Consider the following 72,089-nt stretch of genomic DNA (forward strand, 5'->3'; position numbering starts at 1 on the left):
TAGAAGAGAAGAAAGAAGGAAAGAGAGAGGGAGTAGGAAAGGGCAAGGGGGGCGCCGCCCCCTTTCCCCTAGTCCAATTCGGACCCAAGGGGGGCGCGCGCCTCCTTCCCTTTTTCATGCCTCCTCTATTCCCGTATGGCCCAATAAGGCCCAATACCTCTCCCGGCGAATTCCCGTAACTCTCCGGTACTCCGAAAAATACCTAAATCACTCGGAACCTTTCCGATGTCTGAATATAGTCTTCCAATATATCGATCTTTACGTCTCAAACATTTCGAGACTCCTCGTCATGTTCCTGATCTCATCCGGGACTCCGAACTACCTTCGGTACATCAAAACACATAAACTCATATTACCGATCGTCACCGAACGTTAAGCGTGCGGACCCTACGGGTTCGAGAACTTATGTAGACATGACCGAGACTCATCTTTGGTCACTAACCAATAGCGGAACCTGGATGCTCATATTGGCTCCTACATATTCTACGAAGATCTTTATCGGTCAAACCGCATAATGGTATACGTTGTTCCCTTTGTCATCGATATGTTACTTGCCCGAGATCCGATCGTCGGTATCTGTCGTGGTTCTAACTCTGACAGTGAGGTAGGGGGGTATGTATGGAGAGGCTAGGTCTCAGCTATGGAGAAGTTGTAAATACACCAGGATGTACGAGTTCAGGCCCTTCGCGGAGGAAGTAACAGCCCTACGTCTCGGTGCCCGGAGGCGGTCGATTGGATTATGTGTGTATGAATTATAGGGGTGCCAACCCCTGCTACTGAGGAGGGGGTGGCTTATATAGAGTTCGCCAGACCCCTCCGGTCCTCAGTAACGCAGGGTTAAAATACATTAAGACTGGGCGTTACTGGTAACGTCCCTAATAAAGTGCTATGATGACCATAAAGACTACTTAATGGCCGACCGTTTGCTTGCTGAGTGGCTTTAGATCTCCTGTCAGTCGAGTGGTTGGCATCGTAGTCGAGTGGTAGCCTCCTAGTCGAGTGTCTTGAATCTGTCGAGTGGGATACCTTCAAGTCGATTGAAAGGTGACTTCTTCCAGGGATGTCCTTGGGTAGGGCTCTTTAGGACAGGTCCATGCCCCCACCCTAGGTACATAGCTTCATCATTAGCCCCCGAATGGATCGAGGTTCGAGTGGGGAAGGAGTTGGGGGTCCTTCCGACTGGTTCTTAGCGTTATACGAATGTCTTGTACTGGATCAATCGTCACGGATGACGTTGTCAACTTCTTTCGGTCACCTTGATCCATTCTTGGTCTCTCGTCGAGTGGATTTCCTTACTTGTGGAATACCGAGTGTCGGCACGAGCGGGCTCTTCAGTTTGATGAGTTGTTCTGCAGCCCGCGGATTCTGCGGGGTTCGAATTTTGGGAAGCGAGCGGGACGGGGGCGGCCGAAGTAATTGGACGAGATAGGATGGAAGCTCCTCGATCTCCGCGCCACCTTTTTTGCCACGTACCGCGCGCGCGCCTGTTGCGGGATTTGACGGGATCGCCTGGGCCTACCGGTCAGCCACTCGGAAGCGGCTCCTTATAAGTTGCCGGCTCGGGGCTCCCCAACAGTGTGCTCTCGCCTTTCCTTCTCCCCCCGCAAGGTCCTCCGCCACCTCCGCTCTCACCCTTGCGCCGTAGGTCCATTCGAGCCTCGCCGGCGACGATGGTGAAGGACAAGACGTCGACTTTGGAGCATGCGAAGAAGGCGGCGGTGCAGGGGAAGGGGAAGAAGTCCGCTCGGGGCGGATCTTCCTCGAGGACTGCCCTGCCCAGGGATTGGATCCAGGGCGACTGGATGCCCTCGGTGATTCGGCAGGAAGATCTTGATGACATGGTCGAGGGGGGAGTCATTCCCCACGAAGCTGCGCGTCTCCCGGGGGGAGAAGTCGAACCCCAACCTCGTGACGGTGAGTGCGTCCTCCTCGCCACCCATATCGATCGCGGATTTTCTCTACCTCCTCATCCTTTTTTCCGGAGCTTTTTGAACTTCTTCGGAGCGCAGCTCCACCATTTCACTCCCAATTCCATCGTGTATCTTGCGGCTTTCGTTTCCTTGTGCAAAAGTTTCTTGGGTTGCCGCCCTCATTGGGGACTCTTTAAACACATCTTCACTTGCCGTTCCCAATCGGTAAAGAAAGCCAAGTCGAGTGACGAACGGACGCAAGTGATCCAGCTATGCGGGGGGCTGGCGATCCAGATGAGGGGCAAAAGCTCTTTTCCGTCTATCACTTTCCCCGAGTCGGTCCGTGGTTGGCAGTCGACCTGGTTTTATTGCCAAGACCAGGTGACCCCAGGACAGTCGACTGGTCTTCCCCCTTTCTCTCTGGACCAAGCTCAAAAGCATGCCTCTCTGAAAGTGCTACTGGAGGAAAAGGCGCAAGTCAAGGTGCTGGTTGGTCGAGTGGTTCAGCTTGTCCGAGACGGTGTGACCGGCATGGACTTGCTGGAGGTCTTCCTTCGGAGGCGCATCCAACCGCTTCAGGCTCGTGACCACCCTATGTGGCTGTACTCGGGCCTCGACGACACCACTCGGGTTCACCCAGAGGAGGTCACCGATGAGATGCTGGAAGGGTGGCTGTCGAGTATCACAGGGAACAAAGACAACCCCCGAGGAGCCAGGAGGGTTGTCCCGCTTGAAAGTACATACGAGGTGGACCAGGTCTGACCTTGTGTCCCCGACCAAGATCTTGCTTTCTTCATTTGCTCTCTTTGAATCGGTCGACTGACTTTCGACTTGTCTGCTATTCTCCAGGCAACTACAGAGATGTACTCGACATCCAACGGAGCACAGGGGCAGGCCGAGGAAGGGAAGGCGAGCGGAGGCAAAAGCGGAGACGAACAGGGGGAGTGGGAGTCTGACAGCGAAGCAGAGGGAGACGACGGCGTCGACTCCAGCGAAGAGGAGGAGGAGGAGGAAGCTAGACCTCCCCGCTCGGAAGGGCGATCCAAGCTTACTACGACCCTGTGCGGGAACGTGGTAAGGCGACTGCTCCCGTTGGGCAGTCGTCGAAGCGCCCTCGGACCTCTTCTCCAGCGCCGACTAAAAAAGCTCCCAAGCACCCCCGCGCGGCGCCGTCCAAGCCACCCAAGGCTCTGCCTAAGATGAGGATGACTGTCCCCACCATTTCTGGGTAATGATAAAACTTGTTCTCCTTTGTCGACCGTGGACGGATCCTCGGTCGATCCACTGAGCCGACTGACGGTCTTTCAAAATTTGCAGTGCTGCTACTTCTGAGATCTTTGCCAAGGACGATGATCAAGAGATGGAAGATGCTGTTACTTCCAACCCTGTTATGATTACTGATGTTCTGCCTTGAATCGACTGACGATTTCTTATAACTCTGGTCGATTGAATTTTTCTCGTAGCTCCTCCTCATGTTATTAGCCTTCCTGACGACGAAGACGAAGCGCCGCTGAGAGTGAGGCGGAACAGGAAAGCGTCGACTGGCGAGACTCCACAATCCACTCCGGCGCCTGAGGCCGCAGCTCGAGACGGTGGCGATACCACCCGGGCTTCTGTGACTTTCGCCAATCCTCTAGCGAGTGCGCGGCCCTCGACGTCGACCGTAAATCCGCCTTCGCTCTTCGCCACACACCACGTCCCTGAGGACCAAGTGGGTGCAGCTAAGGAAGCTATACGCCAGGCAGGCATCATGATGGAGCAGGTCAAGGTGGTTCGAGAAGCCAGTCAGGCGGCTTATGATGTGAGTTCAGCTCTTCAGAGTAACGTCCAGGTCAGTCGATTCACTGCTTGTTCTGTTGGGGTATGCTGTCTGAAGAATCTCTTTTCTGAAGATCTTTTAAATCTGTACACCCACTGGGTGTTTCTGTTAAGTTTTTTGGTCGAGTGGGGGCACGCTGAGTGCACCCACTGGGTGTAGTCCCCGAGACTACGGTGGACTGCTGGCAGTCGACTGTAGTCTTTATATTGCGTTGCTGCGGTTTTACTCCTTCACTCGGTCTGGCCAGGCCATGTCGAATGAAACTGTATCCGGTTGACTGCGGGCAGTCGATTTTTTTTTCAAAACCAGTGGGGGCACGCTGAGTGCACCCAGTGGGTGTAGTCCCTGCGACTGAGAAACAGCGGAATTCTGGTTTCCTGCTGCCCGGAGCAACGCTCTGATTTGCAACAAGCCCCTGCCAGCCTCTGACTGGGAGGGCTGAATCGATTCTACTATACGGGCCGCGGCTGCCAAATTCTGAATTGGGGTTCGATATACCTGCGTAGGCGGGAAGAGCTGACATCGATTGGACTCAGGAGCTCGCTGACGCGCTTGCTCGTCGAGTATTCGCTGGAGATTCTCTAGTCGAGTGCGCTCGGCCAAGTTAGCCAAGCGCGCGTCCTCCAAGGCCCGGGCCTCGGGGGTTTCTCCGACGATAGGAGTGTGGAGTGCATCCATGTTCCAGCGGCGAAGCTCCTCTCGCTACAATGACGTGAGAGGTTCGGGGAAATACTCATCGTGGGGATGCGATGGGTCGCCTCCACCCGCGCCTCCATCAGTGCAAGGGAAACTGGGAGGACTGTGTGCTCCATTGACCGCCAGAACCTCAGCCGCCGGGTCGCTGCTAACGCACTCGGATGCAGTCTCTGCGGAGCCAGTCGACAGGTCGAACAGGCCGTAGAGGGATTCGTCGGGCTCGATTGCCGCTTCTTGTGGGGCTGCCGACTGGCGGGCCACGGCATACCTCACCCACCTCTGAAGTCTCGACCGGCCGAAGCGCTTGCGCCGGTGGGAGACAGGGTGGGAAGATGACACGGGAGTCGGCCGATACTGGGTCGACGGCTGCCGCAGGAGGACGCCACGAACACATGCGCGGAAGTGCGTTGCACCGCGGACGGGGAGGGTGTCGATGTCGAGTGGAGCCTCCTGAAGACAAGCGGAGTCGCGGCGACGAACGTGAGTGCGCCGAGACGGATCTCGCGGCCCTCCACCAAATCTCCGCACGAAAACATGATCAAAGGGATCGGAAAAATCACAACTTCTCCAACTAGGCGCTAAGACTCTGGCCCCAAGGTGGGCGCCAACTGTCGTGGTTCTAACTCTGACAGTGAGGTAGGGGGTATGTATGGAGAGGCTAGGTCTCAGCTATGGAGAAGTTGTAAATACACCAGGATGTACGAGTTCAGGCCCTTCGCGGAGGAAGTAACAGCCCTACGTCTCGGTGCCCGGAGGCGGTCGACTAGATTATGTGTGTATGAATTACAGGGGTGCCAACCCCTGCTACTGAGGAGGGGGGTGGCTTATATAGAGTTCGCCAGACCCCTCCGGTCCTCAGTAACGCAGGGTTAAAATACATTAAGACAGGGCGTTACTGGTAACGTCCCTAATAAAGTGCTATGATGACCATAAAGACTACTTAATGGCCGACAGTTTGCTTGCGGAGTGGCTTTAGATCTCCTGTCAGTCGAGTGGTTGGCATCATAGTCGAGTGGTAGCCTCCTGGTCGAGTGTCTTGAATCTGTCGAGTGGGATACCTTCAAGTCGATTGAAAGGTGACTTCTTCCAGGGATGTCCTTGGGTAAGGCTCCTTAGGACAGGTCCATGCCCCCACCCTAGGTACATAGCTTCATCAGTATCTCAATACCTATTTCAATCTCGTTACCGACAAGTCTCTTTACTCATTCTATAATGCACCATCCCACAACTAACTCATTAGTCACAATGCTTGCAAGGCTTATAGTGATGTGCATTACCGAGAGGGCCCAGAGATACCTCTCCGATAATCAGAGTGACAAATCCCAATCTTGATCCATGCCAACTCACCCAGTTACATTGTGAAGTTTGGTAGCACACAAAGTATTCCTCCGGTATTCGGGAGCTGCATGATCTCATAGTCATAGGAACATGTATAGTTATGGAGAAAACAATAGTAATAAACTAAATGATCATCGTGCTAAGCTAACGGATGGGTCAAGTCAATCACATCATTCTATAATGATGTGATCCCGTTAATCAAATGACAACTCATGTCTATGGTTAGGAAACATAACCATCATTGATTCAATGAGCTAGTCAAGTAGAGGCAAACTAGTGACACTCTGTTTGTCTATGTATTCACACATGTAATAAGTTTCTGGTTAATACAATTCTAGCATGAATAATAAACATTTATCATGATATAAGGAAATATAAATAACAACTTTATTATTGCCTCTAGGGCATATTTCCTTCATCTTGAGCCCAAAAGGCATAGACACATAGCAGAAGGCTCCAAAGGAAGTTATGAAAGCTGTCTTCTCCTGGTCCTTAACCGCCATCTTGATCTGATGATAACCAGAATAAGCATCCAAAAAACTCAAACGCTCACAACCCGCCGTAGCATCGATAATCTGATCAATACGAGGGAGAGCAAAAGGATCAGCCGGACAAGCCTTGTTTAAATCCGTGTAGTCTACACACATACGCCAAGTGTTGTTCTTCTTAAGTACCAGCACCGGGTTAGCCAACCACTCAGGATGGAAAACTTTGACAATAAACCCGGCTACCAAGAGCTGGGCCACTTCCTCTCCAATGGCCTTCTGCCTCTCTTCGTTAAACCGGCGGAGAAACTGCTTAACCAGCTTAAATTTTGGATCAATATTAAGAGTGTGCTCAGCGAGTTCTCTCGGTACACCTGGCATATCTGAAGGCTTCCATGCAAAGATGTCCCGCTTCTCACGGATGAACTTCATGAGCGCGCTTTCCTATTTTGGATCCAGATTAGCACTGATACTGAACTGCTTGGATGAATTGCTAGGAACAAAATCAACCATCTTGGTATCATCTTCCGATTTAAACTTGAAGACCGGATCATGCTCTATAGTTGGCTTTTTCAAAGATGTCATATCTGCCGGATCAACATTGTCCTTATAGAATTTTAACTCCTCCGTAGCACAAACCGACTCAGCATAAGCCGCATCACCTTCTTCACATTCCAGAGCTATCTTACGGCTCCCATGCATTGTAATGGTCCCCTTATAACCCGGCATCTTGAGCTGTAGATAAACATAACAAGGTCGTGCCATGAACTTGGCATAAGCCGACCGTCCAAATAGAGTGTGATACGGGTTGTGAATCTTAACTACTTCAAAGGTCAATGTCTCTGACCTAGAGTCATGATCATCTCCAAAAGCAACTTCCAGAGCTATCTTACCAACTGGGTACACCGACTTACCAGGCACCACGCCATGGAAAACAGTGTTTGACGGCTTAAGATTTTTATCAGTCAACCCCATGTGACGGGAAGTTTCATAATAAAGGATATTGATGCTGCTCCCTCCGTCCATGAGTACCTTGGTAAAATTATACCCTCCAACCAGAGGTGCAACCACCAAAGCCAAGTGACCCAGATTATCAACCCGGGGTGGGTGATCTTCCTGACTCCACACAATGGGTTGCTCAGACCAGCGCAAGTAATGGGGAACCGCCAGCTCAACGGCATTGACTGCCCTCTTATGAAGCTTATGGTCACGCTTACATAAGCTAGTGGTGGAGACATGATATTGTCCACTATTCAACTTCTTCAGGTTGCTCTGATAACCAGACTGTTGCTGTTGTTGACTCCCCTGATTACTTTGCTGATTGTAACCACCCTGGTTGTTGTGATTACCTTGATTTCCTTGGAATCCAGAGTTAGAGCCGCCACTGCCATAACCCAGTCCGTGAGAGTTGGATCCTGACCCGCCACCTAGCCCATGACTGTCTGGAAAAAGATTGGATTTCTTGTACTCCTTCATAATGTAACAATCCTTACAGAGGTGCCCGGATGGTCTTTCTCGCGTAGTCGTGTACCATGTCTTGGGCAGGGTTGATTTAGCATCTGTTCAAGATTGAAGCCGGATCCTCCGGCCCGTGGGGGCGGTTTACCCTTACGATGCTGACCATTATTCTGCGCATTGGTGTTAACCACAAAGTCAAAACTATTATCAGTTTTGCGCTTACCGTTGCCTCCCTGGTGTTGCTGCTCTTCTTTCCCTTTCCCGGCTTTTCGTCATCAGACTCGGGGTCCTTGGTACCATCGGAGTTAGCATACTTAACCAGAGCCGCCATCAATGTCCCCATGTCATTGCAATGGCATTTGAGCCACCCTAATTTCTGCTTTAGGGGCGTGAAACGGCAATTGTTCTCCAACATCAACACGGTTGAGTCGGCATTGATGCGATCCGACGAGTGCAGGATTGTTGAGACCCGGCACACCCAATGGGTTGTCGACTCACCTTCTTCTTGGACACAGGAGGCTAAATCCACAATTGACATGGGCTGCTTACATGTATCCTTGAAATTCTGGATGAACCGGGCTTTTAACTCGGCCCATGACCCAATGGAATTGGTAGGGAGCCCATTCAACCAAGTTCGGGCCATTCCTTCCAACATCAAGGGGAATATTTAGCACACGCAGCATCACTGACATCTAGCAATTCCATGGCCATCTCATAACTCTCAATCCATGCCTCAGGAGGTAAATCGGTTGTATAGTTAGGCACCTTGCGAGGACCCTTGGAATCCTTGGGCAGGCGCTCATTACGTAGAGCCGGCACTAAACATGGGACACCCAAATTCCTGAAGGTTACCCCTGGCTCCACAGAAGTGGTTGGACGAACCGGAGTAGGTTGACGGGCCGCATACTGTGCCGCTAACTCAGCCTCTCGACGTGCTCTACCTTGATCCACTACATTCTGAGCATCAGCGCCACCGCCCGCCGGGTCATGTCCACGAGGCGGGTTATGGTTCCGCCCACTGCTTGATACAGCTGGCTCATCAATATGCCTGCTGTAACTTGATACGTCTCCAACGTATCTATAATTTTTTATTGTTCCATGCTATTATATTATCAACCTTGGATGTTTTATATGCATTTATATGCTACTCCCTCCGTTCCAAATTAGTTGACTCAGATTTGTCTAGATACAGATATATCTAGACATGTTTTAGTGTTAGATACATCCGTATCTAGATACATCCAAGTCAACTAATTTAGAACAAAGGGAGTATTTTATATGATTTTTGGCACTAACCTATTAACTTAGAGCCTAGTGCTAGTTTCTGTTTTTTCCTTGTTTTTGAGTTTTACAGAAAAGGAAAATCAAACGGAGTCCAATTGACCTGAAACTTCACGGGACTTATTTTTGGACCAGGAAAAGGACATGGAGTAAAAGAGTTGGGCCAGAAGAGTCCCGGGCTGTCCACGAGGGTGGGGGTGTGCCCAGGGGTGGGCGCGCCTCCCTACCTCGTGGACAGCCCGGAGACCCCCTGACTTGTTCTCGATGCCAAAACTTCTTATATATACTGAAACTTCCAAAACATAACCTAGATCGGGAGTTCCGCCGCCAGAAGCCTCCATAGCCACCCAAAAACCAATCTAGACCCATGGGTTTGGAAGAGTGCCAACTTTAGGAAGTGATGATCCCACTATTTTGGAGGATGTTTAATCTTATTGTGATAATTATAAAAGTGGATTTGGAGAGGTCATGACTTTATTTAGTAATGATTCCACTATCTCGGAAGAGGTTCCAATTGATTATGAGAACAAAGTTGCTATCTTTGATGATTATTGTGATGACTTGTATGCTATTAAGAATAATGATAACCATGAAACTTGTCATCATGATTTTAATTTTCAATTGGATTATGCCTCATATGATAGTTATTTTGTTGAGTTTGCTCCCACTACTATTCCGAATGAGAAGAATTTTGCTTATGTGGGGAGTAATAAAAACTCTATGCTTGTGGCTCACGAAAAGAATGCTTTATGTGATGGTTATATTGTTGAATTCATCCACCCACCTACAGAAAATTATTATGAGGTAGGAACATATGCTTGTAGGAATTACAATAATATCAAGTTTCCTCCCTATGTGCTTAAAGTTCTGAAGTTATGCTTGTTTTGCCTTCCTATGCTAGTTGATTATTGTTCCCAAAAGTTGTTTGTTCACAAAATCCCTATGCATAGGAAGTGGGTTAGACTTAAATGTGCTAGTCATATTCTTCATGATGCTCTCATTATGTTTCAATTCTTATCTTTTATGTGAGCGTCATTGAAATCATCATGCCTAGCTAGGGGCGTTAAACGTTAGCGCTTGTTGGGAGGCAACCCAATTTTTGTTTTTGTTCCTTGCTTTTTATTCCTGTTTAGTAATAAATAAATCATCTATCCTATGTTATTATTGTGTTTTTATGTATTAATTAGTGTTTGTGCCAAGTAGAACCTTTGGGAAGACTTGGGTGAAGTCTTTGCGATCTTGCTGTAAAAAACAGAAACTTTAGCACTCACGCGATTTGCTGCCATTTTTTACTGGAGAGTGCGATTAGGTTGATTCTTTTTGCATATGATTAATAGACAAATTCCTCACGTCTAACAATTTATTTCAGAATTTTTGGGGTTACATAAGTATTCGAAACCTACAGATTACTCCAGACTGTTCTGTTTTTGACAGATTCTGTTTTTCATTTTGTTGTTTGCTTATTTTGATGAATCTATGAGTAGTATCGGAGGGTATGAACCATAGAGAAGTTGGAATACAGTAGATATTGCACCAATATGATTTTAGAATGATTTCATTACAGTACCTTAAAGTGGTGGTTTGTTTTCTTATACTAACGGAGCTTACGAGTTTTCTGTTAAGTTTTGTGTTGTGAAGTTTTCAAGTTTTGGGTAAAGATTCGATGGAGTATGGAATAAGTAGTGGAAAGAGCCTAAGCTTGGGGATGACCAAGGCACCCAAGGTAATATTCAAGGACAAACAAGAGCCTAAGCTTGGAGATGCCCCAGATGGCATGCCCTCTTTCGTCTTCGTTCATCGGTAACTTTACTTGAGGCTATATTTTTATTCACCACATGATATGTGTTTTGCTTGGAGCATCATTTTATTTTGTTTTTGTTTTTCTTGCTGTTTGAATAAGATACCAAGATCTGAAATTCTTAAATGTTAGAGAGTCTTCACGTAGTTGCATAATTATTCGACTACTCATTGATCTTCACTTATATCTTTTGGAGTAGTTTGTTATTTGCTCTAGTGCTTCACTTATATCTTTTTAGAGCACGGCGGAGCACGGCGGTGGTTTTATTTTGAAGAAATAGATGAACTCTCGTGCTTCACTTATATTATTTTGAGGGTCTTTAGAACAGCATGGTAGTTTGCTTTGGTTATGAAACTAGTCCTAATATGATAGGCATCCAAGATGGGTATAATAAAAACTTTCATATAGAGTGCATTGAATACTATGAGAAGTTTGATGCTTGATAATTGTTTTGAGATATAAAGATGGTGATATTAGAGTGTGCTAGTTGAGTAGTTGTGAATTTGAGAAATACTTGTGTTGAATATTGCAAGTCTCGTAGCATGCACGTATGGTAACCGTTGTGTAACAAATTTGAAACATGAGATGTTCTTTGATTGTCTTCCTTATGAGTGGCGGTCGGGGACGAGCTATGGTCTTTTCATACCAATCTATCCCCCTAGGAGCATGCTCATAGTGCTTGGTTTTTGATGACTTGTAGATTTTTGCAATAAGTATGTGAGTTATTTATGACTAATGTTGAGTCCATGGATTATACGCACTCTCACCCTTCCATCATTGCTAGCCTCTTCGGTACCGTGCATTGCCTGTCGGCGTTCTAGGAACGGGGGTCCCCAGACTTGCCTGCCTGCGGCCCACGGCATGGCTCTGCGAGCGGGCCCGTATGGCCCATATTCACCAGCAAGGACTCAAGACCCTCGCGAGGGGCCAAGCCTCGCGAGGCGGACGACACAAGACCTCCTCAGGAGCGGCCTCACCAGGATGGCTCGCGAGGGGTGGAGAGATCAAGGCCAGGCAAACCTCGCGAGGTTCCGATGATGTGAGCCATGATGATCGGGTGCCAGGCGGGCGCCAGTGCGCATAGTGTCCTTGTTTCCTCTTTGGTGCCAAGGGAACAAACGCAGGCGCATAGTACCAAGGCATCAAGCAAAGGTTTCCATATCGGTGCAATGAGACCAAGACCAGCAAGACGGCAAGACTGAGGTCACCGTGGAGCCCAAGACGGCATCACCACCAGAGCCTTTGGCAGGCGAAGACCACTTTTGTCAGGATAAGTTGTACTAGCTGTCCCCTTTCAAATTGGCTGTTGTTGGCTCCCTACCCGCTCAATATTTGGGGAGAGGGCCAGGGCCTCTATAAATAGGACTAGCCACCACCATAGCTAGGGGATCGATCGGTCGGATCAAGAGAGACCAGAGCAACCACAAGTTCACCAATCACAAGAACACCTCGCCTCAGGAGGCTGTTCTTCCCCTTGTATTGTTCATCCTCGGCCCAAGAGGCAATCCACCACCACACACTGGAGTAGGGTATTACACCACAACAGTGGCCCGAACCAGTATAAATCTTGTGTCCTTTGTGTTACGAGTTCATCGAGTTAGCCCATAAGATCTTAGCAAAGCTAGGACGTGGATCGATAGGGGGACATCTTCGCGCGCACCCAAGTGTTCGAACCTTGAGGGTTTTGCCGGAACCCTTAATCCCACATTTGGCGCGCCAGGTAGGGGTGCGCCGAAGCTTCCCTTTCGTCGCTCCGCGTCTCGTTGCTCCATCGCCTCCATGGTGGACGCTCACCGCGCTCGCGCTGAGTGCCGGGCTGCCCTCGCCGCCCACATCGCTCAGACGGCTCCCGTCGGCGGGCCAACTCGTCGTTCCCCGTCGCCTGCCGCCAACGCTGCCACCGGCCCGGCGGGGAATGAGCAGCAAGCATCCTCGCTGCACCCCTCGGTGCAGCGGGACAGCTGCACCGCCACTTCATCGCTGACCCCGGCCGGCTCGTCATCCCACGCTCGTCACGCTCCCGTGGACATGCAGGCCACTCTGTGCATGGCGCGCGGGCTCCTGCACTACCGCCTGGTCGACAACCTCTACGAGGACTGGCTCGATCGTATCGCCGAGCTTGTCAGCGCCGCAGGGGGCTCCCCTGTGCCATCCCTCTCGCTGCCTCGCCCTCCGCTAGCCGCGGGCGGCGTGGCCCATGGAGCGCCTCCACCACCTCTGCCCCAGGACAGAGTCTTGGCGCCTAGGCACGCGGCCCCACGGCACAACCTGCCACGTCCGACGCCCGCGCAAGAAGAAAGAAGCTGCCAAGAAGTCCCTCGACCGCGAGAAAACGCCCCCGCGCTCCTTGCGCCAACGCGGCAAGACCGTGTGCCGCCTTCGGCGGCGATGCACGGACCCCATCAAGGACAAGTTCTCCACCAGCGCAGAGTCCCGGTGACCATGGCAGGCTGTCGCGCCTTCACCCCAGAGTTGTGTAGCGTCGCTTGGCCGGGCAAGTTCAAGCCGGATCTACCTCCTCGCTATGACGGCACCCCCGGCCCCGCAGAGTTCCTGCAGCTCTACGAGCTGAGCATCGAGGCGGCCAACGGCGACGAGAAAGTCATGGCAAACTGGTTTGCCATGGCTCTCAAGGATGGTGCCCGCTCCTGGCTCATGAACCTGCCTCCACGCTCGATCTCCTCCTAGAACGAGATGCGTGACCGTTCCATCGCCAACTTCCAGGGCACTCGCGACCGCCCACCGGCTACGGGTGACCTACGCCACGTCAAGCAACAACCAGGAGAGACCCTCCAGAAGTACATCCAGCGCTTCAACAACGTTCGTCTCAAGATCCCCAAGGTGATGGAAGAGGCCATCATCTCCGCATTCTCCGATGGCGTCCGCGATGTCAAGATGAAGGAGGAGATCTCCATGCACGAGGAGATGTGCATGTCTCTGGAGCTGTTCAACCTGGCGACCAAGTGCGCAAGAGCTGAGGAGGGTGCCTCTCCCTCCTCGAGCTCCCGGCTGCAGACCCGGAGGATAAGAAAGCCAAGGCCAAAGACGTGAAGCGCAAGGGAGCAGTCGTGCTCGTGGCGGAGCCGGACACAAAGCGCGGCAGGGACCAGCCCGAGTCATCCAAGAGCAGCCGACCATTCTGCGCCTTCCATAACCTGCATAGCCACAACACCAGCGACTGTCAAGAGCTCATAGCCATTCCAGAAGGACGCTTCGGTGGACGCCCCGAGCGCAACGACCGGGGCTACGGCCGAGGAGGAGGATGTGGTGGCAGACACTGGGATGACTGTGGCCCGCACAAGGAGTGGCGCGACCGGCCTTGTGAGGACCACTGGCAGGATCAGCCTCGCGAGGGAGCCTAGAGGGATCAGCCTCGTGAGGATCGTCCTCGGGGCAAAGCCGGTCTCCCTCCACTACCGCCACCACCAAGAAGGAACGACGACCACCATCAGGACGAGGGGGCTGGGGGCTTCCAGGAGCCACATGCTATCGCCTGCATCTTGGGCGGATCCCAAGCCCCAGCCTCACAGCGTATCTTCAAGCAGTTTGCTCGCGAGGTGAATGCAGTCCTCCCCAAGCTCGAGGCCATGCGCCCACTCAGATGGTCCCAGTGCGCCATCACATTCAGCTCGGCAGACCAGATCAAGTGTGCGGTTACCGCTGGCGTCCTCCTGATGCTTTGTTCACCCGTCATCAGCAACGTGCAAGTCACCAAGATCCTCATCGACGGTGGCGCAGGGCTCAACGTCCTGTCCGTCGAGATGTTCGACAACCTCCAAGTGTCGTATGATCAGCTTCAGCCCACCAAGCCTTTCTCAGGAGTGACCGACGGCTCCATCATGCTGATCGGTCAGGTCCGCCTCCCGGTCACCTTCGGACAACGCAACAACTACCGCATCGAGCTCATCGACTTTGATGTCGCCCACATTCATCTGCCGTACAATGCCATCCTCGGGTATCCGGCCCTGGCCAAGTTCATGGCCGTGACGCACCACGGCTACAACGTCCTCAAGATGCCAGGAAGCGGCGGGATCATCACAGTCTCCTGCGAAGAAAGAGATGCAGTGTGCTCCCTCGAGCGCGCCTTCCAAGCAGCGTCAATCGAAGACCCTGACAACAATGCAGCTCGGTACCCTCCTGAGGTCGTCCCCAAGAAGAAGAAGCAGCAACTCCATGCCGGACCTCAGGAGGGCAGCGCCGCAAGTGGCACCTCGTCAGGATCAGCGCCCGCACCTGGGGCGTCTCCCTCTATCGCATAGGAAGGTGTGCCCGGCGCCCTCCTCGGGCAGGGCTCGGGGGCTCTCTTCTAGAGTGCCTCAGACCTCGCCAACGTCACGAGGGAGGCGCTCGGGCACCACTTGGAGGCGTGTTTCGCGGCAAGTCTCCCTCAGGAGGACACTGGGCAAGGAGCGCCTGGTGCTCAGGAGTTCATCACCAAGGTATCCCGGGAGCTTCAGGTAGCAAGAGCAATACGCGGCGACCGCCACCCACCTAGCGCTGCTCCCCACCCAGGTGAGGGAGGTGATCTGCGCGTCTGCATCGACATACCAGGGCTCAACCGAGCCGCATCTCAGGAGCGCTTCTGGCCTTCGCGTGTTGGGCGCTGCGAAGGTCCACCTCACAGCTATGTTCGCATGCCGTTCGGCCTACCGAGCGTGGCCGCTGCCTTCCAGCGCAACCTGTGGAGCACCATGGTGGGTCAGGAGGCCAGACATCACGTGGTCCTGGCGGAGATGGCAACGGTCCTCAAGGAACCGCCCGGACCCCCAGAGCCTCCCGAGGCTCAGGGCCCCGGTGGCTCGTGAGGAGCAACCCCTTCACCGCGTACCTTCAGCTGCCTCAACACCCCTTCGACAACAGAACCAGGTGACATTTTCCAAGTTCGTTTAGCTGGGAGCGCCCAGGGGGCTGCATTATTCCCAAAGCCGCGTGGGTCCGTCCCTGTGGCATGTATCCCTTCCTTTTTATGTCTTTAGCTTACCTCGCTGGGGGCACCCCTCGGGCTGCATTATCCCCAAGCCGCTCGGGAGTGGCATGTATCGTTTATGCATTTACTTGAGCTAGTTCGCCTTTGATGCTTAATCTATCTACGACTATCACCTGCTTGATTGACGCCCATCGCGGGAGTTGCGTGTCGATCGTCTTTCTTCAGGACCCTTCGCATGAGAGGGTTAGGCACGGCGTCTATGCTCCGGCCCATCCCTGCAGCGTCGATAAATCCAGCGGCCGAGCTTTGTCTGGTGGGTCAGCCCCGTTCACGTCACCTCCTGGGGCTGTTGGTGCATGATGTCTACTACACAACCTTCTTCTTATAGACGTTGTTGGGCCTCCAAGTGCAGAGGTTTGTAGGACAGTAGCAAATTTCCCTCAAGTGGATGACCTAAGGTTTATCAATCCGTAGGAGGCGTAGGATGAAGATGGTCTCTCTCAAGCAACCCTGCAACCAAATAGCAAAGAGTCTCTTGTGTCCCCAACACACCCAATACAATGGTAAATTGTATAGGTGCACTAGTTCGGCGAAGAGATGGTGATACAAGTGGTATATGGGTGGTAGATAAAGGTTTTTGTAATCTGAAAATATAAAAACAGCAAGGTAACTAATGATAAAAGTGAGCACAACCGGTATTACAATGCGTTAAAACAAGGCCTAGGGTGCATACTTTCACTAGTGCAAGTCTTCTCATCAATAATAACATAATTGGATCACATAACTATCCCTCAACATGCAAGAAAGAGTCACCCCAAAGTCACTAATAGCGGAGAACAGACGAAGAGATTATGGTAGGGTACGAAACCACCTCAAAGTTATTCTTTCCAATCAATCCGTTGGGCTATTCCTATAAGTGTCACAAACAGCCCTAGAGTTCGTACTAGAATAACACCTTAAGACACAAATCAACCAAAACCCTAATGTCACCTAGATACCCCAATGTCACCTCAAGTATCCGTGGGTATGATTATACGATATGCATCACACAATCTCAGATTCATCTATTCAACCAACACATAGAACCTCAAAGAGTGCCCCAAAGTTTCTACCGGAGAATCACGATGAAAACGTGTGCCAACCCCTATGCATAGGTTCATTGGCGGAACCCGCAAGTTGATCACCAAAACATACATCAAGTGAATCATGTGATATCCCATTGTCACCACAGATACGCACGGCAAGACATACATCAAGTGTTCTCAAATCTTTAAAGACTCAATCCGATAAGATAACTTCAAATGGGAAACTCAATCCATTACAAGAGAGTAGAGGGGGAGAAACATCATAAGATCCAACTATAATAGCAAAGCTCGCGATACATCAAGATCGTATCACCTCAAGAACATGAGAGAGAGAGACAGAGAGAGAGATCAAACACATAGCTACGGGTACATACCCTCAGCCCCTAGGGAGAACTACTCCCTCCTTGTCAGGGAGAGCACTGGGATGATGAAGATGGCCACCAGAGAGGGATTCCCCCTCCGGCAGGGTGCCAGAACGGGTCTCGATTGGTTTTCGGTGGCTACGAAGGCTTCTCGCGATGGAACTCCTGATCTATTGTGCACCCCGATCGTTTTAGGGTATATGGATATATATAGGCGGAAGAAATACATCAGGGGAGCCACGAGGGGCCCATGAGGGTGGAGGGCACGCCCAGGGGGGTGGGCGCGCCCCTGCCTCGTGCTCTCCTCGTTGATCCCATGACGTGCACTCCAAGTCTTCTAGGTTGCTTCCGTTCCAAAAATAAGTTCCGTGAAGTTTCAGGTCAATTGGACTCCGTTTGATTTTCCTTTTCTATGATACTCTAAAACAAGGAAAAAACAAAAACTGGCACTGGGCTCTGGGTTAATAGGTTAGTCCCAAAAATAATATAAAAGTGTATAATAAAGCCCATAAACATCCAAAATAGATAATATAATAGCATGGAACAATCAAAAATTATAGATACATTGGAGACGTATCAGCATCCCCAAGCTTAATTCCTACTCGTCCTCGAGTAGGTAAATGATAAAAACAGAATTTTTGATGTGGAATGCTACCTAACATATTTCTCTAAGTAATTCTTCTTTATTGTGACAAGAATATTCAGATATTTCAAGAAAAAAGTTTAATATTGACATAAAAATAATAATACTTCAAGCATACTAACTAAGCAATCATGTCTTCTCAAAATAACATGGCCAAAGAAAGCTATCCCTACAAAATCATATAGTTTGGCTATGCTCCATCTTCACCACACAAAATATTTAAATCATGCACAACCCCGATGACAAGCAAGCAATTGTTTCATACTTTTGATGTTCTCAAACTTTTTCAATCTTCACGCAATACTTGAGCGTGAGCCATGGATATAGCACTATAGGTGAAATAGAAGGGTGGTTGTGGAGAAGACAAAAAGGGAGAAGATAGTCTCACATCAACTAGGTGTATCAACGGGCTATGGAGATGCCCATTAATAGATATCAATGTGAGTCAATAGGGATTGCCATGCAACGGATGCACTAGAGTTATAAATGTATGAAAGATCAACAAAAGAAACTAAGTGGGTGTGCATCCAACTTGCTTTCTCACGAATACCTAGGGCACTTGAGGAGTCCCATTGTTGGAATATACAAGCCAAGTTCTATAATGAAAATTTCCCACTAGTATATGAAAGTGACAAAACAAGAGACTCTCTATCATGAAGATCATGGTGCTACTTTGAAGCACAAGTGTGGTAAAAGGATAGTAGCATTGCCCCTTTTTATTTGGCATTTTTTGGCCTTTCTCTTTTTCTTTTTCTTTTTTTTGCGGACAATGCTCTATTGATGATGATCATCACACTTCTATTTATTTACAACTCAAAGATTACAGCTCGATACTTGAACAAAGTATGACTCTATATGAATGCCTCCGGTGGTGTATCGGGATGGGCAATGAATCAAGAGTGACATGTATGATAAGTTATGCATGGTGGCCTTGCCACAAATACGATGTCAACTACATGATCATGCAAAGCAATATGACAATGATGGAGCTTGTCATAATAAATGGAACGGTGGAAAGTTGTGTGGCAATATATCTCGGAATGGCTATGGAAATGCCATGATAGGTAGGTATGGTGGCTGTTTTGAGGAAGGTATATGGTGGGTGTACGATACCGGCGAAAGGTGCGCGGTATTAGAGAGGCTAGCAATGGTGGAAGGGTGAGAGTGCGTATAATCCATGGACTCAACATTAGTCATAAAGAACTCACATACTTATTGCAAAAATCTATTAGTTATTGAAATAAAGTACTACGCGCATGCTCCTAGGGGGATAGATTGGTAGGAAAAGACCATCGCTCGTCCCAGACCGCCACTCATAAGGAATACAATCAATAAATAAATCATGCTCCGACTTCGTCACATAACGGTTCACCATACATGCATGCTACGGGAATCACAAACTTTAACACAAGTATTTCTCAAATTCACAACTAATCAACTAGCATGACTCTAATATCACCATCTCCATAAGTCAAAACAATTATCAAGTATCAAACTTCTCTTAGTATTCAATGCACTTCATATGAAAGTTTTTATTATATCCCTCTTGGATGCCCATCATATTAGGACTAAATTCATAACCAAAGCACATTACCATGCTGTTTAGAGACCCTCAAAATTATATAAGTGAAACATGAGAGTTCATCTATTTCTTCAAAATAAAACCACCGTCGTGCTCTAAAAAGATATAAGTGAAGCACTAGAGCAACAACAAACTACTCCGAAAGATATAAGTGAAGATCAATGAGTAGTCGAATGATTATGCAACTATATGAAGACTCTCTAACATTAAAGAATTTCAGATCTTGGTATTTTATTCAGACTGCAAGCAAAACTAAATAAATTAAATTGACACTCCAAGCAAAACACATATCATGTGGCGAATAAAAATATAGCTCCAAGGAAAGTTACCGATGAACGAAGACGAAAGAGGGGATGCCTTCTGGGGCATCCCCAAGCTTAGGCCCTTGGTTGTCCTTTAATTTTACCTTGGGGTGCCTTGGGAATCCCCAAGCTTAGGCTCTTGCCACTCCTTATTCCATAATCCATCGAATCTTTACCCAAAACTTGAAAACTTCACAACAGAAAACTTAACAGAACGCTCGTAAGCTCTGTTAGCGAAAGAAAACAAAACACCACTTCAAGGTACTATAATGAACTCATTCTTTATTTATATTGGTGTTAAACCTACTGTATTCCAACTTATATATGGTTTATAAACTATTTTACTAGCCATAGATTCATCAAAATAAGCAAACAACACACGAAAAATAGAATATGTCAAAAACAGAACAGTCTGTAGTAATCTGTAACTAACGCAAACTTCTGGAACCCCAAAAATTCTAAAATAAATTTCTGTACGTGAGGAATTTATCTATTAAGCATCTGAAAACAGAATTAACTAAATATCGCTTTCCAAATAAAAATGGCAGCAATTCTCGTGAGTGCTAAAGTTTCTGTTTTTTTACAGCAAGATTAAAAAGACTTTCCCCAAGTCTTCCCAACAGTTCTAATTGGCACAAACACAAATTAAAACTTAAAAACTCAATCATAACAGATTCTACATAAATTATTTATTGCTAAACAGGATCAAAAATCAAGGAACAAAAATAAAGTTGGTTTGCCTCCCAACAAGCGCTATCGTTTAACGCCCCTAGCTAGGCATGATGATTTCAATGATGGTCACATAAAAGATAGGAATTGTAACAGAAAGAGAGCATCATGAAGAATATGACTAGCAAATTTAAGTCTAACCCACTTCCTATGCATAGGGATTTTGTGAGCAAACAACTTGTGGGAACAAGAATCAACTTGCAAAGGAATGTAAAACAAGCATAACTTCAAAACTTTAAGCACATAGAGAGGAAACTTGATATTATTGCAATTCCTACAAGCATATATTCCTCCCTCATAATAATTTTCAGTAGCATCATGAATGAATTCAACAATATAACTACCACATAAAGCATTCTTTTCATGATCTACAAGCATAGAAATTTTATTACTCTCCACATAAGCAAATCTATTCTAATCAATAGTAGTGGGAGCAAACTCAACGAAATAACTATCATGTGAGGCATAATCCAATTGAAAATTAAAATCATGATGACAAGTTTCATGGATATCATTATTCTTTATAGCATACAAGTCATCACAATAATCATCATAGATATCAACTTTGTTCTCATAATCAATTGGAACCTCTTCCGGAATAGTGGATTCATCACAAAATAAAGTCATGACCTCTCCAAATCCACTTTCATCAATATAATCATCATAAATAGGTGGCATGCTTTCATCATAGTAAATTTGCTCATCAAAACTTGGGGGACAAAAAATATCATCTTCATCAAACATAGCTTCCCCAAGCTTGTGGCTTTGCATATCATTAGCATCATGGATATTCAAGGAATTCATACTAACAACATTGCAATCATGCTCATCATTCAAATATTTAGTGCCAAACATTTTAATGCATTATTCTTCTAACACTTTGGCACAATTTTCCTTCCCATCATACTCATGAAAGATATTAAAAAGATGAAGCATATGAAGCAAACTCAATTCCATATTTTTTGGTAGTTTTCTTTTATAAACTAAACTAGTGATAAAACAAGAAACTAAAAGACTCGATTGCAAGATCTAAAGATATACCTTCAAGCACTAACCTCCCCGGCAACGGCGCCAGAACAGAGCTTGATGTCTACTACACAACCTTCTTCTTGTAGACATTGTTGGGCCTCCAAGTGCTGAGGTTTCTAGGACAGTAGAAAATTTCCCTCAAGTGGATGACCTAAGGTTTATCCATCCGTAGGAGGCGTAGGATGAAGATGCCCTCTCTCAAGCAACCCTGCAACCAAATAACAAAGAGTCTCTTGTGTCCCCAACACACCCAATACAATGGTAAATTGTATAGGTGCACTAGTTCGGCGAAGAGATGGTGATACAAGTGGTATATGGATGGTAGATAAAGGTTTTTGTAATATGAAAATATAAAAACAGCAAGGTAACTAATGATAAAAGTGAGCACAAATGGTATTGCAATGCTTTAAAACAAGGCCTTGGGTTCATACTTTCACTAGTGCAAGTCCTCTCATCAATAATAACATAACTGGATCACATAACTATCCCTCAACATGCAACAAAGAGTAACTCCAAAGTCACTAATTGCGGAGAACAAACGAAGAGATTATGGTAGGGTACAAAACCACCTCAAAGTTATTCTTTCCAATCAATCTGTTGGGCTATTCCTATAAGTGTCACAAACAGCCCTAGAGTTCGTACTAGAATAACACCTTAAGACACAAATCAACCAAAACCCTAATGTCACCTAGATACTCCAATGTCACCTCAAGTATCCGTGGGTATGATTATACGATATGCATCACACAATCTCAGATTCATCTATTCAACCAACACATAGAACCTCAAAGAGTGCCCCAAAGTTTCTACCGGAGAATCACGACGAAAACGTGTGCCAACCCCTATGCATAGGTTCATGGGAGGAACCCGCAAGTTGATCACCAAAACATACATCAAGTGAATCACGTGATATCCCATTGTCACCATAGATACGCACGGCAAGACATACATCAAGTGTTCTCAAATCTTTAAAGACTCAATCCGATAAGATAACTTCAAAGGGGAAACTCAATCCATTACAAGAGAGTAGAGGGGGAGAAACATCATAAGATCCAACTATAATAGCAAAGCTCGCAATACATCAAGATCATATCACCTCAAGAACACGAGAGAGAGAGAGAGAGAGAGAGAGAGAGAGAGAGATCAGACACATAGCTACAGGTACATACCCTCAGCCACGAGGGAGAACTACTCCCTCCTCGTCATGGAGAGCACCGGGATGATGAAGATGGCCACCGGAGAGGGATTCCCCCTCTGGCAGGGTGCCGGAACGGGTCTAGATTGGTTTTTGGTGGCTACGGAGGCTTCTAGCGGCGGAACTCCCGATCTATTGTGCTCCCCGATCGTTTTAGGGTATATGGATATATATAGGCGGAAGAAATACATCAGGGGAGCCACGAGGGGCCCACAAGGGTGGAGGGCGTGCCCCCCTGCCTCGTGCTCTCCTCGTTGATCCCCTGACATGCACTCCAAGTCTTCTGGGTTGCTTCCGTTCCAAAAATAAGTTCCGTGAAGTTTCAGGTCAATTGGACTCCGTTTGATTTTCCTTTTCTGTGATACTCTAAAACAAGGAAAAAACGGAAACTGGCACTCGGCTCTGGGTTAATAAGTTAGTCCCAAAAATAATATAAAAGTGTCTAATAAAGCACATAAACATCCAAAACAGATAATATAATAGCATGGAACAATCAAAACTTATAGATACGTTGGAGACGTACCAGTGCTTGGCTTTCTCACGCGATAACCTCAGGAGATTTGTTCGGCGCAGGTTGCCTGACCACCTCGCAGGACCAAGACAGTGAACAAGAATCAAGACCAGGCGCAACCCGCCTTGAGGTAGGGCCTCGTGAGTCCCGCGCTGGCTCACGAGTGCCCAGACACACCTTGTCTAGCCCTGTCGTGCAAGCCACGTGTCAGGGCGGGGTTGTACATGCCTCGGGGGCTCTCCGCAACAGGGAGCCCCGTCCCACGTACCGGAGGCGAATCGACAATCACCACGACGATCGGTGCCCTTCCTCGCGCTAACTTGCAGGAACTTCCTGAAAGCTACAGCAGGCGGTACCGCAGACTCTCCCTCTTCTCTCATGAGATTTGCTTGCGTGTTTAAAGGGGGGCTCCTGAGCATCGCGACTCAGGAGCTCTTACTGGCTCTCCAGCCCTCACCCCCTGGCCTTGACCATGGCACGCGACCTGGCATACCAGCGGCGGTTGAGCTCGCTCGAGGGCCGGGACCTGAGGACATAGAGCACCAAGAAGAACATGGGGAGGAGGGGAAGGCCCGCACGGGCCTGGCCTAGCTACCTAGCAGCAGCCAACTCCCAAGCCTCGCATCTCGCGAGGGATCAACCCCAGATTGCCAAGGTAAGTTTCGCGCTCAATCAACCGCTACAGCGTAGAGTTCTCATTTGTGTAGCCTCGCTGCAGCGACGTAGTCTCCCTCTCCTACCTCTCGGTGGTCGCTTGCATGCCAAAGGGGACCTCCTGAGCATTGCGTCTTAGGGGCTCTTACTGGACCTTGGGCCGCTCACCTCCTGGCCTTGACCACGGCACGTGACCTGGCATACCAACGACGGCTGAAGCCTGCCTGGGGACCGGGACCTGTCAGCGTAGAGCACCATGCCATCGCGAGCTTGGAAAGGGGAAACCGAGTCGGAATGGAGCACGCACACACACAATTTCATAATAAGGATAATTTCAACATAGGACACTACAGACGCCTTACACGCCCCAGCGGGGTCCATTTCTTGATTCCTCGCCAGGAACAAAAGGCAAGAACTTAGGGAATCCTAACTACACGTGCCCCTATGGATGATGCCATCATCAACAGTGGGCCACCAGAGGCCGGCGCCAACCTCATCTAGATCAGCGGCGGGGGCGGCCTGACGCAGCAACTCTGCTCCGGGCTCGGCGGGAGCTCGGGGGCATGTAGTTGTCGTCGCTTGTCTCCGGAGACTCCACGAGCTCGGGAGAGTCGCTGGACCACCAGGAGTCACCGCTGTCGCTGGAGGAGCTGCAGGCGAGTCCTGCGGCAGGCCCAGCGCCCGCCGAAGCACCGTCCTAGCGACCTCCTTCAGGGCAGCACTCCAGGTGGCGGCCTTCCTCGTCGAAGACCTTGAAGAGCAGCACGGAGGCGCCGTCGTACTCGAAGTGGATCGCAAGGGTGCCCTCCACGCGGCAGACTAGGGCAATCTCGCCCCAGCCTCGGGTCATGAAGATCCTCCCAGAGGCAACGGCTTCCATCTCTGCTCCAGTCGTCGGGGCGTCGCAGTCGGCGTGTTGCAGCCAAAGCTCGAGAGGGCCCCTCGGCGGCATCTCGGCGGCGAAGAACTGCGGGAGGCAAATCCAAGTGCTCGGGGGCATCGCCGCCCATATCACGAACTCGCGCGAGGAGTCCTCCGCATGGACCCCTGGGGTGATGGTGTGCGCCTCCTCGGCATGGAGGCCACGGCCCTAGCACGGGCGACGACGCTCGTCGCTCCTCCCTCCGGAACCATCGGCGCAAGCATACAAGGGCAACGGTTACCCAGGAGGCGGCCTTTCGTACCAAGGTCGCGACACCACCGGCCTCACTACCATCTCACGGCGATGGGACCTCCTCTTCTTCGGCGGGAGCAGCTCGGGCTCGGTGAGGGGAGCCTTGCCCTTCTCTGCGGCCGAGAACCTCCGAATTTGTGCCATGACTGCACCAGCAAGGATTGGAGCAAGGAAGGAGAAGAAGTGGGAGAGGCAGAGGAGAGACTGGTGATGGGGCTCCGCCCCCACCTCCCATTTATAGCCAAAGGGAGGCCAACCACCGGCCTCCACAATCTAAGGTAATAATGATGGATTTTCCTTGCATGCAACAGGGACTTGACAGTCGAGCAGTTGCTGAAGCAGCGTGGGGAAGCGGAGATGCACACGTCCAATCAAGCACCACGCGTCGACCAAGGCCGCGGGCTATTGGGCCCTGCGGCGCTCCGCACATGGCCTTTGGCTTCGCCTCGAAGCCAAGCCCGAGCGCGCCTTGGGCCCGGGGGCTACTGTCGGCGTTCTGGGAACGGGGGTCCCCAGACTTGCCTGCCTGCGGCCCACGGCGTGGCTCTGCGAGCGGGCCCGTACGGCCCATCTTCACCAGCAAGGACTCAAGACCCTCGCGAGGGGCCAAGCCTCACGAGGCGGACGACACAAGACCTCCTCGGGAGCGGCCTCACCAGGCTGTCTCGCGAGGAGCGGAGAGATCAAGTCCAGGCAAACCTCATGAGGTTCCGATGATGTGAGCCATGACGATCGTGATCCGGCGGGCGTCAGGCAGGCGCCAACGCGCACAGTGTCCTTGTTTCCTCTTTGGTGCCAAGGGAACAAATGCAGGCGCGGAGTACCGACGCGTCAAGCAAAGGTTTCCATATTGGTGCAACAAGACCAAGACCAGTAGGACGGCAAGACTGAGGTCACCGTGGAGCCCAAGACGGTGTCACCACCAGAGCCTTTGGCAAGCAAAGACCACTTTTGTCAGGATAAGTTGTACTAGATGTCCCCTTTCGAATTGGTCGTTGTTGGCTCCCTTCCCGCTCAATATTTGGGGAGAGTACCAGGGCCTCTATAAATAGGACTATCCACCACCATACCTAGGGGGTCGATCAGTCGGATCAAGAGAGACTAGAGCAACCAGAAGTTCACCGGGCACAAGAACACCTCGCCTCAGGAGGCTGTTCTTCCCCTTGTACTGTTCATCCTCAGCCCAAGAGGCAATCCACCACCACACACTGGAGTAGGGTATTACACCACAACGGTGGACCAAACCAGTATAAATCTTGTGTCCTTTGTGTTACGAGTTCGTCGAGTTAGCCCGTAAGATCTTAGCAAAGCTAGGACATGGATCGGTAGGGGAAGATCTTCGCGTGCACCCTAGTGTTCGAACCTTGAGGGTTTTGCCGGAACCCGTAATCCGACATTGCCCTTTCTCACCTTGAGAGTTGGTGCAAACCTCGCCGGTGCATCCAAACCCCGTGATATGATACACTCTATCACACATAAACCTCCTTATATCTTCCTCAAAACAGCCACCATACCTACCTATTATGGCATTTCCATAGCCATTCTGAGATATATTGCCATGCAACATTCCACCGTTCCATTCATGACACGCTTCATCATTGTCATATTGCTTTGCATGATCATCTAGTTGACATCGTATTTGTGGCAAAGCCACCATGCATAATTTATCATACATGTCACTCTTGATTCATTGCACTTCCCGGCACACCGCCGGAGGCATTCATATAGAGTCATATTTTGTTCTAGTATCGAGTTGTAATCATTGAGTTGTAAATAAATAGAAGTGTGATGATCATCATTAATAGAGCATTGTCCCCCCCAAAAAATAGAAAGGCCAAATAAAAAAATAGGAAGGCCCAAAAAAAAGAAAAAAGAGAGAAATAAAAAGGGACAATGCTTCTATCCTTTTTTTCCACACTTGGGCTTCAAAGTAGCACCGTGATCTTCATGATAGAGAGTTTATTATATTGTCACTTTCATATACTAGTGGGAATTTTTCATTATAGAACTTGGCTTGTATATTCCAACAATGGGCTTCCTCAAATGCCCTACGTCTTCGTGAGCAAGCAAGTTGGATGCACACCCACTTAGTTTCTTTTGTTGAGCTTTCATACATTTATAGCTCTAGTGCATCCGCTGCATGGCAATCCCTTCCTTGCATTGACATCAATTGATGGGCATCTCCCTAGCCTGTTGATTAGCCACGTCAATGTGATACTTTCTCCCTTTTGTCTTCTCCACATAACCCTCATCATTATATTCTATTCCACCCATAGTGCTATGTCCATGGCTCATGCTCATGTATTGCGTGAAAGTTGAAAAAAGTTTGATATTACTAAAGTATGAAACAATTGCTTGGCTTGTCATCGGGGTTGTGCATGATGGGAGCATATTTGTGTGACGAAAATGAAGCATAGCCAAACTATATGATTTTGTAGGGATAAGCTTTCTTTGGCCATGTTATTTTGAGAAGACATAATTGCTTGGTTAGTATGCTTGAAGTATTATTATTTTTATGTAAATATTAAACTTTTGTCTTGAATATTATGGATCTGAATATTCTTGCCACAATAAAGAGATTACATTGATAAATATGTTAGGTAGAATTCCACATCAAAAATTCTGTTTTTATCATTTACCTACTCGAGGACGAGTAGGAATTAAGCTTGGGGATGCTTGATACGTCTCCAACGTATCTATAATTTTTGATTGTTACATGCTATTATATTATCAACCTTGGATGTTTTATTTGCATTTATATGCTATTTTATATGTTTTTGGGACTAACCTATTAACCTAGAGCCTAGTGCCAGTTTCTGTTTTTTCCTTGTTTTGAGTTTTACAGAAAAGGAAAATCAAACGAAGTCCAATTGACCTGAAACTTCATGGAACTTATTTTTGGACCAGAAGAAGGACATGGAGTAAAAGAGTTGGGCCAGAAGAGTCCCGGGCTGCCCATGAGGGTGGGGGGAGCGCCCACCCCCTTGGGCGCGCCTCCCCACCTCGTGGACAGCCCGGAGACCCCCCTGACTTGTTCTCGACGCCAAAACCTCTTATATATACTGAAACTTCCAGAACATAACCTAGATCGGGAGTTCCGCCGCCAGAAGCCTCTGTAGCCACCCAAAAACCAATCTATACTCGTTCCGGCACCCTGCCGGAGGGGGGAATCCCTCTCGGTGGCCATCTTCATCATCCCGGCGCTCTCCATGACGAGGAGGGAGTAGTTCACCCTCGGGGCTGAGGGTATGTACCAGTAGCTATGTCTTTGATCTCTCTCTCTCTCTCTCGTGTTCTTGATTTGGCACGATCTTGATGTATCGCGAGCTTTGCTATTATAGTTGGATCTTATGATGTTTCTCCCCCTCTACTCTCTTGTAATGGATTGAGTTTTCCCTTTGAAGTTTATCTTATCGAATTGAGTCTTTAAGGATTTGAGAACACTTCATGTATGTCTTGCATGTGCTTATCTGTGGTGACAATGGGATATCACATAATCCACTTGATGTATGTTTTGGTCATCAACTTGCGAGTTCCATGACCTCATGAACATATGCATAGGGGTTGGCACACGTTTTCATCTTGACTCTCCAGTAGAAACTATGGGGCACTCTTTGAAGTTCTTTGTGTTGGTTGAATAGATGAATCTGAGATTGTGTTATGCATATCGTATAATTATACCCACGGATACTTGAGGTGACATTGGAGTATCTAGGTGACATTAGGGCTTTGGTTGATTTGTGTCTTAAGGTGTTATTCTAGTACGAACTCTATGATAGATCGAACGAAAAGAATAGCTTTGTGTTATTTTACTACATACTCTTGAATAGATCGATCAGAAAGGATAACTTTGAGGTGGTTTCGTACCCTACCATAATCTCGTCGTTTGTTCTCCGCTATTAGTGACTTTGGAGTGACTCTTTGTTGCATGTTGAGGGATAGTTATATGATCCAATTATGTTATTATTGTTGAGAGGACTTGCACTAGTGAAAGTATGAACCCTAGGCCTTGTTTCAATGCATTGCAATTCCGTTTGTGCTCACTTTTATCATTAGTTACCTTGCTGTTTTTATATTTTTTAGATTACAAAAACCTTTATCTACCATCCATATTGCACTTGTATCACCATCTCTTCGCCGAACTAGTGCACCTATACAATTTACCGTTGTATTGGGTGTGTTGGGGACATAAGAGACTCTTTGTTATTTGGTTGTAGGGTTGCTTGAGAGAGACCATCTTCATCCTATGCCTCCCACGGATTGATAAACCTTAGGTCATCCACTTGAGGGAAATTTGCTATTGTCCTACAAACCTCTGCACTTGGAGGCCCAACAACGTCTACAAGAAGAAGGTTGTGTAGTAGACATCATAACTCCGGCTCGGGCGAGGGGTGGAATGAATCCTGTCATGACTGTAAGAATAAGACTGCTGCTCTACTAGTGCTGTCTGAAGGAGCTCTCTAGCCCTTCACGTTTCAACCGCCGTTGGTGATTCACCTTCAAACGGGAGAGCTGCCAATTGTGACGCCATAGCGATCATGTTATCCAAAGGGTTAGAGTAATGACCCGGTGGCGTTGGCACATGCTGTGGCGGGTTATTGCTCTGTCGAGGCAGGTCCGTCGTGTGTGGCTGAACCGGCGTACCCGTCCCAGGCGCTTCGACCCAGTTTACCACTATCGGGTTACTGGTTCCTGCTCCTAGCGTGTTAAAGAGATTTCATGCCTCGTAAATTGAGGGCAGACGAGTCTGATGCCTCCTCCTCATGACTTTGTTTGAAGCGTTCTAATCTAGCATGAGCTGGTAAGACTGCGACTAGATCTGTTGCGCCTGAGCATCCAAAGTAGCCCGCTCCTCGGCCATCCTGGTGTTTTCTGTGCTTAGCTCCTCCTTGGCCTGTGTTATCTCATCACGTAATTTTGTGATTGTCGCATTATGCTGATCTTGATCCGCCGGGTTAACCACCATTGTTAACAGTGTTGTCAGCTTATCCAGCAAGTCAGTTAAAACCTGAGCCGGCGGGCGCTCAGGGCCTCTTGCACCGGCAGCAGTTGCCGCTGCTGACCCGAAAACCAGTTCTGCCGCAGTCGACGAGTGCTGCACGGGCTGTGTACCGGCCATGAAGATTGCAACCCGGTTCGGCGGCTCGCAGGGGTCTGGAATACTGTCGCCATCGAAACAGCCCCCAAGCCAATCGTTTTGCAGCTGATACAATGACCCAGTCTCACCAGTGGATGACTCGCCATCAGAGTAAATGATGGTCTCACCACTAGATGCCGATCTATCCTCAGGTTCCGCTCCATGGATAAATCCCACGAAGGCACGACTCATGGTGGGCCGAACCCGGGCGGGTCTTGCACGCTGAGCCATCTCGATGATGTCAGTGCAGATGTCCGGCTCAAAGCCCGGTTCACCGATCTTGGCGATGAAGACGTGAATTCCACGGAAGGGGACCCGGTACCCGTACTCAATTGAGCCGGCCTCAGGCCCCAGCCTGCGTCGTTGATGTAGAGCTTGCCATGACGACTCTTGGTCATCCGACCCACGGCGTATCCCTTGATCCCTTTGAAGTTGCCCTCTAACAACTTGAAACCATCATGTGATAGCCCCATGGTGGGCGCCAACTGTCGTGGAATTGTCACGAAAGATGTCCTAATGTGAGGACTTAATCGTGGAACCATCGCGATGAGGTTAGCTTAAAGGGGTTAATCAGGACAAAGGACATGAGGAGTTTATACTGGCTCGGCCCCTTACGGTGAAGGTAAAAGTCTAATCCAGTTTGAGGTGGTATTGCTAGGGTTTCGATGAGCAGGGAGCGAATACGCTTGACCTGGCTCTCGATCTGTTATTTCTTGTCCTAAGCCACCGTTGGGTCGTCCCCTTATATACACGGGTTGACGCCCTGCGGCCTACAGAGTCTCGGCCGGCTTATACAACGTATCCGGCTCGGTGACCTTTCTTACATGCCTTACCATACAAGTTTATGTACATGGCGGTTTATATCCGTGGGCCTTAAGCCGCCTTCGGGTTTGGGCCCTCTATTAAGCCTATCTATGAACTGCCATTGTTAATATGCTCTTGGGTTTCATTGAGATGAACGGCCATAGGGATGACCCGGCCCCTCCTGGGCGGGTCACACCTGATATTTATATCCCCAACAAGGGGGTCATCAGCGGGGCCACCAGGTGGGTACAACCCACCTGGGCGCGCCAGGAGAGGGGGTGCACCCTAGTGGGTTGTGCCCACCCAGGGCCCCTCTCTGGTGGGTCTTGGCTCCAAAAAATCTTATTATTGGTATAAAAAATCCTCAAAAAGTTTCGTTCCATTCTGAGAACTTTTATTTCTGCACAAAAACAACACCATGGTAGTTCTGCTGAAAACAGCGTCAGTCCAGGGTTAGTTTCATTCAAATCATGCAAGTTAGAGTCCAAAACAAGAGGGAAAACGTGAGAAAAGTTAGATACGTTGGAGACATATCAGAAGCTTCATGAACGGTTCTGCCACATTCAGATCCGTATGTATTTTGCAAATTTTTATGTCTACAATGATTTGCATTGAGCTACTCTAGCTAATTGCTCCCACTTTCAATATGTATCCAGATTGAGATTTTGAGTCACCTGGATTAGTGTTAAAGCTTGCATCGACGTAACTTTTTTACGACGAACTCTTTATCAACTCCATAACCGAGAAACATTTCCTTAGTCCTCTTAGGTAACTAAGGATAATTTTGACCGTTGTCTAGTGATCCACTCTTGGATCACTACTGTACCCTCTTGCCAAACTCATGGTGAGGTACACAATAGGTCCGGTACACATCATAGCATACTTTATAGAACCTATGACTGAGGCATAGGGAATGACTTTCACTCTCTTTCTATTTTCTGCCGTGGTCGGGTTTTCAGTCTTACTCAACTTCACACCTTGCAACACAGGCAAGTACTCCTTCTTTGACTATTTCATTTTGAACTACTTCAAAATCTTGTCAAGGTATGTTCTCATTGAAAAAACTTTTCAAGCATCTTGATCTATCCCTATAGATCTTGATGCTCAATATGTAAGCAGCTTCACCGAAGTCTTTCTTTGAAAAACTCCTTTCAAACACTCCATTATGCTTTCCAGAAAATTCTACATCATTTCCGATCAACAATATGTCATTCACATATACTTATAAGAAAGGTTGTAGTGCTCCCACTCACTTTCTTGTAAATGCAGGCTTCTCCAAAAGTCTGTATAAAACCATATGCTTTGATCACACTATCAAAACGTATATTCCTACTCCGAGAGGCTTGCACCAGTCCATAAATGGATTGCTGGAGCTTGCACACTTTGTTAGCACCTTTAGGATCGACAAAACCTTCTGGTTGCATCATATACAACTCTTCTTTAGGAAATCCATTAAGGAATGTAGTCATGACATCCATTTGCCAAATTTCATAATCATAAAATGCGGAAATTGCTAACATGATTTGGACAGACTTAAACATCGCTACGAGTGAGAAAATCTCATCGTAGTCAACACCTTGAACTTGGTGAAAACATTTTGCGACAAGTCGAGCTTTGTAGATAGCAACACTACCATCAGCATTCGTCTTCCTCTTGAAGATCCATTTATTCTCTATGGCTCGCCGATCATCGGACAAGTCAACCAAAGTCCTCACTTTGTTCTCATACATGGATCCCATCTCAGATTTCATGGCCTCAAGCCATTTTGCGGAATCTGGGCTCATCATCGCTTCATCATAGTTCGTAGGTTCGTCATGGTTTAGTAACATGACTTCCAGAATAAGATTACCGTACCACTATGGTGCGGAACGTACTCTGGTTGACCTACAATGTTCGATAGTAACTTGATCTGAAGTTTCATGATCATCATCATTAACTTCCTCACTAATTGGTGTAGGGATCACTGGAACTAATTTATGTGATGAACTACTTTCCAATTTAGGAGAAGGTACAATTACCTCATCAAGTTGTAGTTTCCTCCCACTCACTTCTTTCGAGAGTACCTCCTTCTTTAGAAAGGATCCATTCTTAGCAACGAATATCTTGCCCTCAGATCTGTGATAGAAGGTGTACCCAACAGTTTCCTTTGGGTATCCTATGAAGACGCATTTCTCCGATTTGGGTTCGAGCTTATCAAGTTGAAGCTATTTCACATAAGCATTGTGATAACCCACAAGTATAGGGGATCGCAACAGTTTTCGAGGGTAGAGTATTCAACCCAAATTTATTGATTCGACACAAGGGGAGCCAAAGAATATTCTCAAGTATTAAAAGCTGAGTTGTCAATTCAACCACACCTGGAAACTTAATATCTGCAGCAAGGTATTTAGTAGCAAAGTAATATGATAGTAGTGGTAATGGTGGAAAAAGGTAACGGTAGCAAAAGTAATATTTTGGGGTTTGTAGTGATGGTAACAGTAGCAGCGGAAAAGTCAATAAGCGAAGAACAATATAGGAAAAGCTCGTAGGCATTGGATCGGTGATGGAGAATTATGCTGGATGCGATTGATCATGTAACAGTCATAACATAGGGTGACACAGAACTAGCTCTAGTTCATCAATGTAATGTAGGCATGTACTCCGAATATAGTCATACTTGCTTATGGAAAAGAACTTGCATGACATCTTTTGTCCTACCCTCCCGTGGCAGCGGGGTCCTATTGGAAACTAAGGGATATTAAGGCTTCCTTTTAATAGAGTGCCAGACCAAAGCATTAACACATAGTGAATACATGAACTCCTCAAACTACGGTCATCACCGGTAAGTATCTCGATTATTGTCACTTCGGGGTTAACGGATCATAACACATAATAGGTGACTATAGAGTTACAAGATAGGATCAAGAACTCTCATATATTGATGAAAACATAATAGGTTCAGATCTGAAATCATGGCACTCGGGCCCTAGTGACAAGCATTAAGCATAGCAAAGTCATAGCAACATCAATCTCAGAACATAGTGGATACTAGGGATCAAACCCTAACAAAACTAACTCGACTACGTGATAAATCTCATCCAACCCATCACCGTCCAGCAAGCCTACGATGGAATTACTCACACACGGCGGTGAGAATCATGAAATTGGTGATGGAGGAAGGTTGATGATGACGATGGCGACGGATTCCCCTTTCCGGAGCCCCGAACGGACTCCAGATCAGCACTCCCGAGAGAGTTTAGGGCTTGTCGGCGGCTCCGTATCATAAAACACGATGAATCCTTCTCTCTAATTTTTTCTCCCCGAAGGTGAATATATGGAGTCAAGGTTGACGTCGGTGGAGCATCAGGGGGCCCACGAGGAAGGAGGGCGCGCCCCCCACCCTCGTGGACAGGTGGTGGGCCCCCTGATGTGGATATTTCTTCCAATATTTTTTATATATTCCAAAATAATTCTCCGTTGATTTTCAGGTCATTCCGAGAACTTTTATTTCTGCACAAAAATAACACCATGGCAATTCTTCTGAAAACAGCATCAGTCCGGGTTAGTTCCATTCAAATCATGCAAGTTAGAGTCCAAAACAAGGGGAAAAGTGTTTGGAAAAGTAGATACGACGGAGACGTATCAACTCCCCCAAGCTTAAACCTTTGCTTGTCCTCAAGCAATTCTGTTGATAAACTGAAAGTGATAAAGAAAAAACTTTTACAAACTCTATTTGCTCTTGTTGTTGTAAATATGTAAAGCCAGCATTCAGGTTTTCAGCAAAGATTATGAACTAACCATATTCACAATAACATTTAGGTCTCATGTTTACTCATATCAATGGCATAATCAGCTAGCGAGCAATAATAACAAATCTCAGATGACAACACTTTCTCAAAATAATCATGATATGATATGACGAGATGGTATCTCGCTAGCCCTTTCTGAGACCACAAAATATAAATGCAGAGCACCTTTAAAGATCAAGGACTGACTAGACACTGTAATTCATGGTAAAAGAGGTCCAATCAAGTCATACTCAATGTAAACTAACAGTAATGGATGCAAATGACAGTGGTGCTCTGCAACTGGTGCTTTTTAATAAGAGGATGACGACTCAACATAAAAGTAAATAGATAGGCTCTTCGCAGAGGGAAGCAGGGATTTGTAGAGATGCCAGAGCTTGGTTTTGAAATAGATATGAATAATATTTTGAGCGGTATACTTTCATTGTCAACATAACAACCGAGAGATCTCGATATCTTCCATGCTACACACATTATAGGAGGTTCCCAAATAGAATGGTAAAGTTTATACTCCCCCTCCACCAACAAGCATCAATCCATGGCTTGCTTGAAACAACGAGTGCCTCCAACTAACAAGAGTCCCGGGGGAGTGTTGTTTGCAGTTATTTTTATTTGATTTGCATAAAGCATGGGAGTGGGCATCCCGGTGACCATCCATTTTCTCGTGAGTGAGGAGCGGAGTTCACTCCTCTTGAAATAACCCGCCTAGCATGGAAGATACAGACAGCCCTAGTTGATACATGAGCTATTCGAGCATACAAAACAGAATGTTTATTTGAAGGTTTAGAGTTTGGCACATACAAATTTACTTGGAACGGCAGGTAGATACCGTATATGGGTAGGTATGGTGGACTTATATGGAACAACTTTTGGGTTTATGGAATTGGATGCCAAGCAGTATTTCCTCTTAGTACAAGTGAAGGCTAGAAAAAGACTGGGAAGCGACCAGCTAGAGAGCGACAACAGTCATGAACATGCATTAAAATTAATCAACACCGAATGCAAGCATGAGTAGGATATAATGCACCATGAACATAAATATCGTAGAGGATATGTTGATTTTGTTTCAACTACATGCGTGAACATGTGCCAAGTCAAGCCACTCGAATCGTTCAAAATAGGATACCACCCTATCATACCACATCACAACCATTTTAATAGCATGTTGGCACGCAAGGTAAACCATTATAAACTCCTAGCTAATTAAGCATGGCATAAGCAACTATAATCTCTAATTGTCATTGAAAATATGTTTGTTTCATAATAGGTTGAATCAGGAACGATGAACTAATCATATTTACAAAAAAAGAGGTCGAGTTCATACCAGCTTTTCTCATCTCAATAAGTTCATCATATAATCATCATTATTGACTTTCACTTGCACGACCGAATAGTGTGGATAATAATAATAGTGCACGTGCATTGGACTAAGATGGAATCTGCAAGCATTCAATTCAAGAGAGAAGACAAGGTAATATGGGCTCTTTGTTAGATCAACAATAATGCATATAAGTGCCACTCAACATTTTCAATATGTTCTTCTCCTCTCGACCCCCAAAGAACAAGAAAAGAAATAAAACTATTTACACGGGAAAGCTCCCAACAAGAAAAAGAAGAACGAGAAATATTATGGGTTTTCTTTTTAATTACTACTACTACAGCATGAAAAGTAAACTAGCTAAAAAGCTACAACTAATTTTTTTCTTAAGGTTTACGAAACACACAAGAAGAAAGCATTAAAAGGAAAATAAACTAGCATGGATATTACAATGAAAAAGTATGAGCACCAACAACTAGCATGAGTGTGTGAATATGAATGTAATGTCGGTGAGAAATACGTACTCCCCCAAGGCTTTTGGCCTATGTTGGTCTATGGCCACGGCTGGCCTGGCGGATATCCAAAGTTGTAGTTGGGGTCGTACTGAGAAGAATCCCCCTGGTGCAACTGGTTGGCGATCTCTTTTGGATTCCACTAATAAATAGACTGCCGGTGAGGATCAAATTGTGGTTCCGGTTCTGGCTCTGTAGCTGGTGTGGGGTTTCGGTAGGCGTGAATGGCCTCCGGCGGAACAAGGTACTTGCCTGCAGATAAGTCAAAGAAGGAAGGAGCAGGCAAAGTAATAGTCTCAGGGTGATTTTTATCAAATATCATCTTGTACTTAAGCATCTTTTCCTTATTCTTAACGATAAAATCATGTGCTACCATACTCTTATAGTCTAGAAAAACAGGAGGCAGCAACTTTTCTTCCTTCTCATAATGTCTAATAGGTATGTTAAAATGTGCAGCGAGGCGCGAGGCAAAAATACCTCGCAAGATGGTGCCCTTAGTACGGTTAAGATTTAACCACTTTGCAACAATAGCGCCCATACTAAATGTGTCATCAGGGAACAAGGCATGGCACAAAATAACAATATCAGGGGCACTAAGGTTGCCATAGTTTCCGCGACCAATTAAGCATGTACTAGCAAATATTTCAAAGTAACGTAAAACAAGAAAATGTATGCTAGTAATTCTTGCATCGGACACTTTCCTCGTTTCCCCTATAGCAATTGTATCAATAAACCCTTCCACATCGTCACGATGTGGTTCCTCTACACTGCCCTCAAAAGGTATCAAACAAACCCGACAAAAATCACGAAGTGACATCTCCTTATGCTCATCATATAAATAAAATTCCATCGTAGGTGGTGAGCTCCTAGCATGGAAATGAAAGTTTTGCACAAAGATATTGGTGAGTAAGAGATATTGTTCGCGATGGTCGTGGAGGAAGGTGGTGAGGCCTGCATTCTCAGCCAACTCATAGAAATCATCATAAATCCCGGCTGCTCTCAAGAAATCATCACAAGGCCATTCACACGGCCGGACCTCTGTGGTGCGAGGGAGATTATACTTGGGCTTCTTGTTCTCTTCACTTTGTTTATCCTTCGAGCTTCAACTCGATGAGCCCCTCAAAAATCTCCTCATCTTTTTCTGAAATTTTTAGCAACTTCAAAACAAAAGCGAACCAAACTCAACAAAATTGATAGCAACTACTCCTATAAGTGCCTAGAGACTATATCATGCATTAGAACTACTTGGGACCATAAATTTGACATGCAAGCTCAAGAACAGGGTCACCTAGGCAGCAAAAATTTGCAATGAATAAAGCACTAGAACAAAAACTAATTGGACCATTGGAGGAGTCACATACCAAAGAATAATCCCCCAAAGCAGTTTTGTGAATGGGGCTTTGAGCTAGGAGATCGAAAATAGCAGCAAGATAAGCTAGAACTCGTGCTTGAGCTGGCTGGTGAATTTTTTGGGAGGAAGAGGGAGTGTGTGGTGGCTGGAATAAGTGGAGGGGACCCACATGGGGTCCACGAGGCAGGGGGGCGCGCCCAGGGGGTAGGGCGCGCCCTCCACCCTCGTGGGCACGTGGCTTCTCCCCCTGCTGTGTTTTCAGTGCCAGATATTCTCAAATATTATAGAAAAATCATGTTTAATTTTTAGGGCATTTGGAGAACTTTTATTTTCGCGGTATTTCTTATTGCATGGATAATTCAGACAACAGACAGAAAAATACTATTCTGCTTTATTTAATATAATTAACAGAAAGTGAAGAGGGTACAGAGAGTTGTGTTTTCTAAATTCATCATCTCATGCTCATCAAAAGGAATCCACTAACAAGGTTGATCAAGTCTTGTTAACAAACTCATTCTGAATTGCATGAAACCGGAGAATTTTCGAATAACACTAGGTTACCTCAACAGGGATATGCATGTCCCCAACAATAAGAATATCATATTTCTTCTTGACAGTAGGAAGAGGAAATTCAAAACCTCCAATAGTGATTGTTGAAATTTTTCCAATAGAATTGATATTGTGGACTTGAGGTTGTTTCCTCGGAAAGTGTACCGTGTGCTCATTACCATTAACATGAAAAGTGGCATTGCCTTTGGTGCAATCAATAACGGCCCCTGCAGTATTCAAAAGGGTCTTCCAAGAATAATAGACATACTATCGTCCTCGGGAATTGTAACATCCCAAATTTTCAATTTGGAATGTTATACATAGGTCATTCATGCATATCATATTTTATTGCACTTTCGTTCCGCAATCCTCGAGATCCTAAGCAACTCAAGGACCCTCGGAGAGAGTTGGGGATTTCCCGGTTTTCATATTTGATTTTTATCAAATAATGAAACGAGGATTTTCTATTTTAATTATTTTTCTCTTAGAAAAATATTTCATATTAAAATATAGGGTTTTTATCATTTATGCCACTAGTTGTGTCCCACTACTCAGTTTTGCCATTAGAAGTTACAACTACTCAAAAATGCCATCAATCCGTGAGATGTTTGCTCAAAAATGCCATTAGATATCTCAAAAATGCCATCATTCTGTTAGATGTTTGCTCAAAAATGCCATTAGACATTGTTATTTTTACGTCAAACCCGTTGACCATGTTCTATGACAAAAATAAGTCTAGACCCACATGTCAGTTCTCTCTATCTCACAATGATATGTGTGACCCCACTTGTCAGAAGTAACCAAGCGAATAATTTTACAGGAAAATAAGAACGCTGTTGGGATCAAGTGGGCCCCATACTTTATTGTAGTGAGATAGAGGGAGAGCTGGCATGTTGGTTCATAGGTATTTATGTCATTATAACATAAAAAAAGAGATTTGAGATCACAATAATGGTGTTTAGTGGCATTTTTGAGCATGTGTCTAATGAAGCGATGGCATTTTTTAGCAGTTGAAATTTCTAGTGGCAAAATTGAGTAGTGGGACACAACCGGTGGCATAACTGATAAAAACCCTAAAATATATGAGAGGAGATAACATGACTTCTCCAAAATAATTGAAATATTGGAGGAAAATATTAAAATCATTTATTTGATTTTATTTGGATTTTATTTGCATTAGAAAAATTGCAAGTTTTCAAAATTGCATTTTAGGGCCAAGAAAATGTTCATCTCGTTCTAAATATTTTATTTAGACGGTGAAAAATTATGTTGGCATTTTTAGATTTTTATTTTATTTTCTAGGATATATTTTCTGTTCGGTGGAATTATTTAAAAAAAACTTCCAGCGCCCAACCGGGCCAAAGCCCAGCCGAGCCAGGCCGGCCCAACCCCGCGCCACCGCCTTCCCCATCCCGTGTCGTGCCGGACTCGGAAGAGTCTGAGCCGCCGCCGCCGCCGCGACCCCCTTCCCAAGTCGGAGCCGCTGTCTCACCCCCCCCCTTTAAAAACCCACCCCGGGGCCCCCCTCATGCCCCAAGTCGCCGCCGCCGCAGCCCTCGCCAGCCCCGCCACTACAGCCCGCGCCGCCGCCTGCCGTCGCCTGCGTTGCAGCTGCCCCGCGCCGCCAAGCCGCCCCGCCGCGTCGCAAGCCCGCCGCCCAAGCCCCGCCTCGCCGAAGCTGCCTCGCCGGAGAGGTAACGTGCCGATCCGCCACCGCCGGTTTTTTTTTAAAACCGATTCGTTTTTTTAAACCCTAGTTTGTTTTTTTAGATCGGTTTGCCGGTTTTTCCCGCTTCTGCTACTTAGTGGACGTTCGTCCGTACGTTCGTTTTAACGAACGGTTTCCGCCCGTTAGTTACAGATAATGAACGCTCATTCGTTAGTCTGTTCGTCAGTTTTCTTTTTATCGGATTTTTTCCGCGATTATTCCCGATCGTGATTTCTGATTCGATTTTCGTTTCGAGTCCCTAGGTCAATCTCTCTTATTTGAGTTTTGCCCGTGCATCTCTGCTTGTTGCTTATGTATGCTATTGTTTGTTTGCGATAGAATTCCCGGAGTGCGAAGCGTGCTACTTCGAGTCCCTAGGTTTCGCTGTTCGTCAGCAAGGCAAGTAACACATATCATACTCTTTCCATACCCAGTTTTTATGCATTAGGTCTTGAGTATCTACTACTTGGAGTATCCGGTTATGGACAATCTTGAGTATCTAGTACTTGGAGTATCTTAAGTATCTCATCACTCTTAAGTAATATTGTTGGGTTGTTAATTACTTTAATTGGGATTGAGTTGGAGGAACCTTCTCAATGATGTTTCAACCACCATGATAGTTAAATTGAAATCTATTCCTTTGTTGTAGGGAAAAATTGGCTTTTCACAAAAATTATAACCATAGAGCTTTCCACCAGCCAAATATGCATGTAGTGATAGCATTATTTTGTTCTTGCTCTACTGTGTTATATTGCCAGCATATTCCATGTGCTGACCCGTTTTCGGGCTGCAACATATTATGTTGCAGACTTTTCAGACGAGGAGTAAGGTTCGTTAGGTCGTTGCCGTGCAGCTCAGCTATGCTGTTGGAGTTGATGGACTCACTTTATCTTCCAAGCCTTCCGTTGTTATTGTATTAGATGGCCTTAAGCCATATTATTGTAATAAGTTCTCTTCTGAGACATTCGATGTAATAAGTGTGTGATTTCTACACTGTTATAAATCCTTCGAGTACTGTGTGTGCCAGCATTACCGATCCAGGGATGACACTGAAGCACGGAGACTTGACCGTTTGAGGTTGGGTCGCTACAAGATGGTATCAGAGCACACGCTGAGTGTAGGACATGACCACTAAGATAAAAACCCTAGGTCACTCTTCTCTACTCATTTCTGACTCCTCTCCATTTTCTACTCCTTAGGATGGCGGAGGTGAAGAACAAGTTTGCACAGCCGGATGAAGACACACCTTTTGGACGCCATTTTAAGGAAGTCACTAGGTACTTGAACATTGGAATACCAAGCTTCACCGGGACGTACACCGCCACCTTACCAGAAGAGGAGCGCTGGATGATTCAAGTACAAGTTCTAGGAAGGACGTTCTCGCCAACCTCTAAACCCATAGAATTTTCTTTCGAAGCACCCACCTGGAGTCTAGGCAAGAGCATGGTAGCCCACATTACCATGGGACGCATTGGAGAAGTCTACAACAAGGATCTTAAGGACACTATCTACCAGATTTGTGGGCGCCGAGACGAGCAATGGGAAGTGATCAGCACCAAGAAGGATAGATCCATTGCAGCTTTCATCCAGGAGCTAAACCAGCACATTCGACGTCCGGAGAACCAGATATGCGCAGACATGATGGACTTGAAGAAGGCAAAGACTAGGATCATAGAACTGGAGGAAGAACTCAAGTTTACATGCGATGGATATGAGGAGGAAATTAAGATGCTACTGGAGAAGAATGACGACCTGGTTAAGAAGATCGGAGTATTCATGGGAGATCCAGCACCGGGAGGAGAAGACGACGATTCCACTTGCCCGGACAACTACATTATCATCGACGACACCGACTCCGACCCTAGTGATGATGACTTTGAAGACGAAGCTGGAGCAGATATCATGGATTCTTCCACCGATCAAAATTTCTAGATGACCACCACATATTAGTAGTATTTCCCCATGTATTTAGTAGTAGTTGAGCACTTTTGCGATAGTTCTAGATCGCTTGTATGCCCTTGCTTGATTGATTGAGTGAAATGATTGTGTTTGTCTCATGTGCATATGGGTAGTGCTTTCTCATTAGACCCCTTTTCTATTCTGATCTCTTCCATCTAAACCCATCAGATGCCTCCGAGACGTGACACCAGTTTTGCCTTCCCGCTGGAGCTCACTCAGTTGACCCAGTAGCAGAACACCTTGATGCAATTGCTAGTTCAGAACCAGGGCAACAACAACCCGCCGCCAGTTGACAACCTAGCCCGTTTTCTAAGGTTACAACCGCCGGTGTTTTCTAGTAGCACCAAGCCTACAGTTGCTGATGATTGGCTACGCCGTATTGGAAGGGAGTTGACCACCGCAGGTTGCACAGATGCTGAGAAGGTGCGCTCTGCCGCACATCAATTAGATGGACCAGCAGCCTCATGGTGGGAGAATTACACGGCCACTTTCCCCATAGCCAACGTCACTTGGGACCAGTTTCAGCATGCTTTCCGCACAGCCCATGTCTCAACTGGAGCTATGAATATGAAGAAGCGCGAGTTTCGCAACTTATGCCAGGGGAACCATATTGTGGCTCAGTACGTGGATGAGTTTAGCAAGTTATCTCGCTATGCCCCTGACGATGTGGCCACAGATGTCGCGAAGCAGGAGAAGTTTATGGAAGGGCTGAATGATGAGATGAGCATGCAGTTGATGGTAGCAACCTTCAACAACTACCAGGAGTTGGTAGATAAGGCTCTTATGATTGACGGGAAGCAGCAGGAGATTGAGAGCCGTAAGAGGAAGTATGAACAAGGGAGGTATAACTCAGGAGCTCAGCAGAAGCCTCGCCTAACCCCGAACTCGGGAGGACTTGTTCATACCATGGAGGTCATAACCACACCGGAGGAGGATCGCATAACCACAATGGTTCTAAGAATGGGAATGGGAACAGAGCCAACAACAATCAGAACCTCTCCAATCTAGCCACACCCGCCAAAAGAGACCTAAGCCACGTTACTTGCTTCAAGTGCGGGAAGACTGGACACTATGCCACGGAGTGCCCTGAAGGGAAGAATGGAAACGGAAATGGGAGCGCTGGGAAGAAGCCCAATCCATTCAACAAAGGACAAGTGAACCACGTTAACGTGGAGGAGGTTGAAGAGCAGCCAGACGCGGTTATAGGTAAGTTTTTGGTTAAGTCATTTACCGCTCTTGTTCTTTTCGATACCGGTGCATCGCATTCATACATATCAAGGGGATTCGTGGATAAGTGTAGACTACCAACCCAAACCCTTAGGACCCCTCTTTTAGTGAGTTCACCTGGAGCAGAGTATATGGCTAGTCGATGGTGCGACCAGATACCCCTAACCATTGGCACACATGTTTTTCTGTCCGACCTAATTATCTTGGAGTCACAAGGATTGGATGTGATATTAGGCATGGACTGGATGTCAAAGTATGGAGGAAGCATTGACTGTGCTAGTAAGTCGATTTATCTCACCACCCTGGAGGGAAAAGGATTAAGTATGTATCTAGGCATGTGCCTAGAAGGAGCCAAGTGAATACCCTCATAGGAGTTGTTCAGGAGGAAGTGCTTGTAGTGAAGCATTACCCGGATGTTTTTCCAGAGGAGTTACCAAGCATGCCACCGGATAGAGACATCAAGTTTTTGATAGAGCTATTGCCAGGTACCGGGCCAATATCCAAGAGACCCTATCGGATGCCCGCAAATGATCTGGAGGAGATTAAGAAACAGATCAAGGAGTTATTGGAGAAAGGTTACATTCGAAGGAGTTCATCACCTTGTGGAGCCCTAGTGCTTTTGGTTGAGAAGAAGGATAAGTCCCTAAGAATGGTTGTTGATTATCGGGCCTTGAATGAAGTGACGATTAAGAACAAGTACCCACTGCCGATGATTAATGATTTGTTTGATCAACTGCAAGGAGCTAAGGTGTTTTCGAAGATCGATTTGCGATCGGGATACCACCAGTTGAAGATTCAAGAGAAAGATATACCAAAGACAGCATTCACCACGCGGTACAGATTGTACGAGTATACGGTCATGTCGTTTGGACTGACTAACTCTCCTGCCTATTTCATGAGCATGATGAACAAAGTATTTATGGAATATTTGGACAAGTTTGTTGTGGTGTTTATTGATGATATAATGGTATATTCGAAGAATGAAGAGGAGCACAAGGAGCATTTGCGATTAGTTCTCAAGAAACTCAGGGAACACCAGTTGTATGCCAAGTTCAGCAAATGCGAGTTTTGGTTGAAGGAAGTCAGATTCCTTGGACATGTTATATCAGGAGAAGGTATAGCAGTAGACCCCAGCAAGGTTCAGCCAGTCACTGAATGGTTGGCACCCACTTCAGTTAGCGAGATCCGCAGTTTTCTTGGACTTGCAGGATACTATCGGAGATTCATTGAGAATTTTTCCAAGATTGTGAAGCCAATGACTGAATTATTGAAGAAGGATACTAAGTTTAAATGGACGGAAAACTACGAGGCAAGTTTCCAGGAGTTGAAGAAACATTTGACTACAGCCCCAGTGCTGACCCTGCCAGATATACGTAAGGAATTCCAAGTGTATTGTGATGCCTCTCGCTTAGGACTTGGAAGTGTGCTTATGCAGGACGGAAGAGTTGTTTCGTATGCCCCGCGACAACTAAAACCTCACGAGTTGAATTATGCCACGCATGATTTGGAGCTAGCAGCCGTAGTGCATGCATTGAAGACTTGGAGGCATTACCTTATTGGAAATCGTTGTGATGTGTACACGGATCATAAGAGTTTGAAGTACATCTTGACACAGAAGGAGTTGAACCTTAGGCAGAGAAGATGGCTGGAGCTTATAAAGGATTATGACATGAAGCTGCACTGTCATCTAGGTAAGGCCAATGTCGTAGCAGACGCTTTGAGCCGGAAGAGTTATGCTAACATCCTAGCAAGTACGGGATTACCGAAGGAGTTGGCAGAGGATATCATGGAAGTTCGATTAGAGATTGTTCTTAGAGGTTTTGTTGCAACAATGGAGGTTTAGTCGACATTGTTGGGTAAGATTTAGGAAGCTCATAAGGATGACAAAGAGATTGCCGAGATAAAAGAGAGAATGAGCAAAGAAAAGGCCAAAGGTTTTCGTGAGGATGAGCACGACACCTTATGGTTTGAGGACCGAGTTTATGTGCCCAATAACCCAGAGATCAGGAAGTTAATACTTCAGGAGGCTCATGACTCACCATACTCGATACAACCTGGAAACACCAAGATGTATTTGGATTTGAAGGAACGTTTCTGGTGGACGGGGATGAAGAAGGATATTGCAGAGTATGTAGCCGTATGTGATGTATGTCAGAGAGTGAAGGCAGAGCATCAAAAGCCAGCAGGATTGTTACAGCCTATGCCGATACCCGAGTGGAAGTGGGATAAACTTGGCATGGATTTTATCACCGGATTGCCCAGGACCAAATCAGGATATGATTCTATATGGGTAGTAGTTGATCACTTGACCAAAGTGGCTCACTTTATCCCAATGAAAACCACTTATACAAGTGTGAAGTTGGCCAAGATATATATGTCTAGGATCGTATGTCTGCATGGAGTTCCGAGGACCATCGTATCAGATAGAGGAACACAGTTTACCTCAAAGTTTTTGGAATCAGCTACACCAGACTTTGGGAACGAGATTGGAGTTCCATACAGCGTTTCACCCGCAGACAGATGGACAGGCCGAGAGAGTCAACCAGATTCTGGAGGACATGTTGAGAGCATGTGCGCTAGATTATGGCTCTAGTTGGGATGACAATTTGCCTTACGCAAAGTTCTCATACAACAATAGCTACCAAGCTAGTTTGAAGATGGCACCGTTCGAAGCCCTGTATGGACGAAGGTGCAGAACGCCGTTGATGTGGGATGAAGTAGGAGACCGACAGTTGTTTGGACCAGACCTGATCAAGGAGCCTGAAGAGAAGGTTAAGCTGATTCGTGATAGACTGAAGATAGCTCAGTCCAGGCAGAAGAGTTATGCAGACTCGAAACGCAAGGAGGTAACCTATGAAATTGGAGATAGAGCATATCTGCGAGTGTCGGTGTCAAAACTGGCGGATCTCGGGTAGGAGGTAACCTATGGTAACAGGAGGCAGGGGACACGATGTTTACCCAGGTTTGGGCCCTCTTGATGGAGGTAATACCCTACATCATGCTTGATTGATATTGATGATATGAGTATTACAAGAGTTGATCTACCACGAGATCATAGAGGCTAAAACCCTAGAAGCTATCCTATGGTATGATTGTTGTATATGATCTATCGACTAGCCTAGCCTCGGTTTATATAATGCACCAGAGGCCTAGGATAACAAGAGTCCTAGCCGAATACGCCGGTGGGGAGGAGTCCTTGTCTTGATCACCAAGTCTTGTGGAATCTTCCATGTATGCGGCAGCTGTCTGAACTGGCCCATGAGTATACGGCCATGCGGGTCCTCGGCCCAATCTAACAGATCGGGAGACGACATGGTGAGTACCCCCTAGTCCAGGACACCGTCAGTAGCCCCCTGAACCGGTCTTCAAGTTAGGGACGCTCCTCGATTCTTCCGAACTATTCTTCATCTTCGGTTGTCGGTCTTGAAAACTAGTTCAACAAATCTTCTCATCTTTGATCTTGAGGATCACCAACGTGCATCCATAGAGTTTATACATCGGGTATCCGAGGAACCCCTTTAAGTTTCCGGACTTTATCAATGCCTTGTTATTTTTATGCCACACCTCGGGTTTTAAGTTGTTCCCGGATGGCAGTGTCCTCTTGCATCCGAGCTCCAACGCCGGACTGCATTCGAGGTATCTTTTGCAGTCGAGCACCAATGCCGGACTGCTTTCCGAGCTCCAACGTCGGAATGTATCCGAGCTCCAACGCCGGACTATGTCCCAGCTCCAACGCCGGACTATATCCAAGATGTCATAGATCATCTTGGTCCAAAAAAGTTGAAGGAGTTTAGTCGAGCTTAATGCTGGAAATGCCCTCTATGGAGCCAGCCACTAGCGCCCGAGCTTTATGCCGGACTGCTTCCAAGGTGGTGCACCACCCCGACTATGGGCCAATTTTTTGTCAATATTTTTGATTGGTGCAATTTATTCTCTGCCGAGATATATAGCCAGTAACCCTCAACGTGTGTATCGGTTTAAAACACGAGATGCACTTGAAGGATGATGTAAGACCACTGATCCCAGTAGCCGCTGAGACTCAGGTTGATTTGCAAAATCGGCCTGAGGATCAAGTCCTAACTCAGCAAAATACTTCGGGATACAAAAAGCGGCATGCTCAGTCCTCGAGACTCAGGTTGGGTGCGGCCGACCAACCTGAGGATCATAATCTCCTCGGAAACTGTATTGCACTTAAAATTTTCTGCATTGGACAAGCAATGCAGTAGCCCCCGAGACACTGGTCGGGTGGAAACACCAGATCAAGGGATCGATGTGCCCCTTTAATATTTGTAAATAATAAGCCCGAAGCCCAGTAGCCCCCGAGCCTTAATGCGGGCACGGGTGGCCGAATTAAGGATCGATATCCATAGTAAAATCACAAATTATGTGTAATGAGTCTATGTGTCCAAGTACTTTACGTCATTAATGCCCGTATCTGCATTGTACAAAACTTTGTTGACTGACCATCGGCTTCAACCTCCTCGGCCAGTAGCCGAGGAGTGTTTGTCCTACTTTATAAAGCCTTTATGAGGGCAAAGATTTACGACAAACAAGGCAAACTAGCCATACGATTTTATAAACAAAGGTACGCAGAGAGATATGTTATATTACTGTTTAACATAAGAAATGTATTCCAAAGAAAATAGTCCCGCTAGCGCTTCCTTTCTTTGGGTTGTCGTGCTAAGCATGATCATGAAACCTCAGCTCTAATGTAAGAGCAAAATATTGAGGATTTAGTTTGGGAGGCTAGTTACTAGCCCTCGGTAGTGTTCGGCGACAGTCGAGGTCAAGCCGTAAACACTTCGGCCAATGCTATGAATGGCCCATCATAACACAATCATCGGATCGCTGACCAGTTTACGCTTATTGTGACAGTCAGTTTTTGGCTTTCTCCACTTAGGTGCTTAACCATGTGAGGTGGAAGCACAATCGCAGTGGTTCTCCCTTTGCACACCTAGCCGAACAAAGCGGAATGTAGGAGGCAAGCGCAGGAGCCGGGCAACCCAACTATTGATCGAAGACACAATTCGAAACCGATGCACATATAGCAATATCCGAGAATGTTTTTTGCCGAATCTCAAAAGGTGTCCGGCGTTGCACTGCAAGACTTGTGCTGAAAATACACAAATAGTTTAAAAGTGCCAAAGGCTTGGAAAACCAAAAAAAAGTCAGTAAAAACATGATGTCCAAACAAGATCAAGTGTTCGGTGCCAATCCGAAAATTGGTCTTAGAAAAAAAGTGCTTCTGTTGTGCTTTAACATGACACATCCTATCTCAAGACACCGAGCGGGTCAGCCTACGGCTTCAACCTCCTATCCCAAAGGCGGAGTACCTCTAATTAGGCCAGTTTAGCAAACTAAACTCTAGCGGCTTTGAGAGAAAAATTAGGCTCCCCGGCTAGTGACCACACACTCATGTAGAAAAAAGGAGTGATGAATAATAATAGTAATAAAAACTTTGCAACAACTAAGAAGAAGAACACTTATAAAACGGCTCATATAAATTTAAGAGCCCCCAAGTGACTTGGGTAAAAGAAATTTATGTATAATGATTGTATGTACCGAAGTACTAATATCATATCTTTGTTCACCCGAACTTTAAATGCGTCTTAACCGACCGTCGGCTTCTCCCTCTTCGGTCAAGGACCGAAAAGTGTTATGTACTCCACCTATCGAGAATATCGACAGTGTTTCCGATAACCAGGCAACCGGGCCATAAGGTTGTAATAGACAAAGCGTGCTCAGGGAACTTATACTATATTACATACGAAGTGTAAGAAGCATCTTCGAAGAAAATAGTACCCCCACCGATACCTTTCTTCGGTGCTCATTATTACTATGAGACTTGTGCAATAGATTTTTTGTACTCATGAGTTCCGTTGTGTGCCGACCATGATTGAAAACAATAAGAGCACTAGCTTTCGGCTTCACCCAGTCTGAGGTCAGAGCTTGGAGGACCCGGTCATGACAATCGCAGAGGTGCTCCCTTTACTCCCTAGCCGAACAATCGAGAACGTAGGGGTAAGCACAGGAGCCAGGCAACCCAGCTTGCAAATCGCTTAAATCAATATGGTGCATATTGTGGCATAATACACGAACAAGGAACGAAGTCGTACAAGTATAATCATATGCAAGAGGAAAAGCTCCATCAAGGGAGCCCCCAAGTAAACGGGGTATTTGAATTTGAGTGTCACAAACAAAGTTTTGACAAGGAGATTCTCTACAAGCAACTTTTTTTTCAAAAAGGTATAATGTTTGGTCGAACCGAACACAAGTTAAAATTTTAAAACTTTGAGCATGAAGGCAACTTAGCTGGTTAATGTGTTTGGTATTGATGGCGCGGCCCGAGCTTGATGCGGGACAAGGTTCCATCCTCCAAGCCGGTCCCTAGGTGGCGGAGCAAAGAGCTCGGCACTCTGAAGTGGTGACATAGCACAGTCAATGCGGGCCGGTAGAGTGATGCCGAAGTCCCTGGCATGGGGTAATGAAGTGTTGACCAAGCTCCCCGTCCAGCCGAGGTGGCGTGGTATGTCAGTACGCCGAGTTGACGATACTGCCCAACCCGGATCATTTTCCTGTGCACAAAAAATAGTGCAAACTGGAGATAATAGTAATAATAATAATTAAAAAACTATTGCATAATAAATAATTTATGCAAAGTGAGTAACAAAAGAAATAGGGCTTGGCGCCGAAGTCAATGTCGATGCAGGGCGTCAGCGTGATGCGGTAAAGGCATGGCAAAGCTTGAATTCACAGGTCGGTCCGAGTTCCAGATGCGGCGTTCGCCGGACCATGTACGGAAACTGACCGAACCACCATGCGACCGTCGTTAATGCGGCTATCAGTTGATACACCTGTGTACATATAATGAACAAATCAGAGTAATAATTCCTTGGAAAAAATGAACCCGAACAAGCAAAAAATACTAGGATTAATAGCACCTGGTTTATTTGTTGTAGCAATCCGAAGAAAGGTGATTCCGAAAATTGGGACTCGATCCGCACACCCATTGCCTGATTGGCGATAAAGCGACGGTATGGTGATGCCGGCAAAGGTTGGCTCGCCGAGGCAAAGCCCTCGGTCCAGCTAACGTGACGGAGCTGGTCGACTAGTGACGCCGAAGTCTCCAGAGTAGGTTGATGAAGAGATGGCGAAGCCCCCGGTCCAGCCGAGATGTCGAAGCCTCGATGTCAGTCGATGAGTCGAAGTAGGTCGGCGTGATGGACACCAGCTTCAAGAAGCAATAGTGCGGCCCTGCCGATGCAGGTCGTGACGTGGTCGATGCCGGCTTGATGAAGTGACCGTGCGGCGATGCCGGTATGCCCGCTCCGTGTAATCCGTGGGGCGGCGATGTTGGTGATAATTTATCCTTCGTGATGTCGGACTCTTGTTCGGCTTGCCGAGATGATGATCCGAAGAAGTTGAGCTCGGCTCAACAAAGTGACGACGTGTCTAGCGCAGGTCGGCAGCTGTCGGTGTCAAAACCGATGGATCTCGGGTAGGGGGTCCCGAACTGTGCGTTTAGGCCGGATGGTAATAGGAGGCAGGGAACACAATGTTTTACCCAGGTTCGGGCCCTCTTGATGGAGGTAAAACCCTACATCCTGCTTGATTAATATTGATGATATGGGTAGTACAAGAGTAGATCTACCACGAGATCAAGGAGGCTAAACCCTAGAAGCTAGCCTATGGTATGATTGTTGTATATGGAGTTGATTGCCTACGGACTACAACCCTCCGGTTTATATAGACACCGGATAGGGTTAGGGTTACATAGAGTCGGTTACAATGGTAGGAGATCTTGAATATCCGCATCGCCAAGCTTGCCTTCCACGCCAAGGAAAGTCCCATCCGGACACGGGACGAAGTCTTCAATCTTGTATCTTCATAGTCCAGGAGTCCGGCTGAAGGTATAGTCCGGCTACCCGAACACCCCCTAATCCAGGACTCCCTCAGTAGCCCCTGAACCAGGCTTCAATGACGACGAGTCCGGCGCGCAAATTGTCTTCGGCATTGCAAGGCGGGTTCCTCCTCCAAGTCCTTCATAGAAGATTGTAAACACCAAGAGTAGTGTCCGGCTCTGCAAAATAAGCTTCCACATATTGCCATAGAGAGAATAATATTAACACAAATCAAATCTACTGACGTATTCCGCAGTGCGTCATCACACTACAGCCAAGTCCTTCACTCGAATCGTTTTCACTTTTCCACCTCAGCATGTTTTGCGAGGCGGTTTCCTTGGCACGTCTTGTCAAAGCAGAGATCGTGTGCCCCCTTTTACGGGATTCTCATCAATACGGACGTGGGTAACCCAATCGTGCCCGTTAGCATGTTTTCTCGATTAAAGGCGAGTCCCAAACGGTTACGGGGAGGGCTCCTGGTATTCAACCTCTTATAAAGAGACCAGGGCCTTACTCCTTTTCTCCGATCCCAAAAACGAGTTCGCCCGTCGCCTCGAGTTCCAACACCCTAGGCTCCAGATTCCGGGCGCCTCAGACCTTCGACAATGTCCGGTTCCGACCTTCAAGGCCGATGGATGCCCTCCTCCGTCACGGAGGAGGACGTGCTAAAGTTGAGAGAGGCTAAGTTCTTGACCGCCGAAATTTCGCACAGGTTGCCTGCTCAAAGGCAGGCTATCCCCAGTCCCCAGCCCGGTGAGAGCGTAGTGTTCGTGTCTCACTTCCTTCGGGGGTTAGGCTTCCCGATGGATCCCTTTGTGAGGGGACTGCTGTTTTATTACGGGCTGGAATTTCACGACTTAGCTCCGGAGTCCATCCTCCATATCTCCTCGTTTATCGTTGTATGCGAAGCGTTCCTCCGTGTTACCCCTCACTTCGGATTATGGCTCAAGACTTTCAAAGTGGAGCCGAAGATGATCAAGGGACGGCACGCAGAGTGCGGAGGCGCTGTTATAAGCAAAAATGCTGATGCTCCATGGCCCGAGGGCTCTTTTCAAGAGGAGCTAGGCTTGTGGCAACGAGAGTGGTTTTATATCACCACTCCCCGGAGCACCAAGTGGGTGGCGCTTCCTGCCTTTCGCTCGGGTCCCCCACCACGGCTAGCGTCATGGGTTAACAGAGGGTTAGATTGGGGTTTGCCCAAAGACGTGCCCTTGTTACAGGGCCGCATTAAGGATCTCTTGGAAGGAGACCTCAGCCTGGTCAAGGTGACGCAGGTCATGCTGATTCGCCGAATATTGCCCGGCAAACGTCGCTCCCTTCGCCTGTGGGAGTTTAATCCAGAGGGACCGCGAGCTCTCCAGAATTTCATGGGCGCAACGCCCGCGGAGATGTATAAACTGTTCTTCGGATCACGAGAGATGTGTCCGGATTTAACCGAGGACGCAGGCCTAAGCTGCAATCGCCCGGATACTCAAGTAAGCAACCTTGTGCCCGGACCTTCTATCCGTATAATTGTCATAAACTTGCCCCTAAAAGAGCCGTCCTTTTAAACAGGAGTGGATAGCGAAGGCAAAGCTGATCAGGTGTCCGGCTCCCCTTCCCGAAACCAGGCCGGATCCCGTGCTGGTCAGGATGCTGGAGATAATGCCTTTGGAGGGAAGCAAGGGGGAGGACAAGGAAACTATGGCCTCCTCGAAGGAGGCTGCTCCGAAGGGAGGAACCGACAATTCCTCTCCTAAGGGGAAGAAGAGAGCCGCCTCTGACGACCCGGAAACCATGGCCTCGAAGCGGGGGGAAAAATCCTCGTCAGAGGGTCCGACGCCGGGGAGTTCCTCGGCCGGACTACGCCCTCAAGGGGATCAGCCCTCCAGCGAGCCGTAAGTAGAGAAAGATTTTCCTTTTGAGGGATGAGGGAAATCCTTGATTTAGATCTGAGAAGATTAACCGAATTTTTACCTTGTAGCTCGGACCTCAGCCCTTCTCAGCAGAGCTCGTCTTCGGGGGATCTCCTTCCGGAGATGATGGAGAGCGGGACGCCTCCCCCTGCCGTGCCGCCTAGCGAGGCGGGCGACCCTGAGGTGTCGTCGCGGAGGGTTTCTCCGAATCCGGCAGGGGCGGAAGATAGCTATGTGGCCCCCCGAGGTTCTCCGCGTCCGGCCTTCGAAAGAGGTCGTGGGACAAGTCCGGCACCGTCTGGTGCTCGGCCGGAGGAGCTAAAGATTCTGCTGGGGCGAGCTTCTATCTCGGAGGAGCACCGTGCATTGATGGGCACGGTGATTGAAAGGATCTCATCCGCAGAGAGCGGATTGCATGAGGCCGTCAAAAGTTTACTGACGGGTTTTGAGGTACATTAGATAATGTACACTTTTGTCAGTTGCGCATGAATAAGATGCGCCCTGTGTAGATAGTAGCCCCTGAGACTCTGCGCGTCGTCAAGAAATGACGGCACGCGGAGGATCATAATCCCAGGTCTAAGATGTCGCCTTTGAATGTAGGCGGCAGGGTGTCCGGAATCGAGCCGAACTGATGATTTTGCCGAACTAAAGCGGCAACTGGACGTGGCAGATGCCGACATCGCGCTTGTCAACAAGCGGCTTGATGAGGCTCAAGGTATGTAATTCCTCGGGCGGCATCAGGTAAGAAGAGTTTTATGCCAGTGTCTTACGATGTGTGTGCTTGACGCAGATGGTGCGGCCGCCGTGGAGAGTCTTAGGGCAGAACTTGCCCGAGCTAAAGAACAAGCCAGAGAAAGTGATGCGGCTGCCAAGAAAGCCCTTGAAGAGCTGAGAGCCGAACAGGCTGCTCATTGCCGAAGCAAGGAAGAGATGGCCGAGATGGCCGAAAAGTTAAAGAGTGCTGCAGACCGTTGCAGACTTCTTGAGAAAGAAGACCAGGCGAAACAGACGGACTTAGAGAAGGCCGTTGCCAATGCCAAGGACGCGCGCTCTGCGATGAGAGCTGCGAAGGAGGAGCTGCGTCAGGCCGAACAGATTGCGGCTGGAAAGCCCTTTATGCTGCGAAGGAAATTTTGCGATCCGAAGTTTGCTCCGTTGGACCGGATGTGGAGTGTGGAGGATACCTATCTGGATTTGGCAGCGAGTGCTGCTGATGCGACCGAACACTTTCGAGATCAGAAAGATCGCGAAGTGGAAAAGCTTTTCTGGTCGCAGTTTCACAATCCAGAGCGTCCACTGGCAGTGGACGATCGTTTGGCTCAATGGGCCGAACTGAATAGGTTGTCCGGACTCGCCATGAAGTACGTCATGGGTCATCTGTGGCCGGGGAGATCGGAGCCGAAGAGTTATTTCAGCTTGGTGCAGCAATTCCTTGACGCGGTGCCGCGTATTAATGCAATGAAGAGGTCAGCATGCATAGAGGGCGCAAGGATGGCTCTTGCCCGTGTCAAGACATACTGGGCAGAGATGGAGACCACCATTGTTGCGTCCCGAGATTCGGACAAAAGCCGAGTACCCTCCGAGCACTATTTTCAGGAAGTCCTTGAAGGCGCTCGTGTAATAGAGACGCAGTGCTCGAAAGATGCTATGTTATGATAGCATATGTAATTATAAAGTAATATTTTGATAAACTGTAGTGGCCTTTTTATACTTGTGCCTTCAAGTATTGGGAACACCTCCTGTGCGGCCGTTTTAAGATATATATATACAAAATCTGAAAGATGGCAGTCGTTGGCTTCAGCCCCCACGCACATAGTGCGGGGGTGCTCGCAGAAGACGCATTTTCACACTTAACCCAACGTCTTGGTCCTACAAAGGAGGTGATAGCGCAGCGGGCCAGGCAACCGGACTATAATGCTTTAACACTTTCACTTAGCCATAGGAGCTTGATAGTGAGACTATTTAGGTAGCCCCTTGGTGGCGACTGCGCTCGCCCGAGTTCGGGGCGCGTATGTGCCTGACCGGGAAGCGGCCCTTCGTTAAAGCGGAGGAATCCGATAGATTCCGATAGGTCATCGAGTGGCTGACCAGTCTCACGCTACATCATGACAGTCAGTTTTCGGCTTTCTCTACTGAGGTGCTCGCCCGGCCGAACCGGGGCACAATCGCAGTAGTTCTCCTGGTGCTACCTTAGCCGATAGAGCGGAACGTAAGGTAGCCGAACTCAGGAGCCGGGCAACCCAACATTTGACCAAAGACATGATTCGAAGCCGATGCATATAATGCCAAAACTCGCGACGCCGAACACTCCCTAAGGTGTTCGGTCTTTATGAGTGCGGGCGAAACAACACTCTTTATTAAAAAAGCCCCTAGTGTCCAGGTATGTGCAAAAATTCTGACGTGGCCACATGCCAAGACGCCAGCCTCCTCCTTGGTTATATCAGAAAAAACCAGGGGATGTGTAGCAACAAGAGACAGTAAAAAAGGTTTACGCAGGGTCTTAATCTAAACAGAATCCTTTAGGATGGGTCCCTACTACACGTCTGCGCCTGTGTCTCCGTTGTGCCGTATCCTGGACGGGCGTCGCACGACGTTCATCTGTAAAAGAGAGAAACTGAGTTGAAAACGGGTCGTGCCGAACAAAAGTTTAAAATAAACAAAGTATAAAGTAAAATATATAAAATTGAGCTTTATTGTCTCTTATTGTATATGCATGGAGCCCCTAGTGCGGGGGTATATGGCCACTAAGCCTGCATCAATGATGATTTTGCACCGAACTCGTCTATCCGCGTTCGTGGTCTTGAATGACCTATTTCGAAGTTTTTTGGCCGGTGAGGCCATTTTGCTGTGGGGCTGTCAAAGCGGCCGCACAGTCCTCCGCTTGGGGAGGCGCACTTTAGTGCTTCCCCTTCAAAGAGATGATGCCTCGTGGACCGGGCATCTTAAGCGTGAGAGATGCATAATGCGGTATTGCGTTAAAGCGAGCGAAAGCTTCGCGTCCCAGTAGTGCTTGATAGCGACTTGAGAACGGGACGATATGGAAGGTCAGCTTTTCGCGGCGGAAGTTATCGGCAGAGCCGAATATAACTTCGAGCCGGAGAAAACCCATACAATGGGTGTCCGGACCAGGTGTTACCCCTTGAAAGGAGGTTTTGCTGCGGCGGATTCTTGCTGGGTTTATCCCCATGTGATGGATTGTATCCTGATATATCAGGTTTAGTCCACTGCCGCCGTCCATAAGGACATTTGAAAACTGGAGTCCGCCAATTATTGGATCGAGTATCAAGGCAGTCCAGCCTGCATTCTTGATATTTCTAGAATAATCTAGCTGATCGAAGATGATCGGTTTTGACAACCAGTGGCAGGACCCTTTGGGGATGGGCCGTGTGGTGCATACCTTTACGGGCGCCGCACGTTTTGTTATGTGAAGTGAGTTCACTGTTTTTACTTCTTGTGGGAAGTTCTTTTGTTTCCTGGTGCTCTGCTTTTGGGGTTCGTCCTCGTCTTCGCTTGGTGTGTCGAGCCCCTTGTGTTCGGCATTGAGTCTGCCGGATTGTTTGAAAACCCAACAGTCTCTGTGGGTATGGTTAGCAGGCTTCCCGGGAGTACTGTGTATCTGACATATCCTGTCCAGGATTTTATTTAGGTTGGATGGATCGTCCCTGTTATCCTGGGGGGCGATTTTGCCTGATTTTGTCGTGAGCCTTTGAATCCGGCATTGACTGCCGTGCTCTTCGGACTTTTGTCCTTAGTCCAGCGACGGTCCTTGTTGCGTCGCGGTTTTCCGTTTCCATCCCTAGTTTCGGATGTACTTGGGTCGCTGGGGCTGCACCTTGCCAACCAGCTGTCCTCCCCTGCACAAAAGCGGGTCATGAGGCTTGTTAGTGCGGCCATTGTTCTTGGCTTTTCTTGGCCGAGGTGTCTGGCGAGCCATTCGTCTCGGACGTTATGCCTGAAAGCTGCTAAGGCTTCGGCGTCCGGACAGTCGACTATCTGATTCTTTTTAGTGAGGAATCTATTCCAGAACTGCCGAGCTGATTCTCCGGGTTGTTGAGTTATGTGACTAAGATCGTCTGCATCCGGAGGGCGGACATAGGTCCCTTGAAAGTTTGCTCGGAAAGCATCCTCGAGCTCTTCCCAGCTTCCAATTGTGTTTTCGGGAAGGCTTTTAAGCCAATGCCGGGCTGGCCCTTTAAGCTTAAGGGGTAAATATTTTATGGCGTGGAGATCATCTCCTCTAGCCATGTGTATGTGGAGGATATAATCCTCGATCCAAACTCCAGGGTCTGTTGTTCCATCATATGCCTCTATGTTTACGGGTTTGAATCCCTCTGGAAATTCATAGTCCAGGACCTCATCGGTGAAACATAGGGGGTGTGCGGCGCCCCTGTATTTGGGTGTGCCGGATTCTGATGATGGCTTCATAGCGTTGCTTACGAGAGCTTGCTTTCTTGGCCCATAAATGGACCTGACTGGGCCATGATGCGAATCCTTAAGTGGGTCGCATGCCGATTTAGGTGCGGCGCCGCTTGCCGCTTTATGGGGTCGTCTATCCGACCGTGTGGCTTTCTCATTTTTTGAATGCGAGGGCTCTAGGGCCTCTTCGTCGAATTCAGGCAGTAGCTTTCTTTTCGGATAGCTTTTAGTGCGGCGACTGTCGCCGTATTTATCTGCGGTATTGATTACTTTGCTCCATCTAATCCGGAGTGCATCTTCCGCTGTTTTTAGCTTCCGCTTCTGCTTTTTTAGGCTGCGTGCAGTTGCAACGAGCCTCTCGTGGAGATTCTTCTGCTCCATAGGTTTATCCGGCGTGAGGTCGTCCGGAATGCCGTTTTCGCCGGAGGAGGGATGTTCGGTTTCTCTATCCGTGTTGCCCTGTTCGGACGGTTGCTCTAAGGCCTGCTCGTCGTCTACCGGCTCGTCCTGCTCTATGGCTGGGTTTTTGTCGAGGCGGGGCTTGGGTCGGCGTTTACGCCGACGCTTTGATTGCTTTTCGGGGGGTCGATCTCCCGTCCCATCCCCTTTTTCCTCGTTGTCGCTTCCTTTAGGGGTATCCACCATGTACACATCGTGAGATGAGGTGGCTGTCCAATGCCCTATGGGCGTTGGTTCGTCGGTATCTCCTGCATCGTCATCCATGCTGTCGATGTCTCCGGAGTCGAAGTTGAGCACGTCGTTTAAATTGTCGACAGTGGCTACCAAGTGGGTGGTGGGTGGGCTTTGAATTTCTTCATCGTCCGTATCCCATCCTCGCTGACCGTAGTTCGGCCAGGGCTCTCCTGATAAGAGAGAGACTTGAGAGAGTTCAGGATATCGCCAAAAGGCGAGTGCTGAAAGATGTCTGCGGCGGTGAACTCCATTATCGGCGCCCAATCGGATTCGATCGGCAGGGGCGCGGGGGGTTCGGAGTTCGGAAAGGAGTCCGGATCCTCGGAGTCACGGATCATGCAGAGTGCGGGGCTAGCGTTCGGCTCGATCGCCTTTGAGATCGAAGCCCCCGAGGTGACGTCCAACCGCTCATCCTCGATTGGCGCAATAGGCTCCGAGTTAGGGGTCGGAACCGATGCGTGTGCGGCCTCCAGGACACTGTCCGGAGGCAGAGCTAGATCATGCCCCTCGAGATAGTGCGGCGCGCTTGGCCGTGGCTCGAACCCGTCGAAGATCAAGTCTCCGCGGATGTCAGCCGTGTAGTTTAAGCTTCCAAACCTGACTTGATGGCCAGGGGCGTAGCTTTCGATCTGCTCCAGGTGGCCGAGCGAATTGGCCCGCAGAGCGAAGCCGCCGAAGACGAAGATCTGTCCGGGGAGAAAAGTCTCACCCTGGACCGTATCGTTCTTGATGATCAAAGGAGTCATCGTGCCTAAAGGCGACGACACAGAGGAACTCTCAATGAAAGCACCAATGTCGGTGTCAAAACTGGCGGATCTCGGGTAGGGGGTCCCGAACTGTGCGTCTAGGCCGGATGGTAACAGGAGGCAGGGAACACGATGTTTTACCCAGGTTCGGGCCCTCTTGATGGAGGTAAAACCCTACGTCCTGCTTGATTAATATTGATGATATGGGTAGTACAAGAGTAGATCTAGCACGAGATCAAGGAGGCTAAACCCTAGAAGCTAGCCTATGGTATGATTGTTGTATATGGAGTTGATTGCCTACGGACTACAACCCTCCGGTTTATACAGACATCGGATAGGGTTAGGGTTACATAGAGTCGGTTACAATGGTAGGAGATCTTGAATATCCGCATCGCCAAGCTTGCCTTCCACGCCAAGGAAAGTCCCATTCGGACACGGGACGAAGTCTTCAATCTTGTATCTTCATAGTCCAGGAGTCCGGCTGAAGGTATAGTCCGGCTACCCGAACACCCCCTAATCCAGGACTCCCTCAGCGGCCTTGGAGCAATATTGCCGGACTGGTTTGACACCAGCATGATGATGATGATGACCTCAAGGGAGGCTTAAAAATTTGTGGGCACGTGTTTAAAAATAATGCACAATACCCTAGAAGAGAATTCCTCTAAAAAGGTTGTCCAATATCACGTTCATAAAGAAACATGAATTCGGGTCGGATCCGTATTCGCGAAGAAAACGGATCCGAAAATTAGTCCACTCATCGGAAGGTTCCCGGAGTTTGAACCATCGGATCAAGCTGAAATTTGGAGGGGTGGTAGATATCGGAATTCCGCAGTAGATGAACGGTTGGATCTTCCAAAGGACCTCCGAGCTGAGCTCTGGAGACCACGCCCTAAACTCGTCCAGATTCCCGTCCAAATTTGACAGGGCTCTGGTATATCGTAGATTGTCGGAGATTCCTCCATCGGAACTCAATGAAATTTTGCATGGATGTTGTAGACGTAATTCCGCACTATTCCACTGAAGAAATCGTCAAACCGACGGTCGAGGAGGTGGTGACGGTGAATACAAGTTCGCTGTCCATAAAAACAACACGACCGCCCAAGGGCAATGTTGATGTTGAGCCCTCGAGCTCCATGGATGACTCCTCTATGATCATGATAGAGGTCGGAGTTGATGTTGAAGAAGGCCCCCGTCCGAACATGACGATCGAAGATGGAGCACGGTCCTCGGTCGAGCCAAGGTGACCAGTCAAGCCGGCGACGAAAATGTCGGCGTCGCAGTTGACCTGCGGGTGAGCCATTGATCCTTTTGCCGATCACACGGCGGAACTCTCAATGAAAGCACCAATGTCGGTGTCAAAACCAGCGGATCTCGGGTAGGGGGTCCCGAACTGTGCGTCTAGGATCGATGGTAACAGGAGGTAGGGGACACGATGTTTACCCAGGTTCGGGCCCTCTTGATGGAGGTAATACCCTACGTCCTGCTTGATTGATATTGATGATATGAGTATTACAAGAGTTAATCTACCACGAGATCGTAGAGGCTAAAACCCTAGAAGCTAGCCTATGGTATGATTGTTGTATATGATCTATCGACTAGTTTGGCCTCGGTTTATATAATGCACCAGAGGCCTAGGATAACAAGAGCCCTACCCGAGATCCGTCAGCGAGTATCACCCTTACGAGGAGTGAAATGTTTTGGAGTTAAGGGAAAGTTAGCCCCGAGATTTGTAGGACCGTATCGTATTTTGGAACGTATGGGAGAAGTTGCCTACAAGTTGGAATTACCTGAAGTACTGTCAGGAGTTCACGATGTGTTCCACGTTTCGTAGTTGAAGAAGTGTCATGCTGAGATGGCCGATATACCGTTAAGAGATACAGTACCCTTGGAGGCGATTCAGTTGGATAGTGATTTGACTTATGAGGAAAAGCCAGTTAAGATTCTTGAGTTTGCCAGCCGAGTCACCCACAGCAAGGTTACCAAGTTTTGCAAAGTTCAGTGGAGCCACCATACCGAGGATGAAGCCACCTGGGAACGAGAGGACGATCTTCGCAAAGACCACCCACACCTATTTTCTAGCCAACCCGAATCTCGAGGGCGAGATTCAGCTTAAGGGGGGTAGGTTTGTAACATTATACATAGGTCATTCATGCATATCATATTTTATTGCACTTTCGTTCCGCAATCCTCGAGATCCTAAGCAACTCAAGGACCCTCGAAGAGAGTTGGGGATTTCCCGGTTTTCATATTTGATTTTTATCAAATAATGAAACGAGGATTTTTTTTATTTTAATTATTTTTCTCTCCAAAAAATATTTCATATTAAAATATATGAGAGGAGATAACATGACTTCTCCAAAATAATTCAAATATTGGAGGAAAAATATTAAAATCATTTATTTGATTTTATTTGATTTTATTTGCATTAGAAAAATTGCATGTTTTCAAAATTGCATTTTAGGGCCAATAAAATGTTCATCTCGTTCTAAATATTTTATTTAGACGGTGAAAATTTATTTTGGCATTTTTAGATTTTTATTTTATTTTCTAGGATTTATTTTCTGTTCGGTGCAATTATTTAAAAAAAACTTCCACCGCCCGACCGGGCCGAAGCCCAGCCGAGCCAGGCCGACCCAACCCCGCGCCACCGCCTTCCCCGTCCCATGTCGCCGCCGGACTCGGAAGAGTCCAAGCTGCCGCCGCCGCGACCCCCTCCCCAAGTCGGAGCCGCCGCCTCGCCCCCCCCCCTTAAAAACCCACCCCGGGGCCCCCTTGGAGCCCCAAGTTGCCGCCGCTGCCGCCCTCGCCAGCCCCGCCGCTGCAGCCCGCGCCGCCGCCTGCCGCCGCCCGAGCTACAGCTGCCCCGTGCCGCCGAGCTCCTTGGCAAGCCCGCCGCCCAAGCCCCGCCTCGCCGGAGAGGTAACGCACCAATCCGCCGCCGCCGGTTTTTTTTTAAACCGATTCGGATTTTTTTTAAAAAACCCTAGTTCGTTTTTTTAGATTGGTTTGCCAGTTTTTCCCGGTTCTGCTACTTAGCAGATGTTTGTCCGTACGTTTGTTTTAACGAATGGTTTTCGCCCGTTAGTTACAGATAACGAACGCTCATTCGTTAGTCTGTTCGTCAGTTTTCTTTTTATCGGATTTTTTCCGCGATTATTCTCGATCGCGATATCTGATCCGATTTTCGTTTCAATTTATCTTTTCGCTCGTTTATCGGAATCAGGCGATTCAAGCGCCTAGATCTTTGTCTTGAGACCCTCTTTCTGTTTAATCAACTTAAAGAAGAATTTGGTATTGTAAAATTTGACTTTAGTTTAGATTAGTAAACGTATCTTGTTTCTTTCGCCGTTTGAGTTTCGTTGCTCCGTTCGATTTGATTATTTTTGCAAACCGGAGTTCTTAAGTTGAACTTTCTGGTCAATCTCTCTTATTTGAGTTTTGCCCGTGCATCTCTACTTGTTGCTTATGTATGCTATTGTTTGTTTGTGATAGAATTCCCAGAGTGCGAAGCGTGCTACTTCGAGTCCCTAGGTTTCGCGGATTGTCAGCAAGGCAAGTAACACATTGATCATACTCTTTCCATACCCAGTTTTTATGCATTAGAATCAATCCACCGCCGCCGCCCAGAGCGCCGAGCCGCCGCCGCCCCATCCGGCCGCCACCAAGCCTCGTCGCCGCCTCCCCGCCGGCGCGCGCGCGCCGCCTCCTCCCTCACCGGTCGGCGAGCTCCGGCCTCCTCCCCGTCCTCAACTCCGGCGAACAGGGCCCAGCGTCGAACCTCGGGAGGCGCGCCCAGATCTGATCCAGTAGACGTGTATGAGATCAAGTGGGAGTTCGACGAAGACTCTCAACGTTACTATGTTTCCTTTCCCGATGATCAGTAGTGGTGCCCAGTTGGGGGTGAACGGGACCGTTGTCGCATGTTGGGTTCTCTTTTATTTTAGCGCCGTAGTCGGGCCATGAGTGTTTGGATGATGTAATGTTATTTATGTACTTGATTGACGTGGCGAGTGTAAGCCAACTATGTTTTCTCCCCTTTATTATTTATATTACATGGGATGTTGTGAAGATTGCCTAACTTGCGACATATGCCTTCAATGTGATTATGCCTCTAAGTCGTGCCTCGGCACGTGGGAGCTATAGTCGCATCGAGGGTGTTTCAAGTTGGTATCAGAGCCTTCCCCGACCTTAGGAGCCCCATTGCTTGATCGTTTTTAGCGGCCGAGTTGTGTCTAGAAAAATGTTTTGAGTCATTAGGAATTATATATCGGAGAGATTAGGAATTCTTTTTACTTCCCAGTCTCCTCATCGCTTTGGTAAGGCATCCTGACGTAGAGTTTTGACTCTTATCTTCTCAAATTTCACTAAAAAAAATTTAGGATCACGCGGGTATCTTAGAATCGTTCCGATGGTTTTATGATGAGAACATTGTCTTGGTGCCTCCTGTCAGGGGTTTAGTGGAAGTGTCCCGGGGAGTTGAGCTCTGAGGTGTTGTCATCATAATTTTATCGTTGCAATTCTGGAATACCTGAGTCTAGTACGCCGACATCGAAAATCTCTTTTATGCAGTTCGTTGGTGAGATAACCTCGACGCCACCCAGTACTGGGGCGGGAGTTCGGGAGTATCGCCATAACTTGTATAACGGATGCTTTTCGAAGGTTGAGGTAGACGGTTTCCGAAGGTTTCTTGGTTATGTGTTGAAGGATGGATACAGCTGGATGCAGGATTTGCTAGTTTCGGTGAGATATTATGCTTCCCCTGTATCCCCAACACCTGATTGCATAACCGGAAAGGTTCGGGAGTTTCATAGGTGGGAATTCTAGTAGCTCTAGTTCTTCTTCCACGGATATTGGTTTGAGATTGGGATTTCTTACCGATTATTCGTTCTTGATCCGTACCTTGTTGATTTATTTCTCTACCTTAATTCTACGTGGCTTCTCAATTTATGGATATGTGACCATTTCAAGAGGAATGCATTCGTTCATTTTGTTCGGATGTGAAGACTATATGTTGCAATTTTCATTCCATTGGATTCAGCTTCAATACTTCTCTGTCAATGTGCTAATGGTGGTCAACCTCTTCAGGATGGCTCCTCCAACGCGCACGACTCCGAATCCTGATCCGCCACCACCTCCACCTCCTCCGGAGGCATGGCAAGCTGTGATGGCCGCAACCAATGCAAACACACAGTTGATCATGCAAATTCTTCAAGAGCGCAATCAAGGCAGTCAAGGGAATCAAGGCAGCAATCAGAGTCACTTTGCTACACTCAACCAGTTCCTTGCTAACGGGCCAAAGACTTTCAGCAATTGTGTTGAGGCAACCGATGCTGACGATTGGCTTGTGGATCTGTGTAAGCATTTCGAGTGCAGTAACGTCAGGCCTGAGGACTTTGTCAAGTTCGCTTCCTTCCAACTCAAAGATCAAGCTGCAGAATGGTTCCAGCAGTACAAGGACTCTAGAGGTGGACGTGTTATCACTTGGGATGATTTCCGTCGAGATTTCCGAGCTCATCATATTCCGCAGAGCATGGTTAAAAGCAAGCGTGAGGAATTCCACAATCTGAAGCAAGGTTCTTTGTCTGTCTATGACTACAACAAGTTGTTCCAGAAGCTCGCTTGCTTTGCTAAGCAGGACGTCCCCGATGAGAAGAGCATGATATATCAGTTCAGGGGTGGTCTCAGAGAAGAAATTCAGCTAGCTCTTGTCCTCTTTGAGCCCTTGAGATACGATGAGTTCTACAACATGGCACTGAAGCAAGAGGCTGCTCAGTTGAGGTGTGATGCTTCCAAGAAGCGAGTCAGAGATGTTACTCCTTCTTCCTCTACTCAAGTGGCCAAGCAGCAGAAGTATTGGCTTCCTCCTCCTCCGTTCCGTCAGCCGTATCAGTAGAAGAGCAAAGGTGGCAGTGGTTCTTCCCACCCACCCAACCCTGGCTTTCAGAACAAGACTTCATCTCTAGCTCCAAGATCAAGTGCTCCGTATCACCGTCCGCTTTCAGAGGTCACGTGCAACAAGTGCCAACAGAAGGGTCACTATGCCAACAAGTGTTTCAACCAGAGGCGTCTTCCTCCTCCTCCTGTCAGATCGGCAAGTACAGCTGTGGTCAAGCATAACCCCAAGCACGCCAAGGTCAACTTGCTGAATGCAGCTCAGGCAGAGGAATCATCAGATGTCATCATGGGTAACTTTTCAGTTAACTCTTTTCCAGCAAAAGTTCTTTTTGACACTGGTGCATCGCATTGTTTCATGTCAAGATCATTTGTTTACAAGCATGAATTCGTTTCACAAATGTTGGGTAAACCTATGCGAGTGGTTTCTCCGGTTAAGTCTATGAGGGCTACTTCAATAGTCCCGGATGTTTCTATCATGATGGGTGATTTCAAGTTTCTGGCTTCTCCAATGGTTCTTGGTAACTCGGATATTGATCTTATTCTCGGGATGGATTGTCTTTCTAAGCACAAGGCTCAGCTTGATTGTGCAGCCAGGCAGATTCAATTAACTCATTCATTTGAGGATGTAATTGTCTTTGCCGCGAATGACGATACCATCCGTCTGTTTTCTCTCAATGAGAAGGGTGAACTCGATGCTATCTTGCAAATTCCAGTTGTTTGCGAATATCAAGACGTCTTTCCAGAAGAGCTTCTAGGAATGCCTCCGCACCGGTCAGTTGAATTCATTATTGATCTTGAGCCTGGCACGGAACCTGTGTGCAAACGTCCTTACAAGCTCGAACCTGAAGAGTTGAAGGAGCTGAAGAAGCAACTTGATATGCAAGAGAAAATGGGTCTCATCCGGCCTAGTTCTTCTCCGTGGGGTTGTGGTGTTCTTTTTGTGAAGAAGAAGGATGGAACGGACCGACTTTGTGTTGATTACCGTCCAGTGAACAAGAAGACCATCAAGAACAAATACCCACTTCCCAACATTAATGAGCTGTTCGAACAACTCAAAGGTGCCCAAGTATTCTCCAAGCTTGATCTCCGTATGGGTTATCACCAGATTCGCATTCGTGAAGAAGATATTCCCAAGACAGCATTCAGAACAAGCTTTGGTTCATATGAATACACTGTCATGTCTTTTGGCCTCGCCAACACTCCTCCGACGTTCTCTCGCATGATGAACTTCATCTTCAATGCCTACACCAATGACTTTGTTTTGGTCTATCTCGACGACATTCTGGTTTTCTCGAAGAACAAGGAAGATCATGCCAAGCATTTGCGTTTGGTTCTTGATAAGCTGAGGGAACATCAGTTCTATGCCAAGTTCTCCAAGTGTGAATTTTGGCTCGATGAGGTTCTTTATCTTGGTCATATCATCTCTGCCAAGGGCATTGCCGTGAATCCTGAGAAGGTGTCTGCAATTGTGAATTGGGAACCTCCTCAGAACGTGAAGCAACTCCGTAGTTTTCTCGGTCTCGCAAGCTATTGCCGAAGATTCGTTGAAAACTTTTCTAAGATCGCGAAGCCTCTCTCAAATCTTCTTCAGAAGCACGTCAAGTACATTTGGTCTCCGGAGTGTGACATTGCTTTTAACACTTTGAAAGAGAAATTGATCGCTGCTCCAGTTCTGACTCCGCCTGATGAATCCAAGCCGTATGAGGTCTTTTGTGATGCCTCTCTCCAAAGTCTTGGCGCAGTTTTGATGCAAGAGAAGAAAGTTGTTGCTTATACATCTCGCCAGTTGAAGCCTAATGAGAAGAACTACCCCACTCATGATCTCGAGTTGGCGGCAGTTGTGCATGCTCTTTTGACTTGGAGACATCTTCTATTGGGAAGAAAAGTGGACATTTTCACTGATCACAAGAGTCTCAAGTACATCTTCACTCAGCCTAATCTCAACCTCACGCAAACTCGATGGGTCGAAATGATTCAAGAGTATAATCCGAGTATTGAGTATACTCCAGGCAAGGCCAATGTGATTGCTGACGCTTTGAGCAGGAAAGCTTACTGCAATAGTCTGATTCTCAAGCCTTACCAACCCGAGCTTTGTGAAGCTTTCCGCAAACTTAATCTGCAAGTTATTCCTCAAGGTTTCCTCGCCAACCTTCAAGTCTCTCCTACCTTAGAAGACCAGATTCGCCAAGCCCAGCTTCTTGATGCTATGGTGAAAAAGGTGAAGATTGGGATTGCCAAGAGCCAGTCCAAGTACAAGTGCTACCGCCTTGATGACAAGGACACTCTCTTCTTCGAGGATCGTATTGTTGTACCCAAAGGTGACCTTCGTAAAGTGATCATGAACGAGGCTCACAATACTCTCCTCTCCATCCACCCTGGGAGCACGAAGATGTATCAGGACCTCAAGCAAGCTTATTGGTGGACTCGAATGAAGCGCGAGATCGCTCAATTCGTGAATGAATGTGATGTCTGCAGAAGAGTGAAGGCAGAACACCAAAGGCCAGCAGGTCTCCTCCAACCTCTTTCCATTCCAGAATGGAAGTTTGACCACATTGAAATGGACTTCGTGACTGGCTTTCCAAAGTCCAAGCGTGGCAATGATGCTATATTCGTTGTCATCGACAAACTCACCAAAGTGGCTCATTTTCTGCCTATCAAAGAATCGATCACTGCAGCTCAATTGGCGGAACTCTATACCTCTCGGATTGTCTCTCTGCACGGTATTCCTCAAGTGATCTCCTCAGACCGTGGCAGCATCTTTACCTCGAAGTTTTGGGATTCTTTTCAGAAGGCCATGGGCACGAACATCCGCTTCAGCACAGCTTTCCATCCTCAAACTAGCGGTCAAGTCGAGCGTGTCAACCAGATTCTTGAAGATATGCTCAGGGCTTGTGTGATCTCCTTCGGCATGAAGTGGGAGGATTGTCTTCCTTATGCTGAATTCTCCTACAACAACAGTTTTCAAGCAAGTTCGGGCAAGGCCCCTTTTAAAATTCTGTATGGCAGGAAGTGTCGTACCCCTCTCAACTGGTCTGAAACCGGTGAACGTCAGCTTTTGGGTAATGACTTAATCACAGAAGCAGAAGAAATGTGCAAAGTCATTCGTGATAACCTCAAAGCAGCCCAATCCCGCTACAAAAGCTACTATGATAGTAAGCACCGCGATTTGGCTTTCCAGATCGGAGATCATGTTTACCTCCGTGTCTCTCCTATGAAAGGTACTCGTCGCTTCGGTATCAAAGGGAAGCTTGCCCCTAGATACGTGGGACCTTTCAAGATTGTCAGCAAGAGAGGCGACCTCGCCTATCAACTCGATCTTCCTTCAAACTTTGCAAATGTTCATGACGTGTTCCATGTCTCTCAGCTTCGAAAGTGCTTCAAGACTCCTGACCGCACCTTCAACTTCGAGGACATTGAGCTCCAAGAAGATCTCTCCTATCGTGAGCACCAAGTTGCTATTCTTGGAGAGACTGAACGCAAGACTCGCAACAAGTCGATCAAATTTCTCAAAGTCAAGTGGTCACACCATTCCGACCATGAAGCTACCTGGGAACGCGAGGATCACCTCCGTTCTGAGTATCCGGCGTTCTTTCAGTCCTAGATCTCGGGACTAGATCCTTTCGTAGTGGTGGAGTGTTGTAACACCCCGGATGTAACTTTCCCAATTTGTACTCCAACTCTTGCCATTTCCGGCGTTAAGTTATATTTATTTCCTCGGGTTCGGGTTTTGTCTCCGTGTGTTGTCATCGTTGTCATGCATCTCATATCATGTCATCATGTGCATTGCATTTGCATACGTGTTCGTCTCATGCATTTGAGCATTTTCCTTGTTATCCGTTTTGCATTCCGGCGCTTCGTTCTCCTCCGGTGGTCATTTCTAGCTTTCTTTCGTGTGTGGGGATTAAACACTTCCGGATTAGACCGAGACTTGCCAAGCGGCCTTGGTTTGCTACCGGTAGACCGCCTGTCAAGTTTCGTACCATTTGGACTTCGTTTGATACTCCAACGGTTAACCGAGGGACCGAAAAGGCCTCGTGTGTGTTGCAGCCCAACACCCCTCCAATTTGGCCCAAAACCCACCTAACTCTGCTCCATCATCTAGAGCGTTCAATCACGATCGCGTGGCTGAAAACCGCACCTCATTTGGACTCTCCTAGCTCCCTCTATGCCTATATATACACCCCCATTCCAAATTCCGGATCCACCTCGTCCCTAACCCTAAAAATATCTCCTCCGCCGCCGCCGGACACGTCCGGACGGACCGGACGCGTCCGCTCCGCCGCCCGCAGCCACTCCTGGGTTACCATGTGTCCACGCCGCCGCCGCCTCCCACCGCGCGGCCCAGGAGCCCGGAGCCGGCCCCCGCGGCCCGCTACCTCGCCCCGCCGCCTGGCTGCCCCTGCCGCCGCCTCGCTCCACCGTCGCCGCCGGCTGCCACCACCGCCGCCGCCCGGAGCGCCGAGCCACCGCCGCCCCGTCCGGCCGCCGCCAAGCCTCGCCGCCGCCTCCCCGCCGGCGCGCGCGCGCCGCCCGCCGCCGCGCCGCCTCCTCCCTTACCGACCGGCGAGCTCCAGCCTCCTCCCCGTCCTCAACTCCGGCGAACAGGGCCCGGCGTCGAACCTCGGGAGGCGCGCCCAGATCTAATCCGGTTGCTACAGTAACCCTAATTTTTTTCGCGAGGTTGATTTTCTTTGTCCCAGAAATTCCGATCCAAGTGCTCATGTTCGTGGCCCCGTAACTTTGCATCCGTAGCTCCGATTCATGCATATAGCATATCAAAATGTTCATCTCCGAGAGTAAATCATTTCATTCCATTGCATCTTTTCCATTTGAGCTCATCTTGATGCCCGAAATGCTGTTAGAAGAGGGCTACTTGAGTTAATTGTCAGATCTGCTACTCCGTTTAGCACTTTTGTCATTTTTGCCATGATTATTATGTGCATGATATGCCCGTGAGTTCTACATGTGTTTTGTTAAGGGTTTTGTCATCTTTCCAGAGGTGCAACCCATGTATTTTTGTGATGTGTGAGGTGACTAGTGCAAGCTTGCAAAGTGAGGCACTCGGTAAATCTGTTTTCAGGGACTTAGTAATTTCACTAAGTCCTGGGATTGTTTATCTCATGATGCCATATGTTCTTGTTGTTTCCTAGTGATCTGTGCCTCTTTTGAGGATGATCAGTAAGGGAGTTTTGTTAACCTTGTAGTGCTATTTCCATCCATGTCTTTGTTTGAAATTTTGGAGCACCCTAGCTTGAGTCAATCGAGCTCTACTTTTGCTACTTTGTGAATCTGGGCAGATTGTCAACTTGTTTGCAATTTTGCCGGTGGTGTTGTAGTTGATCCATGCATGCTATGCTATTGTTCTTGCCATGTCTAGCTTGCATTTTGTGCCTTCTTGATGGGTGTATGCTTGTCTTGCCATGACTTGCACCGTAGTGAGTGCATCGAGCTCGTAAACATGCCTACTTGAGTTATATTTCAGCATGTGCCAGTTTTCACTGTCTAAAACCTATTATGTTTTTGCTATGTTCACGTGCTTGCAATTGTATTTTCTGATCCCTTTTGGCTCAAGGTCACTAAGGGACTTTTGTTAAGCTCTTTGAGTAGCTCCATGCCATGCTTTACTTTGCCTTGTTCAGATCCTGTAGCATGTAGTTTTGTTGCTCCGAAGAGGGCTACCCGATCTGAAATTTCAGACAAGTGTTAATTTCATTAAGTCTGAGATATGTTTGTCATTTGCATTTTTGCCATGTTTGTTTGAACCTGTTAATGGATGAATTGGTCGTAGCTCAGTGCTAGACTTTTCTTTAAGCATCTTGTAAGCATCCCTGCCATGTATTTTGTTGTCATGTTTGGGTGTTGTAGCATGTTCATCTCATTGCATTTAGATGCCTACTTGCTGTAAATCGCAGACCGGTGTCATTTTTGAATCGCTTGCCATTTCCAAACCGTAACTCCGATTCCGGCGTTCTTTATATCGTTTTGAAGCGATTTCATATCATCTTTCCAGTGGCACACTTGGATTTCCAAGTTGAGGCCAGGTTCATGCATTTCCTGTCATATCTTGCATTTTGCATCCCGCATCGCATCCCGCATAGCGTATCATTTTTGCATTGTGTTGTTTGAGTTTGCACGTGGTTGATTGTATCCTTGTTGCTTGTTTGTCTTGTTTGGGTAGAGCCGGGAGACGAGTTCGCTAACGAGGAGCCCGTTGAGTTTGCTTTTGAGGATCCAGTCAACTCTGACAACTGTGCAGGCAAGATGATCATACCCTCGAAATCACTACTATCTTTGCTATGCTAGTTTGCTCGCTCTTTTGCTATGCCATTGCTACGATGCCTACCACTTGCTTGCAAGCCTCCCAAATTGCCATGTCAAACCTCTAACCCACCATGTCCTAGCAAACCGTTGATTGGCTATGTTACCGCTTTGCTCAGCCCCTCTTATAGCGTTGCTAGTTGCAGGTGAAGTTTGGAGGCCGTTCCTTGTTGGAACATCTTTATTTACTTGTTGGGATATCATCATATTGCTATGTTATCTTAATGCATCTATATACTTGGTAAAGGGTGAAAGGCTCGGCCTCTCGCCTAGTGTTTTGTTCCACTCTTGCCGCCCTAGTTTCCGTCATATCGGTGTTATGTTCCCGGATTTTGCGTTCCTTACGCGGTTGGGTTATAATGGGAACCCCTTGATAGTCCGCCTTGAATAAAAATTCTCCAGCAATGCCCAACCTTGGTTTTACCATTTGCCACCTAGCCTTTTCCCTTGGGTTTCGCGGACTCAAGGGTCATCTTATTTTAACCCCCCCCAGGCCAGTGCTCCTCTGAGTGTTGGTCCGACCTAGAGCACCGTGCGGGGCCGTCCCTTGGCAACTTGGGTTACGTTGGCTCCCGTACGCTTAGCTTATCCGGTGTGCCCTGAGAAACGAGATATGTGCAGCTCCTATCGGGATTTGTTGGCACAGCGGGCGGTGTTGCTGGACTTGTTTTACCATTGTCGGAGTTGTCTTGAATTACCGAGATACCGAGTCTGATCGGAACGTCTTGGGAGGAGGTCTATTCCTTCGTTGACCGTGAGAGCTTGTCATGGGCTAAGTTGGGACTCCCCTGCAGGGATTGAACTTTCGAAAGCCGTGCCCGCGGTTATGGGCAGATGGGAATTTGTTAATGTCCGGTTGTAGATAACTTGAACCTTAATTAAAATGAATCAACTGAG

Source organism: Triticum aestivum, chromosome 5A, assembly GCF_018294505.1.
Source record: "Triticum aestivum cultivar Chinese Spring chromosome 5A, IWGSC CS RefSeq v2.1, whole genome shotgun sequence".
NCBI classification, from domain to species: domain Eukaryota; kingdom Viridiplantae; phylum Streptophyta; class Magnoliopsida; order Poales; family Poaceae; genus Triticum; species Triticum aestivum.